Source organism: Peromyscus maniculatus, chromosome 8 (genome assembly GCF_049852395.1).
Source record: "Peromyscus maniculatus bairdii isolate BWxNUB_F1_BW_parent chromosome 8, HU_Pman_BW_mat_3.1, whole genome shotgun sequence".
Lineage (NCBI taxonomy): Eukaryota > Metazoa > Chordata > Mammalia > Rodentia > Cricetidae > Peromyscus > Peromyscus maniculatus.
This window is the reverse complement of record NC_134859.1, coordinates 104,433,522-104,501,798: the sequence shown is the minus strand read 5'-3', so window position 1 is coordinate 104,501,798 and position 68,277 is coordinate 104,433,522. Positions and strand designations below refer to the sequence as shown.

General features: G+C 49.3%; 5 protein-coding genes across 25 annotated transcripts in view; 3 read left to right on the top strand and 2 right to left on the bottom strand.

The window, feature by feature from the left end:
- Positions 1-15,696: 15,696 nt before the first annotated feature.
- Positions 15,697-39,621, bottom strand: Mfsd11 (major facilitator superfamily domain containing 11). 11 transcript variants are annotated; one of them, XM_076543800.1, is made up of 14 exons: positions 39,483-39,621; positions 38,191-38,367; positions 37,636-37,691; positions 32,841-32,948; positions 32,003-32,082; positions 31,797-31,893; positions 30,282-30,340; positions 29,630-29,774; positions 26,682-26,722; positions 24,523-24,588; positions 22,465-22,590; positions 19,136-19,310; positions 17,431-17,566; positions 15,697-16,847 (listed from the first exon to the last, which is right to left on the bottom strand). In XM_076543800.1, the coding sequence occupies exons 2-14, from the start codon at positions 38,284-38,286 to the stop codon at positions 16,683-16,685; spliced, it is 1,350 nt and encodes a 449-aa protein (XP_076399915.1). In that variant the 5' UTR covers positions 38,287-38,367; positions 39,483-39,621; the 3' UTR covers positions 15,697-16,682. The 11 variants fall into 11 exon arrangements, with proteins under 11 accessions (XP_076399915.1, XP_076399919.1, XP_006998132.2 ...); XM_076543804.1 differs by having other exon boundaries at positions 32,003-32,057; XM_006998070.4 differs by lacking the exon at positions 39,483-39,621 and adding an exon at positions 38,609-39,098.
- Srsf2 (serine and arginine rich splicing factor 2) lies at positions 39,270-42,396 on the top strand. 4 transcript variants are annotated; one of them, XR_013041990.1, is made up of 5 exons: positions 39,270-39,775; positions 40,043-40,353; positions 40,623-40,726; positions 41,351-41,455; positions 41,958-42,096. XR_013041990.1 is itself a non-coding variant. In XM_076543807.1 (3 exons), the coding sequence occupies exons 1-2, from the start codon at positions 39,414-39,416 to the stop codon at positions 40,344-40,346; spliced, it is 666 nt and encodes a 221-aa protein (XP_076399922.1). In that variant the 5' UTR covers positions 39,270-39,413; the 3' UTR covers positions 40,347-40,353; positions 41,351-42,396. The 4 variants fall into 4 exon arrangements, 2 of the variants coding, with proteins under 2 accessions (XP_076399922.1, XP_076399923.1); XR_013041989.1 differs by lacking the exon at positions 40,623-40,726; XM_076543807.1 differs by lacking the exon at positions 40,623-40,726 and having other exon boundaries at positions 41,351-42,396.
- Positions 42,397-42,943: 547 nt separating this feature from the next.
- Positions 42,944-49,558, bottom strand: Mettl23 (methyltransferase 23, arginine). Of its 2 annotated transcripts, XM_015990991.3 has the most exons (6): positions 49,413-49,551; positions 46,102-46,209; positions 44,412-44,516; positions 43,531-43,768; positions 43,365-43,449; positions 42,944-43,274 (listed from the first exon to the last, which is right to left on the bottom strand). In XM_015990991.3, the coding sequence occupies exons 3-6, from the start codon at positions 44,493-44,495 to the stop codon at positions 43,112-43,114; spliced, it is 570 nt and encodes a 189-aa protein (XP_015846477.2). In that variant the 5' UTR covers positions 44,496-44,516; positions 46,102-46,209; positions 49,413-49,551; the 3' UTR covers positions 42,944-43,111. The 2 variants fall into 2 exon arrangements, with proteins under 2 accessions (XP_015846477.2, XP_006998129.2); XM_006998067.4 differs by lacking the exon at positions 46,102-46,209 and having other exon boundaries at positions 49,413-49,558.
- A 137-nt stretch (positions 49,559-49,695) lies between these two features.
- On the top strand, positions 49,696-55,667 carry Jmjd6 (jumonji domain containing 6, arginine demethylase and lysine hydroxylase). 6 transcript variants are annotated; one of them, XR_013041984.1, is made up of 8 exons: positions 49,696-50,175; positions 50,559-50,947; positions 52,036-52,322; positions 52,853-52,988; positions 53,461-53,549; positions 53,987-54,137; positions 54,238-54,376; positions 55,283-55,667. XR_013041984.1 is itself a non-coding variant. In XM_042283169.2 (7 exons), exons 1-7 carry the CDS (start codon positions 50,047-50,049, stop codon positions 55,412-55,414), a joined length of 1,263 nt encoding a protein of 420 aa, XP_042139103.1. In that variant the 5' UTR covers positions 49,696-50,046; the 3' UTR covers positions 55,415-55,558. The 6 variants fall into 6 exon arrangements, 2 of the variants coding, with proteins under 2 accessions (XP_042139103.1, XP_006998127.1); XR_006075041.2 differs by having other exon boundaries at positions 53,456-53,549; XR_013041985.1 differs by lacking the exon at positions 53,987-54,137.
- A 7,459-nt stretch (positions 55,668-63,126) lies between these two features.
- Positions 63,127-68,277, top strand: part of Mxra7 (matrix remodeling associated 7) — a 25,384-nt gene continuing 20,233 nt past the window's right edge. Inside the window, exon 1 of one of the 2 annotated variants that reach the window (XM_076543799.1) lies at positions 63,127-63,468. In XM_076543799.1, the coding sequence (XP_076399914.1) occupies positions 63,169-63,468 (300 nt within the window). In that variant the 5' untranslated portion in view covers positions 63,127-63,168. The remainder of the gene's footprint in view (positions 63,469-68,277) is intronic. The other variant, XM_006998075.4, reaches the window with a different exon arrangement.

Below are 68,277 nucleotides of genomic sequence, written 5' to 3'. Positions count from 1 at the left end.
TTGTCAGTATTCCATTAGGGGTGAAGAGGCCCCCCACCCCTCCGCAGGAGTTATTGGCACTTAGTGGTTGCCGGAGGGCAGGGGGCGGGGTGGTGGTGGTGGTGGTGGTGGTGGTGGTGGTGGTGGGGTCAGTTTCTTCCACGGTGTAGCCGCTGAAAAGTTGCTCGGGCTCCACTAAATGACTCACAACTCAAGCTCATGCAAGCAACTCAGGGGGCCCCTCTCTCTATTCCTCTCTCTCTCACTCCCTCTCTCCCTCTCTCCCACACACACACACAGGTGCACACACTCACACACACATGCACACAAACACACGTGCACACACACATTCACGCACACACGCACACGGAAGAAGCGAAGAGGGGCTTTGTTGGGAAGGAGCGGTTCAGCAAGCAGGAGAAAGATGAGAGCAGAAGGGGGAGGGGGACCAAAATACAAGGAATAACTCATTACACACACACATGAAACCGCCGAAGAGGAGGAACTTTTGGTTTGGAGGGAGGGAGGGTCTCACTATGCATTCCTGGCTGGCTTGAAATTTGCTGTGCAGACCAGGCTAACCTTGAACTCAGACATCTTTCATCTTCTGACTCCCAAGTGCTGGAATTAAAGGTGTGTGCCACCCCATCCAGCAATAACAAGAAGAATAAGAGGAGGAGGAGGAAGTCGACCTCTCGGGAGTGTGGCAGAGTGCTTACTTAGCATGCACAGGCTCTAGGTTCAGCCCCCAGCACCACTACCTTCATAAACCCAAATCCTAGCCCACACAGAGACTGGAGCAGGCCTCTCAGGGGAGAAAGAATCTTAGACTTTGGAAGAACTGGAGGGCAGTCAGCTCATGGCCCCACCTGGGCCCTGGCTAGCCTGGGGTGAGTGCTCCATGTGTTACAGAGGTGGGTAGATCTGAGTAACCACCCCTCACCTGCACCTCCCACCGTGTGCTCCCAGGGGGACAGACCTGCAAAGTCAGACAGCCGGCAGGGGATCCCACTCACCTGCAGAGCACCCCAAGGCCTCCCGTTCCTTAGCAACGAACACCACCTGCTGAGGCCAGCCAGGAACTTAGCACCCCCTTTCCAGAGGTTCCATCACCCACCCACCCATCCCCTCTTGCCCACCTGCCCTGGAGCTTGCAGGAACTGGAAAGGCACTGGGAGCAGCAGATCACGGTCCCTGGAGAGTGCCACCCTGATCAGGGTGAAGGCGGCGTCTAAGTCTCTTCTCAGACTGGGTATCACCAGAGCAGAGGATGCCAGGGATTCTGGCACACGACATTTTCCCTCTCATGCAGGGGCTTCAGGACAGTCTCCACTGAGCCATGTTACAAGCCCTTCCTTCCTAAGAACAACCTATAAACTCGGGGATTCACCAGGACATCAGAAGACAAGCCACAGGCCGAGTGACACCCTGGAGACCTCAGAGCAGGAGACGGAAGTACAAGGGCAGCTCCCTTTGAGCCGAGTTGAGGTTTATGTGTGGGTTTACTCTGCAGGCTCAATACCTCTTCCATCCCAGGCCTTGAGCTGAGCCTCCTCCTGGGGCAAACCGACAAAAACAGATCCCAAGGGTCGGCTGCCCTCTGGAGGGCATGGAAGGATGTGCACCGGCCTCTCTACCAAGACCTGGTTTCTGCACACTGAGGCTGGAAAGAGCCGGAGTGACTTGGAACTGGAGAGCCATGGCTGAGACTTTTCACCAGGCATTTGGAATACATTTGGTTTGGTTTGGTTGATTGAGTCTATAGCCTAGGCTGGCCTCAAATCCTGCATCTGACTCCTGAGCGCTGGCACTATAATTGTGTGCCACCATACCCAGTTTATACAGCCATAGAGCATGTGCCCAGGACTCATAAGGTCCTGAATTCAGGCCCCAGAAGGGGGCCAGTGCATGTGTGTGAGTTCAGGACACACAGGAACACAGAGCCACTGTATAAATCTGTGACTAACAAGTCTCCACAAAACTCTTTAGTAGCAGTCGGGCGGCGGTGGCGCACGCCTTTATTCCCAGCACTCGGGAGGCAGAGTCAGGCGGATCTTTGTGAGTTCGAAGCCAGCCTGGTCTACAGAGTGAGACCCAGGAAAGGCGCAAAGCTACACAGAGAAACCCTGTCTCGAAAAACCAAAAAATAAAACAAAACAAAAAAACCTCTTTAGTAGCTTAAAACAGCACAAAATACTAGGGTGTGGGTGCTTGTCTGTAATCCCAGCACTTAAGGAGACGGAGGCAGGAGGATTGCTGACAGTAAGGCTACACTGAACCACACAGAGCTCTAGGCCAGGCAGGGCTACAGACCAACATCTTATATAAAAAATTACATACTTTCTTATATTTCTAGGCTCCCGGTCTCCAGGGCAGGCCTCACGGGGTTAGAAGCAGGGTAGCAGGCTGTGTCGTCCGGCGGCTCAGGAAGCTCTGGTTTTCTTGGTCTGTGGTTCTTTCATCTTAAAGCCAAAGGTCCTCCTCGCTTCCAGTCCTCTGTCTTCTCTCCACCTCTCTCTGATCTTTCCAACTGACACCAAATTTTCTCTGACTCTGACCCACTTTCTCCTTTTTATAAAGACCCTAGGAGGGCTGGGGTTGGGGCGGGGGCTAGGGCTGGGCTGGACTCAGTGGGTAGAATGTTTTCCTTGCATGCATAAAGCACTAGATTCAGCCCAGCAGTGCATAAACCAGACATGGTAGTGCCTGTAATTCAGCACTTGGGAAGTAGAGGCAGGAAGATCAGAATTTCAGTGTCCTCCCAGACTACGAAGAGATTTCAAGGCCAGCCTGGTCTACAAAGCAAGTTCCAGGCCAAACAGATATATAGTAAGACCTTATCTTTAAGGGGGGGGGGGGCGGACTTGAGTGATGGCTCAGCAGTTAAGAGCACTTGTTAATCTTGCAGAGGACTGGGGTTCAGTTCAAAACACCCACGTGGTGGCTCACAACTCCATAACTCCAGTTCCAGGGGATCCAACACTCTCTTCTAACCTCTGTGGGCAATGAACACACATGGTGCACCTACATACTCATATACATAAACTAAATGCAGCTAATAAAAAATAAAATTTCAAGGAAGGCGGTGATGGTGCACACCTTTATTTCAAGCACTAGGGGGCTGGAGAGATGGCTCAGTGGTTAAGAGCACTAGCTTCTCTTCCAGAGGTCCTGAGTTCAATTCCCAGCAACCACATGGTGGCTCACAACCATCTATAATGAGATCTGGCGCCCTTTTCTGGCATGTAGGCATACAGAGACAGAAGAAACAGTGTTTATTAAAACAAAAAGGTGGGACAGGAGCTGGTGGCAGCAGAGGCAGGGGGATCTCTGAGTTCCAGGCCAGCCTGGTCTACAGAGTGAATTCCAGGACAGCCAAGGCTGTGCAGAAAAACTCTGCCTTGAAAAACAAAACAAACAAACAAAAACAACAAGGTGGCCGGGCGGTGGTGGCACACGCCTTTAATCCCACCACTCAGGAGGCAGAGCCAGGCGGATCTCTGTGAGTTTGAGACCAGCCTGGGCTACAGAGTGAGTTCCAGGACAGGCACCAAAACTACACAGAAAAACCCTGTCTCGAAAAACCAAAAAACAACAACAACAACAGTAACACCACGGTGTATGACACTTAAATGACATTCAAGGTTAAGGGCCTGCGCGTGCACGCGCGCACACACACACACACACACACACACACACACACACACACACACGAGAAAAGATCCAATTCCCCATGTCAAGCCCACTTTAGAGTTCTAGATTGATCCTTAACAAAGAAGTGGGGTCTCCCCACAGGGGAGGGAACCGGAGTTACGCTGTGCTCCCGAGTCCACAGGCCCACTGGAAACACAGGACAGCAGCTGCACCGGTGTCCAGACTCTGTGGGCATCTCCACCGCCCGCGAGACACTCTGATCTCTCCAATTCCCACTTCCCCGTCTCCTACAAGGGGCACCTCCAGAAGGAACACACCGTGCTCCCCACACCGTGCTCCCCGCGCCGTGCGCCCCGCGCCGTGCGCCCCGCGCCGTGCTCCCCACATCGTGCTCCCCACGCTGTGCTCCCCACGCCCTCCCATTTCTACCTCCCCCAACACCTGTGACCGCAGCCTTTTTTTCTCAGTATAAGTATTCAAGGTTCATCACTGAACTTGAAATATTTCCAATCTCATTCTTCTAATGAAATGAAAGCCACTCTGTGGCACCCAGGTCATTTTTTATCTATTCAGGGAGACCTTTCTGAGGCAGGCTCTGTGTTCTCATCTCCAGGCAAAGTGTTAGTACTTGCAAGCATGTCTGGCTTTAAATTGGTTTCCCCTGGGATACCTTGCAGTTTCCAACATGCAGCAGCGAGGACTCTGCACGCAAAGGTCAGTCAACCAGCACCAGACCTGGAGGCTATCAGTCTTTTAGCATCATGGCCTGGGGTTGGGCCTCAGGGGATTCTGGGAAATTCAACTCTGCTGCAGACCTCCTCCTCAGGGGGTAGCATCAACCCCAAGTCTACCGAAACTGCAACACAACACAGCTCAAGGCCAGCCTAGGCAATGTAGTGAGATCCTGTCCCCCAAATCAAAAGTAAACAAAACCAGGGGTGGGGTGCACTCATTCCTGGAATACCAGCACCTTACTGTTGGAGGCAAGAGGATCAGGACCTCAGGGTTATCCTCTGCTATGTATCAAGTTCAAGACCAGCCTGGGCTACATGAGACACTCCTAAAAAAGAGAGAAAGGAGGCAGGGAAGGAGAGAAAGAAGAAAATAAAAATGAAAAGTAGCCTGGGGAGCCTGACACAAAGCATGAAGACCTGACTTCTGGCCTCAGAACCCACGTGAAAAAGCCGAGCACAGGAGCTGGAGATATGGCTCAGTGGTTAGGAGCACTGGCTGCTCTTCCAGAGGACCAGGGTTCAGTTCCCAACACCCACATGGCAGTTCACAACTGTTTGCAACTCCATTTCCACGGGATCCAAATCCTTCTTCTGGCCTCTGAGGGCACCAGACATGCACATGCACTCACATACACACTGGCCACACACACACACACACACACACACACACACACACACACACACACAATCACACGTTAAAAAAAAAAAAACACCCAGCTATCCCACTCTTGGGCATATACCCAAGGAACGCTGATTCATACCATAAAGATACATGCTCAGCTATGTTCATAGCAGCACTATTTGTAATAGCCAGAACCTGGAAACAACCTAGATGCCTGTCAACGGAAGAATGGATGAAAAAAAATGTGGTACATATACACAATGGAGTACTACTCAGCAGAGAAAAACAATGAAAGCATGAAATTTGCAGGCAAATGGATGGAACTAGAAAAAATCATCCCGAGTGAGGTAACCCGAACCCAGAAAGACAGTCATGGTATGTACTCACTCATAAGTGGATTCTAGATATAAAATAAAGAACAATCAGACCACAACCCATAGAACCATAGAGGCTATATATATAGCATGGAGGTCCCTAGGACAACTGTGGCTTATAATAAATTTCGGATTTACTCAATTATTGAAAAAAAAAATAGCCAAACGAATGGAAACACATGAACTATGAACCAAAGGCTGAGGGGCCCCCAGCTGGATCAGGCCCTCTGAATAGATGAGACAGTTGATTGGCTTGATCTGTTTGGGAGGCAACTAGGCAGTGGGACCAAGTCCTGTGCTCATTGCATGAGTTGGCTGTTTGAAACCTGGAGCTTATGCAGGGACGCTTGGCTCAGTCTGGGAGGAGGGGACTGGACCTGCCTGGACTGAGTCTACCAGGTTGATCGCAGTCCTCGGGGAAGGATTTGCCCTGGAGGAGGTGGGAATGGGGGGTGGGCTGGGGGTAAGGGGAGGGGGTGGGAGGGGGGAGAACAGGGGAACGAACCCGTGGCTGATATGTAGAACTGAATGGTATTGTAAAATAAAATAAAAAAAAGGTAAAAAAAAAAAAAGATTTATAAATAAAAATAAATAAATAAATAAATAAATAAATAAATAAAAATAAAAGCCAGGCACAGTGGTGACCACTTGCAATCTCACCATTGGGAAGGCAGAGACAGACAGACCCTGGTTCACTGGTCAGTCAACATAGAGTAACTGTCAAGCTTCAGGCCAATAGGATACCCTGTCTCAAAAAACACAAAACACCACCAACCAGTCAACCAACTAACTAACCAAAGGAACTAAACTGTCTACAAACACAAGACACCTATGTAGCATGAATATTTAAAGGTCTTATTAATAAAAACAAACCTGGGGGCAGGGGCTGGAGAGATGGCTCAGCGGTTAAGAGCACTGGCTGCTCTTCCAGAGGTCCTGAGTTTGATTCTGAGCAACCACATGGGAATCAAACCATCTGTAATGAGATCTGGTGCCCTCTTCAGGCCTGCAGGCATACATGCAGACAAAAACCTATATACATAATAAATAAATAAACTTAAAAAAATTAAAAAAATAGGGGTTGGGGATTTAGCTAAGTGGTAGAGCGCTTGCCTAGCAAGCACAAGGCCATGGGTTCGGTCCTCAGCTCTGAAAAAATAAAATAAAAAATAAAAAAATAAAAACAAACCTGGAGCCAGGTATTGGGGTGAATGCTGGAAGATCAGAGAAACAGAACAAGCCACATCCAACTTCACCTTGCCAATTCCTCAGCTGATCTTGTTTCCTCAGCCTCTGAATCCTCATCCAAATGGATCTCAGCTGAACTGTTGCTAAGAGCTTAAAAAGGCTAGTTCCTGGTCCTCACACCTTATATACCTTTCTGCTTCCTGCCATCACTTCCAGGGATTAAAGGCATGAGTCACCATGCCTTGCTGTTACCAGTATGGCTTTGAACTCACAGAGATCTAGATGGATCTCTGCCTCTGGAATGCTAGGATTAAGGCGTGTGTGCCACCATTTTCTGGCCTCTATATCTAGTGGCTGTTCTGTTCTCTGACCCCAGATAAGTTTATTAGGGTGCACAATATATTGGGGGGACACAATATCACCACATACCTACTCCTACAAGATAATGAGATGGGCCAAAATGCCCCCTAAGTAAAGGCTTAGTCAGGGCCCAAAGGATGTCTTTCAGTCTAAATGTGATCTGAATGAAAACGGCCTCTTGCAAGCTTGCGCACAGAGTGAGCCCCTGGTACAGTTCACTGCAAGAGCAGGGCCAATCCTGACACACAGTGTGGCTCCCCATAAGAACAGAGATCCTATGTCTTAGGGTTTCTACTGCTCTGAAGAGACACCATGACCATGGCAACTCTTATAAAGGAAAGCATTTAATTGAGGTGGCAGCTTACAGTTCAGAGGTTCAGTCCATTATCATCATGGCAGGGAGCACAGTGGTGTGCAGGCAGACATGGTGCTGGATACATCTTGATCAGAAGGCAACAGGAAGTGGAATGTGACACTGGGCGATATCTTGAGCATAGGAAACCTCAAAGCGCCCCCACACACACACACACTTCCTCCAACAAAGCCACACCTCCTAATAGTACCATTCCCTGAGCTTATGGGGGCCAATTACATTCAAACTACCATACCTGGTGAACCTCTCCTGACACCCCAAGTTTGACAGTTAAATTTTCAACCTGATTAAATAAACACGCCAGGCATTTATTTATTTAGTGAGACACAACTCTGGGTGTGTCAAAGAAGACACTTAAGATAAATTGGGTGTGGACAGCACAGTCCCATGGGCTGGGGCCTGGACTAGATGGGGACTAGCTGAGAAAGCCAGCAGAGGATGCATACCTGCCTTCTGAGCCACCTGGATGTGAGCAAGCAGCTTCACATTCCTGTCGCCATGGCCAGGAGTGCCTCCCAATTACATGACGGGCTGTCCCCTAAAGCCTTGAGCCAAAAACGAGCCCTTGCTCCCTTGAGTTATCTGGTCACAGAAAGGAGAAACCGAGTGAAAACAGCTGCTGCACATATTTCACACACACACACACACACACACACACACACACACACACACACACACACACACACACACCTGCTGCACATATTTCACACACACGCGCACACACATATGGGGGTGTCCTGTTTTAACTCAGTCTGCTCCCACCCCATCTACAATGAGTCATACAGACTTGGCTTTCAGCTGCTGTAACAACTGTCCCAGCAGAGCCCTTTCAAATGCAAAACCCAGAGAACTAATCCAATAAAAAAGAAAAAGGCAATCAGGCTCAGAATGTAAACAAAAAAGACTGAAGGATGAGGCGGGAGCTGAGGCCATTTTCAGGAGGACCTTTGAATCGAAATGAAGACTAAACAAGAAAGGCCCAGATGAGCCTCGTCAGCAGCAGACTTCCAGATTGCAATCAGCTCTTTCAACCCCCTGGCTCGGTTCCCACAAAACTGGGCAGAACTACTTCTGACAAGGGCATCAGACTTGCCAGACTTAAACTAGTGCAGAAAAACCAGGAAGCCAGGCACCAGATGCACAGGGAGGTGCCGCCTCTTCGCGCCACCTGCAGGGAAGCTGAAGAGAACTGAGAGGGCCAGCAGCCAGAGCGGCAGCTTCTCCACAAACTTCCCACCATTAAAAGGGTCAGGAGGAGGGAGGCTGGAGAGATGGCTCAGTGGCTAAGAGCACCCACTATCCTTCCAAAGGACCTAAGTTCAATCCCCAGCACCTACTCACACTCCAGCCACAGAGGATCTGATGACACCCTCTGACCCCAGCAGGTACTTGGACACCCATTAAAACTTTAAAGATGAAATTTCGGGGCCAGTGGGATGGCTCAGTAGGTGATCCTGCCTGCTGCCAAGCTGGAGGACCGGAGCTGCGTCCCTGGGACCCACAGAGCAGGAGAGAAGTAATTCCCACAAGTTGTTCTCCGACCTCCAGGCACCCACTGTGACATGCACCTTCCAACACACATAAATAAATTTAACTTAGTACTACTTGCTATTGTTCATTGGTACATTTTTTTTTTTTTTAAGTATGCCTAAGGTCCTGGATTTCATCCCCAGCATAATAACAACAGTAACATGAGATCTGTAAGCGATATGTTTCAATATCTCTTTTTGTTTTGTTTTGTAGACAGGATTTCTCTGCATAGCTATGGCTGTCCTGGAACTCTCTCTGTAGACCAGGCTGGCCTCAAACTCAGAGATCTGCTTGTCTTTCTCCCTCTCGAGTGCTTGGATTAAAGATGTATGCCACCAAGCCTGACTTTGATATTTTAAGTATTTAATTTTTATTTTTGAGTTACATGAGTGTATGCAGGTGTGGCGGTTGGAATGAGAACGGCCCTCCTTAGCTTACAGATTAGAATGCTTGGTCACCGGCACAGGAGGTGTGGCCTTGGTCTTGTTGAGGTTTCCAGGGCTCAAGCCAGGCCAGTGTCTCCCTCTTCTTGCTGCCTTTGGACCCAGACAGAGAACTCTCAGCTACCTCTCCAGCACCATGTCTGCCTGCATGCTGCCATATTTCCCACCGTGATGATAAAGGATTAAAACCTCTGAAACTGTAAGCCAGCCCCAATTAAATGTTTTCCTTTAGCAGAGTTGCCATGGTCATGGTGTCTCTTCACAGCAATAGAACACCAACTGGGACAGAGAGCCACAAGCCAGCATTTCATCCTCTGGTGCTGGAGTTATAGATGACTGTGAGTTGCCCGGTGTGGATGCTGAGAACTGAACTTGGGTCCTCTGGAAGAGCAGCAAGCACTCTTAAGTGCTGGAACATATCTCCAGCCCCTGACTTTTTTGGTTTGTTTGCTTAAAACAACAAAAACAAAACAGCATTATCTACTTACTTTGCATGCCCAAATAAAGAAGCTGCAATGTTATGTTATATTCCCAGGGTCTCACTCTGGTCCAGACTAGCCTGGAACTCATTACCATAGTCCAATTCTCCTGCCTTAACCTCCCAAGTACTGGGGTTTATTTACAGGCATGAGTCACCTTCGCTGACTAATTTTTCTTTATCAGGCTCCAGAATCCACATTGCTCATTGCCTCCCTATTGATTAACCAGCCATGGCCCTCAGGAGGACAGTCACCCCAAGGTCAGAGCTGTTCCTGCTCTAATCCGTCCAATACTTGCATTTTCTTGGAAAAGCAAAAGAAACTTCATATCAGTTACATAAAACACCCCTCAATTTAAGAAAGAGACTAAATGTGCTTTTCTTTTTGTTGAGACAGGTCTCATGTAGCCCAGGTTAGCCTTGCACCCCTGATCCACTTTCCTCCACCTCCCAAGTACTGAGATTACAGATGTGTGTCACCACACAAAGCTCAAATGTTTGTGGTTACTCAAATCCTTGCTATCTGGTCTGGGACACCAAGGCCTTGGAGCCTGATAAGTTTTAGGCCTCCTGAAGGCCTCTCTGCCAATGCAGCAAACCGAATCAGACCAAATTGGAAAGCCCAGGTTTATTTAATAGGTAAAGCACTCCCAGGGAGATTCCCCGGCCCACGGAGAAGAGACAGAATGCGAGAACAGAAAAACCATGTGTCTGTTTTCTGGGATGCCGCTTATATCCCCTGTGGGCGTGGTCTTGTGCCTCTCTGGGGGAGGAGCTGTGTTTGGAGGGCTTTGAAGGGGCGGGTTTAGGGAAAGAGATGGGAGGGGAGTTGAGGTGGATCTTCCACCAGATTCCTTCCAAACAGAGATGGGCTTACAAACACGGTTTAGGAGATGGCAAAGTCTTTTTTGTTTGTTTGAGACAGGGTATCACTATGTTTCCCTGGCTGCCCTGGAATTTGCTATGTCTGGGGCCCCACAGAGGCTCCCCAGTAAGGCCTTACTCAAGGTCAGAGACTCTGAGCTTGCTTTACCCAGCAGGGTTGCATAACAGGATGATTTGGCCAGGGGCGTGGTTACCAGGTGTTTGGAAGGGTCTACACTTGGCTGTACGCTGTGCTTTGATCTTGAAAGGAGGAGGTCTTTTGCCTCTCCACGGGTAGTGTATAAAAGGCCCATTAGACTAAAACTCTGGGCGACTGAGTGTTGACCCAGGGCCCTCCCGAAGCTATCCTGTGTCTGGTTTTTTTTTTTGTCATCTCCGCCTATATTTCTAATACTTCCTCGTTCCTCTCTCCTCCCCACAAGAACCCTTCGGGAGGCTCGAGCAGGGCTCTGGCAGCTATGTAGACCAGGCTGGCCTCCAACTCACAGATACCCACCTGCCTCTGTCTCCTGAGTGCTGATATTAAAGGCGTGCATCACCATGCCCAGTGGAGGCACTTTTTAAATGCACTGGTGGGAACATGAGGTGGGTGGGTTAAGAGCAAAGCTAAGAAATCTCCATTGTAGACTTCAGATGCTATTGAACTTTCAGTTGATGGGAGACAGTACATACCAAAGGATTTACTTAATGGTCATGGTCACAAAGATATTGGCTGATATTCAGAGGAGAGCAAGAAATGGCTAAGAGGGCTTAAGGTGGCCCAAGATAATTAGGCTCCGGACCTGCAACACTCCCACTCTCCATAGTTACAAAGATTCTCATCAGTTAATCAGCCTTGTTCAGTGAAGCTGTTCTTTCTAGAAACCTCTGTCCCCAGCAGCTGAGAGTAGATCCGTGTGCCCAGACTGGCAGTGCAAGCAATGTAGTTTATGCTGAACACACACCTGCCTTCGTTCTGGGAGTCTGGCAGGTGGCCAGGAGCTAGGCTGAGGCAGCGCCTGGAATCAGACCCCAGACCCCTTCTATGCGGGTCTGACCTGGTGGGCATTCCTGGTAGGCACACAGGTGGCTGTGGAAGTGTGACCTGCATGGCCCCGAGGTAGAGATCCACGTAGGTAGCTTGACTCACAGCACCTCCAGACTCTGGGTCCTGGTCCTTGCAATCTGGCAGTGGACCGTGACCCTGGAATAAGCTTCAGCAGGGAGTATGACCACATGCTCAGTTCTGCAAATCTTTCTGACAGATGTCCCATTTCAGGGATGGTCCTGGGTCCCCTCAGACACAAGCTACTGCAGAGCGCCATCCTCAGCCATCATCTTCACCTGAGCAGCAGTGAGTCCTGAAAGCTGGGCCTGATGACATTCCCTCACTGGACCCTCAGCTGATTCCACCTACTTCCCCTGCACCTGGCAGACAGCTGTGTGTACTTCTGCTTTGACCGTGCAAGGCCTCGTGGGCTTAGGAGATGCTCGAGTGTATACTGGATAGAAGGGTTACTGAAATTAGACTCGTCTGTCCTTACTGGAGAGACTTTGGGGTGGAACAGCTCCTTTTGGGCCATCCACGTTCTGATAATCTGGCTCTCACCAGTGCTCTGTAACTAAATCCAATAAACTCACTAGTTTTCCAAATTGGATTTTGGTGATCTTTTAATCTGGTCTATTGTCAGTGCCCCATGTGGAATGAGTAGGCATGTAGAGGTCAAAGGACAACTTTAGGAGTCAATTCTCTCCTTCCACTGTGTGAGTTCCTGTGCCTTTACATGCCTGGGTCATGTTGCCAGCCTTCTGTGCTTCTGTTTTACATACACACACACACTTTTTATGAGTATGGTTCTGCATGTATGTCTGCACACCACGTGTATACCTGGTGCCCTCAGAGGCCAGAAGAAGGTGTCAGATCCCCTGGAATGGGAGCTATAGATGAAAGATGCCCTGTGAGTGCTGGAAATTGAATCTGGGTCCTTTGGAAGAGTGGTCAGCGCTTTTAACTGCTGAGTCATCCCTCTAGACAGATCATCACACGCCGGAAACTCACTTTGTAGATAGAATAGGCTGGACTTGCTTTCAGAAATCCACTTGCCTCTGCCTCTTCAATGTCCCATTTTACTTTTTGAGGCAGGGTCTCACGGAGTTGCTCACCAGGTCTTGGGATTTTCCAGTCACCCCCTTTGAGCCTCCCAAATAGCCAGCTGGGACGAGAGTCCTGCTGCTGCCCATTGCCACCTCGCCACCCCAGCACCGGGGACAGAACCCAGGACCTCCTGCATTCTAGCCAAGCACTGTGGCACTAAGTTATAGTCCTAGCTCTACCCCAATACTGCAGTTTTTCAAGACTTATTTATTATATATTTAGACGACAGGGTCTCACTATGAAGCCCTGGCTGTCCTGGAACTCACTCTGTAGACCAGGCTGGCCTCGAACTCACAGAGATCTTCCTACCTCTGCCTCCTGAGTGCTGAGATTAAAGGCGTGCACCAACCATGCCCAGCTCAAGACTGCTGGGAACACTGAGGTCCTTGTACTCACAGAGAAGCACTAAGAGGACCAGGAATGCTAATCACCCAGAGGTGTCTCCTCAATGGAAGGTAAGAATCAAACACCTGCATTCCATCCGGAAAGCTGAGAGGTTGCTAACGACCTGGTGACCTTTCTGCTACGTCAAGGGACCGACTTCAAATTCCCCAGGATGATTACAGCAGACTCTTCCCTCCCTAGACCATTACCCAACCTTAGGGGAGATGCCACATGTACTTTATGGCCTGCTGACCTCTATGCTATCAGTCAGAGACCACACTAGATTGCAGGCCTTTAGCTGTACGCCCACCCTCGTGGTCACATGTACTGTGTAAAGGAGTTTCTATCTTAAGCTTTACTGTGCACCTGGAATTGGACTGATTGTTGCCTGGAAACCTTTCCCCAAGCTGTACTGTGTGTTAAACATGCTGACAATGAACCACACCTGACAGACTCCCTGAAGTCTGGTCCAAGTTAATGAAATCAATTTGCACTGGGTTTTCTCTTATCTCTTCCCTCGGTCACTTCCTGTATGACACCTGCAGGGACCTCCCTCACAAGACTTTATTTTTAATGAATACTCATAAACCTATCATCTTTTGTATGCACTGTGTTGTGTAACCCCCACCATTTATCTCCATGCCTTTACTTCGCAATTCGGAAGCTGTACTCACTAAGTCTCCGTTGTCCCATCTCCTACAGCCCACCCATTCCACTGTCTGTGAGCTGTGACTGGCAGGCACCTCATGTCAGGGGAGCCACATAACTTCCTGCTGGCTGGCTTCTTTTGCTCAGCACAGTACCCTCCAGGCTTACCCAGGCTGCAGGATGTGCCACAACAGACTCCTTTTTAAAGGATGAAGACGATTCCACTCTATGCATAAACCACATTTTGTGTTTGTCTTCTGGTTTTGGGTTTTTTTGTGAGACAGGGTCTCACCATATTGCTTTAGATGGCCTGGAATTCCCTATGCTGGCTTTGAATTCCCACAGCTTACATGGCATAGCTGTCAGGAAGTAGACCAGAAGCTGGGTTCACAACCTTCAACACACGTTCTTTCCCTGGTGACAGCAATCACCAGGAATCCTACAAACGGTGATAAGATATGGCTCCCTCCTATGAAGACATGTGGTGTTAGGGACAGGCTGCTCGGCCACCTTCCACCCACACAGTCACATGGCCTGTCCTCAGCAAGCTCAGGAATGCAGAACTGGTTTCTCTTCACACCAAAGCTTTGGTGTGACAGTCAACCATTAACCCTGGTGTTCAGGGGCTATGTGGCCCTGTCCCCTCTTGCATGCTGGCACAGTGACCAGCATCCCCGCAGAAGGCAGAGGAAGTGACGGGGTGGCATTTTCATGAGTTGGGAAAGAGGGCTTATCTGCTGCCTTTGCTGGCGGTGGCTTGCCTGCTTTGGTGAACACAGCTGCCCTGCTGTGATTCATCCCAGGATAGCCCCTTGTGACAAGGGACAGAAGATGGTGCTCAGCTGATTCCTGCCAACAAGGGGTACTGGCTGAGAAAAGGCAAGGGGGTTCTGTAGTATGGCTCAGGGTGAAGAGAATTTGCTTCTTGTGTTGGTTTGTATGAGAACGCCCCCGTAGGCTCATATATTTGAATGTTTGGCTCCCCCAGTGGGTGGAACTGTTTGAGAAGGTTAGGACCTGTGACCTGTTGGTGATGTGCCACTGGGGATGGTTTTGTGGTTTCAGAAGCCCAAGCCGGGGGCTGGAGAGGTAGCTCAGTGGTAAGAGCTCCAGCTGCTCTTCGAGAGGTTCTGAATTCAATTCCTAGCACAACTGTCTATAATTGTAGTTCCATGGGATCCAACGCCCTCTTCTGGTGTGCATACATGTAAACAAAACATCTATACACATGAAACACAAATCTCTGAAGCCCAAGCCAGTCCCAGTTAGCGCTCTGCCTCCTGCTTGTGGATCAAATGTAAATGCTCAGTCACTACTCCATGTCTGCCCACCACCACGATGGCCATGGACTCACCATCTGGAACTTTAAGCCCCAACACACCCTTAAACACGTTGCCTTGGTCATGGTATCTCTTCACAGCAAGAAAAAAGTAAGACACTGTACCCTCATCAGATGCTTCTCAACTGCCTCTAACTGCAGTTCATGGGGATCCACTGCCCTTCTGACTGCCATGAGCTCTGCAAGCACGCGGTGCACACAGACAATCGGGGAAGCACATACACACACAAATGAAATAAAAAGAACTGCTGGGCAGTGGTGGCATACACCTTTAACCCCAGCACTTGGGAGGCAAAGGCAGGTGGATCTCTGTGAGTTCAAGGTCAGCCTGGTCTAAAGAGCGAGTTCTAGGACAGCTAGGGCTGTTACACAGAGACAACCCTACTTCGAAAAACCAAACCAAACAAACAAAAACAATGCTTTATTAGATACAGCGATGATTATTCAAACTTATACACCACACACACACACACACACACACACACACACACACACACACACACACACACAGTTTGTGAATTTGAGCCAGATGTTGAGGCTGGAAGAGTAAGAGTTGGAGGCCAACCTGGAGTACATAGTGAGACCAGATCTTGAAGCTTTATTTACTATCCCAATTGTAAAAGTGTCAGCTCTTATGGAAGACATCAACAGTACTTAAGCATCCTCTCAGACAGGATAGCCGCACAGAACCCACCAGGATGATGGGTTTTCTTTATTGTAACTGTCAGGAAAACCACAGCAAAAGTCCCCCAGTAAATATTCTTTACTTCCCTAAATATGCTTTTATTAATTGACAAATGACAGTCTTTACTTCATTTCATGACACGTAACTGGCCACTCCTTGCTAGGAATGGTAAGGTAAGAGAACTTGTTCAATAAAGCATTTCAAGAGAAGTTAAGTCTCATGCCAAGTGTGTGTGGTGGTGTCTTCTCACCTTCCCAGCATTCTCGAGACAAGGGCAGGAGCACTGTCTGCTGTACTAAGTCTAGGCCAGCCAGGATTGCATAGCAAGATCCTATCTCGAAAAGACTGGTGCATTTTAAATTGTGTGCTGGGCACTCTCCATAACCCCAACACTGGAGGCAGGAGGGTTGCAAGTCCAAGGCCAGCCTGGGCTACACACAGTGAGACCCTATTTAAAACAACTGTGTCTCAGCATCCTCACTATACATCTGAAACTCATTGCCATGACCACACATGGAGCGGCACCTGCTTCCTGTTCCTAAGTGGTGAAGTACACTCCGTAGCTAGCAAGAATCCTGAGTGACACATGGCGATCAAGGCAGGATCTCTCCATGAGAACGAGGACGAGGGAGACATGATTGTAAGGAAACGAGGAAGGTGGGTGGACAGACATCTCTGAAGGGGATTCCCTTATTCTGCCAGCTTTAAACTGCCAGGACCTGTAAACTTTAATACCAACTCCGCCCGACTTAACAGTGTTGGTTCTTTCGTTTTCCACACTCAGCATCATCCAACGGCTAGGGCATGACAGGCAGCCACGTTAGCCGGCTCTGCAACGCGACCAGCTGCGTTCCCTGGAGACGTGGGCTTCGTCAAATACTTCGGTAGTCAGAGCCTCGGGCCACAATGGCAGCAGCGTCCCACTCCACAGTGAAGAATGAAATGGTTCCAAAAAACCCGAATATCACCATGACCAGGAGTTGCCAGTGGAGGAGGAGGTAGTTGCTGTAGAAGAAAGCCACAGCTGCGCAGATGGACTAGAAAAAACAAGAGGAATCACCGAGTGGACCGGGGCCTCAGCAGCTCCCGTCAGCCTGCTGCTTCTGCCCCAAAGAACACCTGCGCCTGGTGGTGCCCATGGAGACAGACTTCACTGGTCACCAGCTCACGACTGTACCCAAACTTGCCTGACAGCCACAATCAAGGACGCTGTGGGCGCTACAGAAATACGATAAAGTGCAGTGTGAGAAGTGTGGGTCTGGGCGATGAGAAGGATCTTGTACCTTTCCCGAGTGCAGAGACCAGCATGAAAATCTCACCCAGCTGGGCATGGCGGCGGCACACGCCTTTAATCCCAGCACTCAGGAGGCAGAGGCAGGAGGATCTCTGTGAGTTCGAGGCCAGCCTGGGCTACAGAGTGAGATCCAGGATAGGGCTACACAGAGATACCCTGTCTCAAAAAACCAAACACAGCCACGAACCACTCTCACCCAGCCGGGCCGCTGCAGCCGGGCTCTACTTCAGTCCTCTTTCCGGGGTGCCCAGCTTTCACTGGAAACCCACGGGAGGGGTGGCAAGGACGTGACGAAGACAAGGACCGCAGCGCAATCCAGAGGTTACCTGGACGAACTTGAAGACTGCGAAGGCTGGCGCGCTGTCTTCCGAGTAGAGGAAACCCAAAATGCTGAGCAGCTGCGTGTTGAAGCAGCTGTCTCCCAGGCCCAGCAGAAAACTGCAGAGAAGGGCGACTTCTTTGCTGAAGAGAAGAAAAGTAGACACAGGACTGGAAAGACGGCCTAATGGTTAGGGCATGTGCTGCTGCTGCTGCTGCAAGGGGCTGAGCTTGGCTCCCAGAACCCACTTCCAATGCCCAGAGGACCCGACGCCCGCTTCTGAACTCCACAGGCACCCCACATGCAGATACATATAATTTAAATAAAAAATAGGACAGGCACATGCTTTTAATGCCAGCACTCAGGAGGCAGTCAGGCAGACCTCTGTGAGTTCAAGGCCATCCTGGTCTACATACTGAGTTCCAGGACAGCCAAAACTATCTTGAAAAACCAAAAATAATAAAATTTTAAAAAATGAAAAAAAATTTTTTTGAGACAGGGTTTCTCTGTGTAGCTTTGCGCCTTTCCTGGAACTTGATTTGTAGACCAGGCTGGCCTTGACTCACAGAGATCCGCCTGCCTCTGCCTCCCGAGTACTGGGATTAAAGGCGTGCGCCACCACTGCCCGGCAAAAAAAAATAAATCTTTAAAATAAATGTAATGTGTAGCACCAATATTTAGTACCACTAGAATGTAGAAACCACACTCCCAACAAAAGCAGTTCACACTTGTTTTTGTTTTATTTGGTGAAGGGGCTGCTGGGGATTGAGTCCAGGGACTCCCGATGCTAGGCTCTACCACTGTACTACTTCTCAGCCCTGCTTTGCGACAGGGCACCACCACAGAACCCAGGCTGGCCTGGAAGGCATGACCCTCCAGCCTCAGCCTCCTCAGAGCTAAGGTCACATGTGCACACATACCCCCAAAAAGAACAAATGAATACTAACATTTTCTGAGGCCTTTTCTGTGGTATTAGGGATTAAGCCCGGGGCCTTCCAAATTCCAGACAAACATTTCACACTCACAGTGTTATGAATCCAGCCCACTTACTAGAATTTGTACAGTAAGAAATTATGCTTAAATGCAGACCTTTGCATTCTTTTTTTTTTTTTTTTAAGATTTATTTATTGTGTATGCAGTGTTCTGCCAGCATGCCAGAAGAAGACGCTAGATCTCATTACAGATGGTTGTGAGCCACCATGTGGTTACTGGGAATTGAACTCAGGACCTTTGGAAGAACAGCCAGTGCTGTTAACCACTGAGCCATCTCTCCAGCCTGACCTTTGCATTCCAGTAAACTCTGATCTACTCTCTTTGGAAAGCAAAGACTGCCTTTGGGCTGGGCTCCCTTGGGTTGTGGGTTTATCCAGACTCTGCATCTCTAATGAATTACGAGTCAAGGCAATGAATCAACAGCCTTACACACGAGGCCGACCACTCGGCTGACGGTCTGCCTCGGCCATTCCTCTTTGACCCTCCGCTAACACTGGAATGTCACTGCTCAAGATGCCGAGAATGAAATTCTGATCAGATGTCTCTGCACTCCTGCACAGATCAAGGGATGCTCTGGCTCCCTGCTTTAATTCCTCCTGGCTCCATCACCACTTGACACATGACTACAGAAAGCCGACAGACTCTGAGGAGGACTAAGTGCTCCACTTCAAACCTCCAGCCGTCCACTCCTCCCGCCCACCCTTAAACCACTCGGATACCTGGGCCTGATGTACGCACTGCTGTTAGTTCCCTCCACGGGGGCGATGGGTGCATCTCCAGGCATGTTGAGAAAGATCAAGTAGAAGGCGACAAAGTGCACCAGTGTGCCCAGCAGCACGACTGGATTTCTGCCGAATCGATTATTCTTGCTCAGCAGACCAAAGAGGCTTCCACCTGTAGATGAAGACATATGAACACACCAGGTGGTGGTGCACGCCTTTAATCCCAGCACTCGGGAGGCAGAAGCAGGCGGATCTCTGTGAGTTCAAGGCCGGCCTGGCTACAGAGTGAGTTCCAGGATAGACTACAAAGCTACACAGAGAAACCCTAGCTCGGAAAAGTAAAAAAAAAAAAAAGACACACGAACACTTCAAAGTCTCCACCCATCCCAGAACCGGTCGCAGGCTATAATGTGGAGGCAGGGAATCAACTCTCAGATGCTTGTTGTATCACAGCTTGTCCAGGAGTCATGACTGGAAGCAATCACTGTGAAACTGTAGACTGCCATAAGCGCACGGAGTGGTGACAAATGCTTCCAGGAAGGGCCACCCGTAAGAGCTCGGTGCCAAAGCCACTGGCATGTGTTAGTCCTAATGACTGAGGAGACTACGGGACGAGGAGCAAAAATTCAAGGCCTGACCCAACGACAGTGAGTTCAAAGCCAGCCTGGGCAACTCCATGAGATTCTGTCTGAGAGTTTTAAAACTGGAGTAGGGTAAGCAGCTAGCTCAGTGGTGGAGCGCTTGGTCTAGTATACACAAGGCTCCAGGTTTAATTCTGACCATGAAAAAATTTAAAATGTTAGCAGTTAAAAAACTTTTTAAAAAGATTTATTTATTTATTATGTATATAGTGTTCTGTTTGTATGTATGCCTGCAGGCCAGAAGAGGGCACCAGATCTCATGACAGATGGTTGTGAGCCACCATGTGGTGCTGGGAATTGACCTCAGGACCTCTGGAAGAGCAGTCAGTGCTCTGAACCTCTGAGCCATCTCTCCGGCCTGTTAAAAAAACTTCTAATGTAAGCCGGGCAGTGGTGGCACATGCCTTTAATCCCAGCAGAGGCAGGAGGATCTCTGTGAGTTCGAGGCCAGCCTGGTCTACAGAGCCAGTTCCAGGACAGGCTCCAAAGCTACAGAGAAACCCTGTCTTGAAAAACCAAAACAAACAAACAAAAACAAAACAAAAAAGCCTACTAATGTTGGGCTGGAAAGATGGCTCAGTGGTTGGTTAAGAGCTCATGTTGCTCTTTCTAAGGACCTGAGTTCAATTCTTATCACCTATATCAGATGGCTTCCAGTTGCCTATAAGCCCAGTCCCAGGGGAATCTGACACCTCTGACCTCTGTGGGCACTCGAATTCATGTGCATATACCCCCCATACACACAATTAAAATAATAAAGATAAATTTAACAAAACAAAACAAAAAAAACTTAACGTAAACAGGGTTTGGTGGTATACACTTGCAACAAGCTTGTGACTAGCCTGTTGTATATAGTGAGTTCCAGGTCAGCCCAGAGCCACACAGAGCAAGACCATCTCAGAAAAAAAGAAAAGAAAAGTTACACAGCTCTGTGACACAGTGGGGGTAACTGTGGTTAATGACAATTTCTGGAGGTTGCAAAACAGCTAGCAGAAAGGATCTGGCAAGTCCCATAACACAGAGAAATGGTAAGTACTTCAGGCACTGATGTGCACGTCACCCTGCCCTGGGATCTGGCGGTCACACAATGAGACGCCACACTGCACCCAGCCACCTGTGCCCACATTGCCAGCACAGCCCCTCTGGAACACAGCTTGGAGTCCCTATGCTCTGCTAACCTGCATTCTTGTTCTTCTTAATGAACAACAGAGTACACAGCGTTTTCCTGGATTCTGCGAGCTATTTCTAACCCTGAATTTGAAACCAAGTGAGAGAGGGTGGCCTGGGGACCCCCAGGCTTGTGATTGTCTGAAGTGTGGGTGAGCTGTAGGACTGTCACGGGCACGTAGAAACTGCTTTTGCCGACAGTGCCAACTCACCTGTGCCCCCGGGAAGCTGAAGGCAGGGAAGGCCTGGCCCCACCCTTTACTTCCCAGCAGTCCCTGCTGCTCTGCATGCAGGTGCGCGCGCGCGCGCACACACGCACACACACACACACACACACACACACACACACACACACACACACACACACACACACACACTGATCACTACGAGAGTCTGTGGAAACTGAGGGGACCCAAGCCTCAGTCTGTCTCATGAGCTGTCTCATTCCAGCCCAAAGCCAGGAGTCCTACAGTACCTTTCCGTCAGTACCCTAGTCCAGACCACACCAAGGTACCAGCAGGTCTCTAGCCATCTATCTAAACTGTAGAGACAGCAGAGCCCTGCAGACAGTCGCCCTGTATGACATCACCCCAAGCACGAGCACTCACTCCATGAGAACCCGGCTGTCCCCTCAAGCAATAAGGAATTCTTGGAACCACCTTGCAGAACCAGAACTCTAACAGCTGACCATGGTGTAACCAAGGCTGCCGAACAGCACACCTCCTGCCCAGGCCCCATCACTGTGACCAGGATTCTGATCCCATCACCCAAGAACAAGGAGGGCTGGGGTGGGAGGGGTGGGGGGTTCGGGTGTCACAATGGCTTCCAGCCTATCCAATAAATTGCGAGCTCTGAGGTTAGGGAGAGACCCTGTCTCAAAGAAATAGATGGAGAGTTATAGAGGACTCTAGACACCCTCTATTGGCCTGTGTGCACACACCACATATATACACAAATAAGTTAAAATAGTGATGATAGAAAAATAAAATATACCATTTGGATAAAGAAGGTGAAAACACAAACTTAAGGACAGAGACTTAAGATAGACTTAAGATTTCTATCTTTATTATAACAAAATGTTTTTGTTTTTCTTTCTTAAGTAGCCCAGGCTGACCCCAAACTCACTATACAACCAAGGATGACCCTGAATTCCTCTATTATCCCATTTCCATCTCTGAAGACTCAAGAATGCAGTCATGAATCATCATACCTGACTCCTCTTCCTTTTTTAAATTGAAATAGGGTCTCTTTTTATTGCCTACACTAACACTAACCTTGAACTCCTACAGAACCAGCTTTCCAGCCTGACTTTGAATGAAAGGGTTTTTTGTTGTTATTCTTTGTGACAGTTTTACTATGTAACAGCCTTAGCTATCCTAGAACTATTTATGTAAACCAGGCTGGCCTCGAACTCAGAGACCCATCTGCCTCTCAAGTGCTGGGATTAAAGGTGTGCACCACCACTGCCCAGCAAGTAAAAGGTTTTTAAACTAAAAAACAAAATGCAAACAAACCTACCTAAAATTTCTCCAATGCCGATGAAAATTCCAGAGAGTCCAATAAGGCTTTTCTCTTCTGTCCCAAATTTGTTTACGGCACCAATACAGGTCCCGTACACCCCAGAGAAGAACGTCAGCTCCAGACCTGAGGGGAGAGAAACCAACTTTACAACAGACAGCCACTGTCTCCTTTCTGGACTTCTGCTTGTGTCTAGTAGCAGTTGAGCTTGACACATGACAAAACCACAGAAACCAGGACTCAGAGGCGAAAGTGCTTCCCACGGGGCAGCTTTATGCTACATAAATGACCAGACAGGCCTCTGTGGAGGGTCTGTCCCCACTTTTCCCCCCAGGGCACTCTTGAGCAGGGAGAAGTGGGAAATACTTAGAAATATAGAGGAGAGAGAAACACAGATAGAAACATAGGATAGCCTCGGGAGGGCCTGGGTCAAAATTCACCAACCCCTCCTGTCACTTCTAAAGGGCTATTTATAGAAATGCCAAGGGGTGGAGCAAAACACCTCCCCCTGGCACAGCCAAGTGCAGATCCTTCCAAACACCTGGTGACCATCCCCTAATGCAGCCCTGCTGTGTAGAGCAAGCTCAGATCTCACTAGGAAACCTTTGTGGGCTTCCACAGTCCTCTCCGAAAGCCTACAGGACACTTAATTCCCCACAAAGTGACTTTGCAGGCACAACCTTCAGGTGATGGACCCACATAATGGTCCCTCATGATGGGATCAAGCACTCTTTTTTTTTTTTTTTTACATTTATTTATTTATTACGTATACAGTGCTCTATCTGCATGTACACCTGCAGACCAGAAGAGGGCACCAGATCTCATTACAGATGGCTGTGAGCCACCATGTGATTGCTGGGAATTGAACTCAGGACCTCTGGAAGAACAAGCAGTGCTCTTAAGCGCTGAGCCATCCCTCCAGCCTGGGATCACTCTTACAGGACACACCAGAGTGGCTTGCTTCCTACTCTTGTCAGCCCGGTGACCACACAGCAGGATGACAGCCAGAACCCTTCCCAGAACCTGACCATGCTGGCACCTGCTCTCATTTCCTAGGCTCCAAAACTGCTGTTTGCAGCTGCTGGTGTTTTTGAGACAAGGTCTCACTCCGTAGCTAAGGTTGGTCAGTATGTGCCACAACATCAGGCTCAAACTGGGTTGGGGTTGTTGTAAGGTTTACACTTTAGTTTACGTGTCAGGTGTTCTGCCTGTAGCTGTGTCTGTGCACCATTATGTGCAGTGTCCACAGACGCCAGAAGAGGGCGCTGGATCCACAGGAACTGGAGTTACCTGTGAGCCACCATGTGGGGGCTGAGAACCAAACCTGACCCCTAGAAGAGCAACAAATGCCTTATCTGCTGAACCATCTCTCCAGCCTGTTTTTGTTTTGTTTTGTTTTTTCGAGACAGGGTTTCTCTGTGCAGTTTTGTCCTGGTACTCACTCTGTAGACCAGGTTGGCCTTGAACTCACAGAGACCTGCCTGGCTCTGCCTCCCTGGGACTAAAGGCGTGCGCCACTGTCACCCAGCTCTCCAGCCTGTTCTTTGGTTTGCCCTCCACAGCCCTGAGCCTGCTAGGCAAATGCTCTGCCACTCAATTACACAATTACCTCCCAGTCCAACCACAACTTTTTTTCTCTTTTCTCTTTTTTTTTTTTTTTTTTTATTCTCCCACACTGAATTAGGGCGGCCCCTGTGATTGGCTGTCACCAACAGAACAGAGTAGAAATGCTACAAGGCTAGGTCCAGGACAGACCCTCAGGAAAGGTTGTTCAGCTTTTCCTGTTGTCTTTTTGGGGCCTTTAGGCACTCCGAGGCTTGGCCCTCCTGTCAATCACATGGAGATCACACAGAGGAGGAGGTCAGATAGCTATGTAGAGCCCTGATGCTACATGAAGACTGACCGACAGTGTGACTCAGCCTTCCATCAGACACCAGGAAGACACCAGACATGTGAACAAAGCTGTGTCGGAGGCTCTGGCTGCAGCTGCCCTCCGAGAGCAGCCTGGGGAAGTGGCATGGGGTCGCATAGGCAGTTAGAGCAGAGAGCAGCTCGCACCTGTGTAGGCAGTCGTGACACTCAGAAGGAGCATCTCCTTTGTGACACATAACTTCAGAGACTTTTCTGGAAGAAGAAAAATTGGGCAGACTTAGCTAGATTTTAATTGGCAACCAAAAGTTCTAAAAACCATCTCCTTCAGCCAGAACATTCTTCTCATCGCTGTAGCCAGTAAACAAAGAACCCAAATTTTCAGATTAAAATGCATGAGGCATGAACTAAGTCTGCCCTGTAAATAGAATGTTTATTTCAAGTGCTTAAATATGTTCTGGAGACACACTGTCCTCAGTGTGTTTTTAGCTCTTAATGACAAGAGGGGAGGGGGAAGAAACCAGAATTTCACAGACAATAAACACTTGAGCAGACACTACAGACAGGCTACACAGGGAGTCGGTCAGCAGAGTCCTTGGGTTGGAACCACCTGGAGCTTCCTGACCCACAGAGACCGACTGCAGGCCCAGGGCTTCCCTGTCCTGCTATTTGCAGACTGTGATGTCTGCCTTTGCACTGAGCTGTGTGCATGAGATCTGCAGGGATGAGAATGCATTTCTAAAAAACACCCCCCCTCCCGCCCCCAAAGATAGGGTCTCCCTCGGGCTCAAACTGTACTGGAACTTACTACGCAGTACGAGACGGTCTGAACAAGTCCCTCTCCCTGGCACTTTCTCCAGAGTCAGGCTTACAGTCCTAGATTACCATGCACGCAAAATTTCATCTGAATTTGTCTTTTTTTTTTTTAGACAGAATCTCCTGTATCCCAGGCTAGTCTTGAATTCCTCAGTAGCTGAGGCTGACAACTGAACCTCTTGTGACTCAAGAATTGGAATTACAGGCTGAAATGGAAGGATCCATAGGTTTTCAGGCAAGCCTGGGCTACACAGTGAAAAATCAGCCTAAAAAAGTTGCTAAATTGCAGTTCCTGTGAGTTTAACTTCAGTCCTCTGACCCCCTGATCACAAGTGGATATTCTGGCAGACAAGTTCCTAGACTACAAACCGGAAAGCCAGAGTTCCAGCAGTGGTAAGTCCCATTTTAGTCAGGAACCCAGCTATAACTTATTTATTTACAACCAAACGCCAATTTGTAATTATGAATGCATCTCTGAAACACAGGAAGTGTGTAAAAGCCAACTTAAACAGCTCTAATGACAGCATCCACATCCTAGGTCCTTTCTAAAAACAGGCCTTGTGCCATGTGACCCAGGCCACAGATGACGAGATCAAGAATCTCCACGCTGGCAGAAGGGACCTAACAACTCATAAATCCCCAAGGGGCACAGGCACTGGGAAGTCCTGAGAGCTGATGGCTTACAGCAGGCTGCTCCCATGGAGAAGAACGGCCTTCGCAAGGGTCTCTCCTGGGAAGCAAAGAAGCTGAGAGGCTGTGGGCAGAAGCTGGAGTCAGAAGCCCGTCTGTGTCTGAGGAAATGCCCGATCTGTGTGAATCACTGACTCTGCCTGCTAAGTCAGCCCCGGCTCAAACCTACTCCATCCACCTACTGGCCATCTGGCTGGCCCTTGGGGGTACTTCCTGACACCTGCTGTCCAGTCAGTAAGAGGGTGCTTGTTTGTACAAGTTCCAGCCTCGACACTGATCATCACATTCCCAGCTGCTAACCGCTAAGCTGCCCACTCCCAACCTCAGGAGCAAGGAGTGCTCCCCATCTCCATCTTACGGCCAATGGGTACAATTTCCTCCATGCTCCAGGAACTGTTTGGTTACTTGTGAACAGTTCTGAGTGGACTCATCCAGGTCCTGGAAACCTCTGCTTTCTTCTCTGGAATGGAAGTGTCAATCTCGGCCTACTACAGAACCCTCCAAACCACTCGTGAGCATGGCAGTAAGGAACCACACGGAAAGTTTACCCGAGTCTATGGCCTGAAAAAAATCCTCAGTGGGCAAGTGCAGCTGCTCTCAACTCCAAAGTCAACACACAGGGTCCCCACACCTGAGCCCCCCCCCCCAGATGGGCATCATTATCATTGATTTTTCACACCCTACATCAGAGACACTGGAGGAAAGACTAGCATATTTTAGAAGTGCGTACCTGGAAGACTGAAAACACTGGGGGTCATCAGTCCAAAGTTACCAGGGGGAGGGGAGGCAAATGCTGAAGGTGTTCCCGACTAGTTCTTGCATTTCAGACAGAGAATACTTACTGAACGCATCTACTGCCTTTGTCACGTTGTTCTGGGCAGACCTGGGAAAATAAAATCAGACTGTTCCCCCTTGGAAACCACAGCGAGAACAAAAGCAGCCTGTGATCAACAGCCACCCCACTTCTGTCTGGATTTGTAAAATCTGTGGCCTCAGGTGGGTTTGCCGTCACACTCCCTTAATTTCAGAGTCACAGGCAGGTAGATCTTGAGGAGTTCCAGGCCAGCCTGGTCTACATAGTGAGTTCCAGGGAAGTCAGAGTTATACAGTGAGACCCTGTCTCAAATCAAACCAAACCACACCTCTGGCTCTATGTGACCCGCCAGGTAATTCCAATGAGTCTCAGTGTTCTTTGCTATGAGGGACTCATCTCGGCCCTGGTCTCCAGGGTGCTTATTGTGCCTCCCAGAATCTCCTCATTCTGAACAATGGGACAAGACTTTCTCCTAATGAATTTACTACACACACTCGCTCATCTGTCTCCTTTTTAAAAAAGACACTTGAGTAAAACAGAAATATTTTTGTTGCTATTATGGGGCCCACAAGGGTGGAAAGAACTGACTCCTGAAAGCGTCCTCTGGCACGGGTGTCCTATGTCATGACCCACGACTGCCTACATGTATACTTATAAACAAATAAATGTATTAAAAATTCAAAGTGAGCCGGGCGTGGTGGCGCACTCCTTTAATCCCAGCACTTGGGAGGCAGAGGCAGGCGGGTCTCTGTGAGTTCGAGGCCAGCCTGGGCTACCAAGTGAGCTCCAGGAAAGGCACAAAACTACACAGAGAAACCCTGTCTCGGAAAAAAAAAAAAAAAAAAAATTCAAAGTTTCTGAGCAGTGGTGGCGCACGCCTTTGATCCCAGCACTTGGGCGACAGAGCCAGGTGGATCTCTGTGAGTTCTAGGCCAGCCTCAACTACAGATCAAGATCCAGGACAGAGCCGGGCGGTGGTGGCGCACGCCTTTAATCCCAGCACTCGGGAGGCAGAGCCAGGCGGATCTCTGTGAGTTCGAGGCCAGCCTGGGCTACCAAGTGAGTTCCAGGAAAGGCGCAAAGCTACACAGAGAAACCCTGTCTCGAAAAACCAAAAAAAAAAAAAAGATCCAGGACAGGCACCAAAAACTACACAGAGAAACCCTGTCTCGAAAAACCAAAAAAAAAAAAAAAATAAAATAAAATAAAAATAAAGTTAGTAAAGATCTCCTGACATAAGGATAAAAACACAACTATCCCATGGTTAGAGCACTCTGGTGTTCTCTTACAGGTGTATTACTTCTACCACCTCTAAAACTAAGTCCTATAAGAGCAGGGTCCTGTCCTCTGCTAGGGTTGGCACATGGTCAGCATTATCTGCAAAACAAAGGCCCAGAAGTTTCGAGACCGCTGATCAGGCTGAACATCGTTCCTAAGAACTACACTTTCCCATAGGTACCCATGCCCTTCTCCAGTACCTGCTAACTAACGCTACAGTGCTGAGAACCAATCCCAGACTGCACTCACACAACACAGTAGGCTAGCCTTGTTAGGTGACATCATCTTATGGCTCCACTGTCATATAGCAGTCTGTCACTAACAGAAACCTATTGTGCTGTGCATGACTGTGTGTGTGTGTGTGACATATACTCAACTCTCCTCTCCTTCACTTTAAATACTCAGTGCAAGTTTTCTCTTTTTTTTTTTTTTTTTTTTTTTTTGTTTTTCGAGACAGGGTTTATCTGTGTAGTTTTGGTGCCTGTCCTGGATCTCACTCTGTAGACCAGGCTAGCCTCGAACTCACAGAGATCCACCTGCCTCTGCCTCCAGAGTGCTGGGATTAAAGGTGTGCGCCACCACCGCCTGGCCTACAATGCGTACGTTTTAACAACAAATGAAAAGCTGTAAGAAAACTCTTCCTAATTTACCAACTCAAAGACAAAATTAAGGGGCTGGAGAGATGGCTCAGAGGTTAAGAGCACTGACTGCTTTTCCAGAGGTCCTGAGTTCAATTCCCAGCAACCACATGGTGGCTCACAACCATCTGTAATGAGATCTGGTACCCTCTTCTGGCCTGCAGACATACATGCTGCATACATAATAAATAAATAAATAAATAAATAAATAAATAAATAAATAAATAAATAAATCTTAAAAAGAAAATTAAAATTTTAATTTTTTCTTTTCCCCCACCTTGAATCTAAATGATACTGCAGACAAATCACCTAGGATTTTTGGTTTGTATAGCTTTTGAAACAAGTGTAACATAGCCCAGGCTGGACTTGAACTCGCTGTGCAGTAGAGAGTGACCTTCAATTTCTAATTATCCTACCTCCGCCCCGAAGTACTGGGATCACAGGCATGTGCACTATGCTTGGCGACTGTCATACCCGAAATAATGTCACTATTGAAATATGCTGAGGTGACTGGGTGGTGCTGGCACTCCTGTGGGACCCCAGCAGCAGAAGGCTGATGCAGGAGGGTCTCAAGTCTAGGCTAGCCTAAGCTACGTAGTGACAGCCTGTCTCAACATCAGAAAGAGATGTGCTCAATAGTTACAGCATCGGAAGCCTCCTGTTCAGATCAGCATAGGAGCCTGGTCCTTGAGAGCTGCAGGGGCTTTGACACTGGCCCCCATCACAGCATGGGGGGGCTGGAGAGCTGGGCCACAAGCACAGGACTGAAGGCATCTGTCCCCTCTCCTATCGGCCCAGCCTCGCCCGGGGAAACTGTGGCCTAGAGACAGGACAGGACATTTGCTACGGTGAGGGTCACCTGCAGCTGTGGAAGGACTGAAGGACCTTTCACGGCCTCTCTTCTCTGTCATCCATGAATCTCCTCCATCTTTGTTTAAAAGGTCCCCCCATGTCCGTCTGTCAGAGAGTATCATGTCAGCCGTGGTCAATAGTCTAGTAATCCCTAGACCACAGCTCAAAATCTACTGTAACATGAAGAAGAATGTTCCAGGCGTCTTACTCAGTGGCTTCCATGTCCTGGTCATCGCAAGACTCTTCTTCTCCAAGGACATTCTCAGGATCTGGTTTCCGAATGAGAAAGAACAGAACTGTTCCCACGAGGCTTATCACCGTCAGGGCAATGAACACTGTCCTTCGGTCGTTCTCTAGGGACAAAGGAGAGAGGACGGCACAGGTGAAACAATGCCAATTAGTGCCACGCCCTTGTCGCTAGGCAGCAAAACACTTCCTCATTACATTTTTCTTTTAAGGCATCAGTAAAAATTTAGGAAGAAGCAGCAGCCACTTCCTTCGTCTCTCAGATGGAGAAACACTGACAAGCAGACACAACAGGACCAGCACAGAACCGCCTCTTCTAACAGAAGGAGGACACAGGTCCAGCCGCTGACCGACCACTCACACCCTCGGGAGCCTGGCTAGCACGTGCACCCTCACCGTGACCTCTGCTTTCTTGGAGGTGCCCTGCAAAGCACAGCCATGAACTCAGACCTTCATTTAATAAATCTGGGGCAAAAGCTTAGGCACAGCAAACATCTGAAGGAACTTCAGTGTGCTAAAGGTCACTGGGATGACAGAGCAGTGACGGGCATTTCTGGAGAACTACTGTTCTGCTTTCAAGACCATGTCAATAAAGCAACGTGAATAAGACCAACCTGAAATTTGAGTTTTCCCTTGCCAGGCAAAATATATGTAGAGATTTCCAAAGAACAAGCTGTTGGGGAGAAAGGGAGAAGATGCTGGCGAATCACTGGCATCCTGGGGGTGGGGGTGCTATGTTTACTTATTTATTTGAAACGGGGTCTCTGGCTGGCCTGGAACTCAAGAGATCTACCTGCCTCTGCCTCCGAGTGCTGGGATGAAAGAGGTCGGGGACTGTGCCCATTCATACTTGGGGCTTTTAAAACATCACTCGAATTATTTGAAGAGGGAAAGAGGATAGTGTAGAGAACTGCCTGCCCTAGGTTACTTAACAGTATCAACTCCACCGGACTTTTTCTGAGTCGTTGATCGCCCAGATGCACATGACAGTGACCTGACTCAGCACCGCCCTAGAGGCCTTGACTCACTTTGACACGTGGGACTTACTGGGACTCTCCACGTACTGGAGACAAACTTAAGCTACTTTTAAAATCCTAAAATTTAAGGACTCTGTGAACAAGCGTGTGACTCAAATAGCCACCTCCAACTGTTTGGCAGACTTTCCTGAGGAACGGCCACTCACGGATTCTCCTCTTTCCTAACCAGGCACCGTGGGGTGTACCTATAGTCTCGGCTACTTGGGAGGCTTGAAGCAAAATAATCACACCGAGCGGAGGAGGAGTTCAAGGCCAGCCTAGTGAGATTCCCAATCAGCCTCAACCAAACAAAAACCACACACATCCCTACCACCAACTAAACGGTCAAACTTAAGTCTTGTGAAAAACCAAGCCTCTTTTTGAAAACTGTTTATTACACTTGGTTTCTGTATGGGGAGGAGGTGTGCCAGTGCCACCGCAGACAAGCGGGGTGAGAGGACAACTGCCACCTCCTACCACGGGGGCCTTGGGACAGAATTCAAGTCATCAGGTCTGGTGACAAGCTTTTATCCACGGAGCCATCCACGACCCCCAGGCTGGCCTTGAACTCACTGCGTCCACCTGCCTCTGCCTCCCGAGTGCTGGGATTACAGGTCCATGCACTATTCCTAGTGAAACTCATGGTCCTGAGCAGAATGACTACTGCGCTTTTTCTTAGGAAACATCTGCACACTGTACTGTTCAGAACCGGTGCCACCGTTCGCTCTTCTGAATTTGGTGTATTTATTAATAGCTATCAGGCGGGGCAGCGGGACAGGAAGGACGTGGCTAAGGGACTACAGATAATCATATCTACATGGGTTAACTTTTAGTCTCCCTTTTCTCATCTGCAGAATACAGAAAATACCTTCTACCTCCTAAGTCTGTGTGAAGAGAACATGAAATTAAACCAATAATGCAAAAGGCCTAAAACACAGAGGCTGCTACATACACGGAGGTTAATATTTTGTTTGCTAATTTTAACTTTTAGGAAAACAGTTCCATGTGTTTTATGTAATTCATAGATATGAATCTGCACCCCACACAATAAAGAGCTGTAAATGATGTCAGAAAGAAACCCAAGGACAGACTGAGCTCCACAGAGATGATTACCTAGACTGTAAGAGTGCCCAGAAAATGCCGCTGTTTCTCCCGATTGTGTGCTCATCGGAATTTATTGTCAGGCAATTTCCTTGTGCTGTCCAAAGTACTAAAATTCAAACCAAAAGTTTATCAAAGGAATGACATCAGGCAGTCTCCCGTGCTAACATGTAAACAGCACCCATACCCCGGGAAAGCAGGTAAAGAGCAATGCTCACCAGCAGCTGCAATTCCAATGAAAACAGACGCTGTGTAGAAGGACCATGGGAAAGGCTGGATAAAAACGGCAATGTACATGCTAAAATACAACAGGTCAGGGCATTACAGTCAAACAGTACATGAAAGAGAATGCTGAGCATGCCACCCAGGGGCCAGCTCAGAGGGTCTCGTCCTTAACTTCGACCCGGAAAGCACTTTCTTGGTTTGGGCTTTTGGAAAGGGATAAATGTGAATTGGTTTTGGATTTTCTTTTTTCCTCCAGAAGAGCCCAGGCCTCTGTGTGTGATGGGCGAGTGCTCTGCCATTGAGCCTTCTGCAGCCCAAGCCACTCAGTGCTGTTCACCACCTAAAGCCTGTAAATGCAGATTTCACAGGTTTGCAGCAGCTTCTGCTATGAGCTCAATGCAGGAAGAAGCTCGAGCCACAGACATTTCTCGATTTCACATAAATCTGCTCACCAACTTTAATAGAAAGGAAACTTATTTCAAGGAAGGTTCTTTTCAACCTTAACAGAAGGAGATTTGTGCATTCTAATTATTGAGAGTAAGACAAAAGCTGGTATTTGCCAGACACGGAGGAGCCGGATAATACCAAACTTTAAAGGCCGAGCCAGGAGGATCGGCGGTTCAGGGACAGCCTGGGACTGGGCTATAGTGAGACCCTGTCTCAAACACAAATCCACCTTGACACACACTGATGAGTATCAGTTAGAAATACAGTGTTTCTGAGCAAAAAAGCACAGCACCGAATCCCTAAAATAACTACTTTCTACTGTGCTTGAAAGATGGGCTCAAGTGTCCTAAATTAAACGAGAGAAGAGGAGAAAGAGCCACTCACCTGTAAAACAAGCCACTGACAAACATCGAGATCTGAGGTCCTACAATGGCAACCACGGACGGAGTGATCAAATTGGAAGCAGAGAACACGCCGTAAATAATGGCCAAGCTGCTCACACGACGTACAGAGAGGAAAAGAACAAAAACCTTCAGTAATATCTCAAAAGTTCACTCTTCCAATTCTACTTAGGGCCAGCCAGCCGGACGGCTCATCAGGTCAAGCCTGACGACCCAAGTTCAGTCCCCAGAACCCACACTGTGGAAGGGGAGAACCAACTCCTGAAAGTTGTCCTTTGACCTCCACACTCACACTGTGGTATGTCATATATGTGTGTGTGTGTGTGTGTGTGTATGTATATATATATGTATGTATGTATGTATGTATGTATGTATATGCGCACAAAATAAAATAATGTAAAATTCTATCCGCAATATGTAAATTTTTAAATTTTGTAGAAAATTCCAGACTTTAGTCAGAATTGTTTATATCTTCAAAGACCACATTAAAGTTTTCACTTATGTAACATACAGAAATATACATTTACTTTATAAATATATTAGTTATTGATGGATAGATGTGGTCCTACTATGTAGCCCTGGCTGGCTTGAAACTCACTGCACAGCCTAGGCTGAGCTTGAACTCACAGCAATCCTGCTGCAGTGTTCCAAGTGCTAGGATTACAGGAATACAACCTAACACTGGCTGGTTTTTGATTGTTATGACAGGGTCTCTAAATCTAGCCCTGGCTGGTCTCAAACCTGCAGCAACACTCCTGTCTGTCCCAGGACACTGATGGGATTACAAGCACGTTCCACCACATCTGTCTTGTATTGAACATTTGTATCATGTTTCTTTCAGCTAGCTTGCCTATAACATGATTCCAGGTACTTTTTGTTGTTGTTGTTGTTGTTGTTTTGTTTTTTTCCAAGACAGGTTTTCTCTATGTTGCTTTGGAGTCTGTCCTGGAACTCACTCTGTCACCCAGGCTGACCTTGAACTCACAGAGATCCACCTGCCTCTGCCTCCCAAGTACTAGGATTAAGGGCATGCGCCACCACTGCCCGGCTCCAGGTACTGGTTTTGACAACAGAGAATATTACCAAGCTCTGCGCTGAGGACTTCACAGTCCTCCTCCTCCTCCTCCTCCTCCCGTCTAGACGCTATAGGAAGAAGGCATTACTACACAGCTTCACTTCATAGAAAACAAAATTGCAGTGAGTGAGTCGCCTCAGTTCAACCGGTCATTAGGTCAGGATCCAGCCCTGGAGATCTGTTCCAGGGGTCTAGGTTAAGCAGTCTATTCCACTACAACTTCTGGTAGCTGAATGGCATTTCTTTGCTATAAATAACAAGTGGAGTTAGAATTTCCTTACACTAGGATTTATTTTACTCACCTGAACATTTTTGGGTCACTTCTCAGCCCTATTACATATACACAATTTAGTTATACAAATACGTTATATAAATGTATAGATTAGCTATGTGGACAGTTGTTACATCACTATATCGCCAGGGCTGGCCTTGAACCCACAATTCTCCTGCTTGAGCCTCCCATGTCCTGGGATCACACACATACACAGCAGGCCTCAGCACCCCACTACACGTCTCTCCCCCCTTACTACACCTATTTGTTTCCCTTTTCTTTTGTAGACAGGGTCTCTCTGCACAGCTCTGGCTGTCCTGAAACTTATTATAGTAGAGGCTGGCCTTGAACTCAGAGGTCCCCCACCTCGCCTCCCAAGGGCTGGGATTAAAGGCTACATACACCACCATATCCAGCTTACTACATACATATATCTTGAACAGAGGGGCACTTAAGCCATCTTGAAGGTCCTGGTTTCATTTATTAGGCAGTGCTTAAATCTGCAAATTCAAAGGAAATATTTCTTTGGCTTCCTTAAGTTGCTCGGATATGAAATGTATTCTTTCATTTGTTCTTTAAAATACACAGAAGATACAATGCTACAAAGCTCCAATGGTGCTAACCGCCTTAAAAAGATGGACACCGACTTCCGCTTATCTTCAGACACCATATACTAGATTTAGGTAATAAAGAGCCAAAATAAAGACTTTGGGGCCCGGCGGTAGTGTCACACACCTGTAATCTCAGCACTCAGGAGGCAGAGGCAGAGGCATCTGAGTTTGAGGCCAGCCCGGTCTACAGAATGAGTTACAGGGCAGCTGGGGCTACACAGAGAAACCCTGTCTTTAAAAAAAAAAAAAAAAAAAAAAAAAAAAAAAAAAAAAAAAAAAAAACCCTTACAAAAAAAAAAAGCTCTGGATTTCGGGAACAGGTAACAACAAACCTATAAGCAAAGAGAAATTAAGAAAAGTAGCCAGGAACAGTAATGCATGCTTGCGATCCCAGGCTGAGTGAGCATGAATGGGTTCTAGGCCAGCTTGGGCTACGGGGGAAGATCTTACTTCTCTTTCTAGTTTTGTTTTGTTTTTGTTTTTTGAGATAAGGTCTCTCTGTCTTGGCTGTCCTGGAACTCACTCTGCAGACCAGGCTGGCCTCAAACTCACAGAGATCTGCTTGTTTCTGCCTCCTGAGTGCTGGGATCAAAGGCAAGAGCCAGTACCCTGCCTCTAAAGTCTTTAAATCAATCAAATTTAAAGAATGTGTATATAACTCAATTTCACAATTCTGTAATGTATACATACTAGGGATAAACATGTACAATTCTTGTCAGTTAAAAGTTTTGCTTTTGCCGGGCAGTGGTAGTGGCGCACACCTTTGATCCCAGCACTCAGGAGGCAGAGGCAGGCAGATCTTTTGAGTTCAAGGCCAGCCTGGTCCACAGAGTTAATTCCAGGACAGCCAGGGCAACACAGAGAAACCCTGTCTGATAAAACAAAAAAAATTAAAGAGGTTTTTTTTTTGTTTTTTTTTTTTTTTTTAAAAAAAAGTTAAGAACCCTGAGCTAAATGAGGTAGTGCATTTGGTTAATCCTAGGACTCAGGAAGCAGAATAGGATCTCTAATTTTGAATAGCCATTTTGAGGCCAACCTGGTCTACAGAACAAGTACAAGGACAGCCAGTGCTATACATAAAATCTTTGCCTCAAAAAACCAAAACAAATAAATAGATTAATAAATAAGACTAGCCAGAGTTACATAGTGAGAATGTCTCACCAAAAAGGAAAAAAGCAGCAGTTGCTTGCCCTACTTATACACAAAGACTGGAAGAACCAGCAGGACAAACTTGGAACATTCTTAGAGAACAGAAACACAAAGCTCGGCTGCCGGCCTCGCTTGGCCTCTGACCCTGCTAACCACAAAGCAACTGCGTGTGTCCAATTTGTCTAGTATCTCAGCGGTGGGTAAAGCCAGGTTGACAAAGGCCCCATGGTCACCTTCCTCACAAACACGGGGTGAGGGCTCTCTATAGCCTGGCCTGAAGGATGCTAAATTCTTTGATGTAAGTTATTTTGTGTATGTGTGTGTGCATGTGTGTGTGCGTGTATGTGCGTGTGCCCTGAAGCCAGTTCTAGTGCTACAGGCTTCTACTCTCAGCATGAGGGAGGCAGAGGCAAGAGGATCAGAAGTTCAAGGTTCTCCTGTGTTAGCTGTGAGCTCAAGGCCAGGCAGCGTCAAGGCTACATGAGAAGAAGAGGTAGAGGATGTACATACCCACATTATTTAGCACATTTCCAGCTATAAACCCAAAGTACTTCAGACTTGTGAAGTTTTCATTTTCTCTGCCTATAAAATTGGACCCGGACAGCATAAAAACCCAAAAGCTTCTGATGAAATTACAAATTGAGGCCAGGTGGTGGTGGTGGTGGCGGCGGCGGCGGCGGCGGCGGCGGCGGCGGCGGCGGCGGCGCAGGCCTTTAATCGAAGTACTGGGAGGCAGGGGCAGGTGGATCTCTGAGTTCAAGGTCAGCCTGGTCTACAGGGTAAGTTCCAGGACAGCCACAGGGAACCCTTGTCTTGAAACATCAAACCAAACCAAACCAAATTACAAATTGAGAATGTAATCACAGCGATTATGAAATTACAAAGCCATGAAGATCCAAATTTCAACTGTTTAGGTTTGGAATGGAACTGACAAGACTAGCATGCATACTGGATAGGAAGCACTACACTGTCTTTATTGTCAAGATCCTATCAAAGAAGCTGGGCTCAGCCGGGCGTTGGTGGCGCACGCCTTTAATCCCAGCACTTGGCAGATCTCTGTGAGTTTGAGGCCAACCTGATCTACAGAGATCCAGGACAGGCACCAAAGCTATACACAGCGAAACCCTGTCTCAAAAAACAAAACAAAACAAAAACAACAAAAAACTGGGCTCAGAAAAATAACTTGCTCAAGGCCGCAAAGCACTCAAATTCTGAAGCTAGGCTTTCAATCCCAAAGTCTAATTCTGCAGAAAATCTGAAGTCATGATCTTAAAAAAAAACAACAAAAACCTATCATCACATTTACTTATTTTTGGGATGGAGGCATGACCAACATGCCCGGCCTATTATTTATTTAGGGTCACATTTTTAAATTTATGTATGTGTAAGGGTGTATTCCTGTGTGGAAGTCACATGTCAACCTGCAGGAGCTGGTTCTCTCCTTCCTTACATAGGTAGCCTTGGTGGCAAGGGTGGCCCTAGGTGGCTGGCCCTAAAGTAGGAAAAAGGGACAGATTTGACACAGTCACTGCTTCTCAGAGTTTTGAATAAAATCCAATATAAGTACAAAAGGAATTACTACTATCCAGTTACAACACTTCATTGCTGGTTTTCCTGAAGAGATGTATGGAACTACGACATGCAAAGTAAAATCATGCACACAGTACAATACCTGGTATATCCACTGCCATGAAAATCTGTGCTATTTAAGCTCCTGATGACAGTTTGCTGTGTGGAAGATAAAACTAGTCAACGAAAACGCCTTGCCACCTCCCTCCCCCTTGGAAAGCCTAAGTTCTTGGAAAATGCTATGATTCACAGTGCTCACTATCTACCGCCCAAGCCCACCTTGAGAGGAGAAAAAGAACTCAATTGCGGAACACAAACCCGAGACCCTGAACTGGCAACCAGCTGTAACTACATTGGTTTTTAATGCCTCAACCACCCAAGCATTAAACGCAGAGTTTAACGCGGACAAGAATTAGAGTAACTATGGCCAATACTCAAACTCCAAGCCGCATCTGAGTAATAAACGCCAGTGTTTAACACCCCATAAGGGAGAAATGTCTGACACATGAAATCAAACTAAATCATAGAAAACAAGGAAAGGCAGGTTGAAAAACAGGAGGTGCACTCTTGGCGTGGTAGCGGACATCAACGTTTATTGTCACAACTGGAGTGCATTCCGATAGGCATTTCAAAGGAGGGAGGACAAATTCCAACTCACCGCCACATTTCCACAAGTTTGAAAGGCGGTGAACATAAACATAAAGGCAACTCCTAAAATAACGATGTTGAAAAGCTTTTTAGATTCCGGGGACATTTTGGCTCCGCTTGGTCGGAGATCAGCAGCGGCCCAGGGCAGTCACCTCTCCTCCTCCTCCAGCCGAACCCCCTGACAATCCTGAGGGAAGAAACGAGATGAGAGAGCCAGGCAGCCAGACTACCGATCTCCAGTCCCCGAATGGGAATCGCGGACTTAGAAGAAAGTTCTCCCCACCCGCACTTAGGACACTCCGGGGACGGGACCGACTTGGGAGGAGACCCGGGGCCGGCCGGCAGCAACTCCAAGCCGCAGGGAGGGGGACCAGGGGCAAGGACGAGTTCCAGTAGCCGATGGGGCCCGCCCTCCCGGCCTGACTCACTGCAGGTCACGAGAACGGTCAGCTGACCACAGAGCAGGCGCAGCGCCCGCCGGGAAATGTAGTCCCGGGCGGCGGGGGGAGGTGTGAGCCTGCGCAAGGCGACGAGCGCGTGTCTCACTACTCGTCCCTTGGGGGGGAGTGACCCCGAGTGCAGCGAGCTAACCACGGGAACGGCCAGAGTTGGGGGGTGCGTCCGAGGTGGCCAGGGGCGCAGAGAGGCACCTGGGAACAGGAGAACCCGTCTGACGGAGGCGGGGCAGAGGGCTGGGCAGGAAGGTGCGTGGAGCCCGGGTATTGGCGTGGGGGAGAAGGCGGGGTCCGGCGGGGCGCGCTTCCCTTCCCTCCCTCCGCGCTCCTCCCCCGGCCTCGCCGGCGGAAAGAGCATTTGGCGGGCTTTCTAACTGCCGTCGCCGGCCGCTCCCCCCCCCCCCCTCCCCGCGGCAGTGACTGCGCGCTTTCTGCCCGCCCGCCGCGCTCTGCGCAGGCGCGCGCGCGGGTGGGGCGGGGCGCGCGGCGGCGACGTTACGGAACCCGGCGGGCCGGGCCAATCAGGAGATTCATTTCCGGGTGGCGCGGGCGCCATTTTGTGAGGGCGGCTATAAAGGCGCGCTGGGGGCCGGCCCGCCCGTTCAGTTGCTGTCGGGAGGCTGCAGCGTGAGCGCCCGCCGTCGGGGACGGCCGTGCTGCTGCTGCTGCTGCGCCCCGCGGACCCACGCGGACACCAACCGCCGAGAGGCGCGGCCTGCCGCCGCCGGCCGCGGCTTGTGCGGAGAGCGGGCGCTAGGCCCCGGGCCGCTTCCCAGCCATGAGCTACGGCCGCCCGCCGCCCGATGTGGAGGGCATGACCTCCCTCAAGGTGGACAACCTGACCTACCGCACCTCGCCCGACACGCTGCGCCGCGTCTTCGAGAAGTACGGGCGCGTCGGCGACGTGTACATCCCGCGGGACCGCTACACCAAGGAGTCCCGCGGCTTCGCCTTCGTCCGCTTCCACGACAAGCGCGACGCCGAGGACGCCATGGACGCCATGGACGGCGCCGTGCTGGACGGCCGCGAGCTGCGGGTGCAGATGGCGCGCTACGGCCGGCCGCCCGACTCGCACCACAGCCGCCGGGGCCCGCCGCCCCGGAGGTACGGCGGCGGCGGCTACGGGCGGCGGAGCCGCAGGTGAGCGGCCCGGGGGGCCCGGGGGCGGAGCGGGCGGGCGGGCGGCGGCGGCCGCCGGGCTCACAAAGGTGCGCGGAGCACGTGGAGCGGGCCCCTCCCTCGCGGTCGGCGCGGCGGCGGGGCCTGGCCGCACGGTGCGAGACCCCGCCTCGCGGCGAGGGAAATGGCGCCTGGCAGCCAGATAATGGCGGCGGGGCGGGCGGGAGGAGCGGGCGGGGCCGGGCCGGCGGCCCGCAGCTCACCCCGGCGCTCGCGTCCCGCCCGCAGCCCACGGCGCCGTCGCCGCAGCCGCTCCCGGAGCCGGAGCCGTTCCAGGTCCCGGAGCCGCTCCCGGTACAGCCGCTCCAAGTCTCGGTCCCGCACTCGGTCGCGCTCGCGGTCCACCTCCAAGTCCAGATCGGCGCGAAGGTCCAAGTCGAAGTCCTCGTCGGTCTCCAGATCCCGCTCGCGGTCCAGGTCCAGGTCGAGATCCAGAAGCCCTCCCCCCGTGTCCAAGAGGGAATCCAAGTCCAGGTCGCGCTCCAAGAGCCCCCCCAAGTCTCCAGAGGAAGAAGGAGCAGTGTCCTCTTAAGAAAATGGTAATGTCTGCAGGAACCCGAGACCCACCCTGAGTCCCGTGGGGTTTGAAGTAGGTTTTTTGAGCCATGCTAGCGTAAGAGTGACTCCTGGTGTTAAAGAGTACTGCTCTGAAGTTACTCGGCTTTGGGAGTGATGCTGAAGAGGGGTCTTCAGAGAGGATTGTGTAAAGCTTAGATAATAATGGCTGTTTCATACTGTTTGAGACCTATTAATGAAAATGACTATTTCTTGCTGTTTTTATCCAACGTCTGCATTTTCCCCTTTAAAGCTGCGGTCTCCTGTTTGATAAAAGAATATTGGCCAGTATTGCAGATTTTAACTGATTTGGCTGATCCTCCAGGGACCAGTTTCTGTGGGCGTGTATTGGAGCAGGTTTGTCTTTAAATGTTAAAGATGCACTATCCTCATAGAGAAAAACAATCAGTTCAACTGTTGTTGTACTGACTGGGACTTCTTACTCTAATGGATGTGGCACACGAATTGCAATTAAGAAGCAATGAACTTTTGGAACCCCAAAAGAAAGTTACAGGTATTGCACTGGGTGGGGAAAGGATAGTGTGTCTTTAACTCTCAAATTGTTTGGTCCTATTTTTTTTTTAAAGGAAAGGGCCCTAAGTAGCTGATTAAGAACATCCTCAACTGCCAACGTTTCATTTTCAAACATCTTAAAGTGTAGACTAATTTCTGATAGCAAGTTTTGTTTGGATACAGCCCCACCCTGCCCTCCCGCTTTTTCTTTTTTTTTTCCCCCCCCTTGCCATTTTTCTTTTTGCCTTGGTTATTTGACCAAGAATCACATTCAAACTTGTGCTGGTGGTAGCCTTTAGGAGAATTCTCATTTGGGCCTTTAAAAAACTGATGGCCAGGTGGAACCTTGTGTAACCTACTCGTTTCACCCGAGCCTTAGTGAGTACGGGCCTGAAACTGAAACCATTTGCACTTTGGTGCCTTTGCAGTGGTAGAAGGTAAGCTGAACCTTTCTCTTTCCAAATCTAGATGGATCGGCAGACGGCTTAACAGAGGACTCTGGAAGAAAGGACCACAACTCAGTCCATCGGTCCATGGAAGAGTCCTTGGAACAAGCAACTGGCTATTGAAAAGGTTATTTTGTAACATTTGTCTAACTTTTTACTTGTTTTAATCTGCCTCAGGTGGCAAACTTCATTTTATGTGCCATTTTGTTGCTGTTATTCAAATTTCTTGTAATTTAGTGAGGTGAGCGACTTCAGATTTCATTATTGGATTGGATATTTGAGGTAAAATTTCGTTTTTGTTTATAGTGCTGACTTTTTTTGTTTGAAATTAAACAGATTGGTAACCTAATTTGTGGCCTCCTGACTTAATAAGGAAACGTTTGCAGCCATTACACACAGCCTAAAGCTGTCAGCAGATTGACTCAACATTGCCTTCACTCCTTAAAATTAAAAACCTACGAAAGTTGGTGTAATTCGTTTATATATGCTATTTACCTTCAGGTCTAAATGATAATCTGAACCCAAATTTGTATAAAGACTTTTCAGGTGAAAAGACTTAATTTTTTTTTGCAAGGATTGTTTACCAAACCCAATTCTAATCTCTTCTCTTGTGTATTTTTGTGCACTAGGCGCAGTTGTGTAGCAGTTGAGTAATGCTGGTTAGCTGTTAAGGTGGCGTGTTGCAGTGCAGAGTGCTTGGCTGTTTCCTGTTTTCTCCTGATTGCTCCTGTGTAAAGATGCCTTCTTGTGCAGAAACAAATGGCTGTCCAGTTTATTAAAATGCCTGACAACTGCACTTCCAGTCACCCGGGCCTTGCATATAAATAATGGAGCATACAGTGAGCACATCTAGCTGATGATAAATACACACCCCCCTCCCCTCAAAAAAATGGTAAATCTGATCATCCTCATGTATGAACTTAATCAGAAAATGTTAAGGAAGCAAATGGTTTGTAACTTTGTAAGTACTTAAAACATGGTGTATCTTTTGCTTATGAATATTCTGTACTATAACCATTGTTTCTGTAGTTTGATTAAAGTGTTTCTTGGTGTTAGCTTTTTTGAGAAGATGTCCTGGTCTTTTTTTCCTCTGTTCAATCTAAAGACCTATGTAGTTAATTACCTTCAGTGTTGAGTAGGAGTATGCCACTTAGACCTAAACTCATTTTCTTGAGGATTTAAAAGAGTCACATTCTCAGCCAGGCGGTGGTGGCACATGCCTTTAATCCCAGCACTCGGGAGGCAGAGGCAGGCAGATCTCTGTGAGTTCAAGGCTAGCCTGGTCTACAGGGCGAGATCCAGGACAGGCACCAAAACTACACAGAGAAACCCTGTCTCAAAAAAACAAAAATAAATAAATAAATAAATAAATAAATAAATAAATAAATAAATAAAAAAGGTTCCATCTTGAAGCCGGGCGGTGGTGGCGCACGCCTTTAATCCCAGCACTCGGGAGGCAGAGCCAGGCGGATCTCTGTGAGTTCGAGGCCAGCCTGGGCTACCAAGTGAGTCCCAGGAAAGGCGCAAAGCTACACAGAGAAACCCTGTCTCGAAAAAAAAAAACCAAAAAAAAAAAAAAGAGTCACATTCTCTTAGTTAGTGAGAGGAGTCCAAGTTCATTTTTAAGTGTTTAATTTGTTCAAAGTTGCCCATGAATTTCTTGGGCATGATATCATCACAGTCCTAAAGCCATCTTCAGGCCCACTGTATTTGCTGGAGACAGCTCCTCTTTATGCCAGGTTATTCAGTCTTGACACTGTCCCTGAACAGCTTGAGGTACAATTCAGGAGCTGTTCTTTGCGGAGACCACCAGCATTTCAACAGTATGTCTTCCTGGGAGGGTAGACTCTGCTATATCTTCTTTGTCTGCATCAAAAGACTCCAGAGGAATATGGACACATTTCATATCCCACTTGAAGAGCAAGCCTTCAAGTGACCAGTCCGCACTTAAAAGAAATAAATGGTTTTGATGACTGATGCTTTCTTTTCCTTAGTGCATTTTTAAAATTATTAAAGTTGAAATGATCCATACTCACCTTCTGACCTGGTAGGTAGACCAAAATTGAACTTTGGGGTTCCTCTGCATCAGAAAGTAGACTGTGGCTAAAATGTTTTCAAAGTCTGGTAGTGGGGAGAACTTTTTTCAGTGAGTTTAATACAACACATCTGTGCTAGGTTGGGGGGGGGGCAGATTAAGCTTACCTTCTGGTTCAAAGAACACGTCAGACGCAAGAATGATGTCTTGTGGTGGCAAAGACAGTAGGTCCTTCGTTATATGGCCCCATGTCAGTCCTACAACCTGTACCTGTGTCAGTTCATTCAGTTGACAGCTTTGCCAGCAAACATCCAAACAGTGGGGCAGTTCTGAGCTGTCAGATAGTGTTACTTCAGCACCACATTTGGCAGCCAAAATCCCTGGAAGACTCACTCCAGCGCCAATCTAATGAAAATGGAATTTAAGAATGATTTAGCTTTCTACCCCAGATGTTTGTATATTTCCTGGCTGGCTTTGAACTCAGTCTACCTGCTTCCCCATTTGAGGGCTGGGACTAAAGCTTGGTAGCTCTGCCTCTCTGGCAACAAGCAGTCTAAAATTTGAACTTGAAAATACATGGTTTATTTGCTAAGAAATGGCAGTATACACCTGCTATATTAAAAGATGTTGCTTCCACATCTCAAAACAGTTTGAAATGCCACCTACTGTGGTTCCCATAATCTGAAGCAGCAGCAGCTGACTGCACCTGAACAGGTGGATTATTGCATAGCAGTTGTGCCACCAACTGGTATTACCTTTATAGCTAAAGTCAGTGTCCAGATTCTCAAGCGTTTCTCTGGATACCTCTGGCTATATTGGAAAACGAGACAGGTCTTAAACTGCTTGCCTCTGCTTCTGGAGTGCTGGGATTAAAAGTGTGTACCACACTGTCAGACACTCTTAAAAATTTAAAAATGTGAAGACTTATTTGGAATTTCAAAGCCAGCCAAACTACCTGATTTAAAAATGCCTAACAGGACTTAATAGCTAGCATGAAGGTATATGTGAATATGGCCCAGCATTCTGGAAACTTAAGGGGTCCTGTTACCTCTAAGACGGCTTTGCCTGGCAGAGATCTTCTGTGAAACCACAGGTACTGGGCCAGGACGACAGCGCAGGGCCAGACATACATCCCATATTGGACATGCAGGACCTACAATGAGAAGTCAAGTGAATATTTATCTTCATGTACTGCCAGTCACTGACATTCGTTACTGTGACAGTCCTGTTCTCCAGCCCAGGACCTACGTGTCTGAAACCACGATGCTCTATTTCTCTACACCAGGCTGGCCTCAATCCTGCCTCAGCCTCCTTAGTGAACCCAGGGCTTTGGATGACAGTGCTAGCCCCTCAACTAGCATTTTATGTGTATGAGTGTGGTTTTTGTTTGTTTTTTTCCAGACAGTTTCTCTTTGTAGCTTTGCGCCTCGCTCTGTAGACCAGGCTGGCCTCAAACTCACAAAGATCCACCTGCACCTGCCTCCTGAGTGCTGGGATTAAAGACGTGTGCCGCCACCACCCGGCATGTAGGAGTGTTTTACGTGCATGTATGTATATGTACTACTTACATGCCTGGTGCCTCTGAAACCAGAAGAGTGTTGGATCCCCTGGAACTAGAGTTAAACATGGTTGAGCTGCCATGTGTGTGCTGGAAACTAAAACCAGGTCCTGTGTAAGAGCAGCCAGTGCTCTTAACCACTGAGTCATCTCTAGCCTCTCCACAAGCATTTAAACTGAGGATCTGGGACAGTTACAACTTTCTGGACTAGATGTATACTGTGCATGCGACATACTGGACAATGATGGGCAAAAAACAGGTGGTTTTGGTTGATGATAAAGACAACAGTAAAGCAGGATAAAGTAAGGGTATAACACATGGAGACAATTAAGGTTGCCCAAACAAGTGCCTCTGGTCTAACCACAGGCACAGCTGTGAGTAGAGGTTTACTAACCTGTGCGTCTTACTGGCTGCAGGAATTTAGAATTCTAAATACAAGATGTTGGATGGTTTCTTTAAATTAAAAAACAAAACAACTTTACACCTTTACTTGGTTGGAGGAAGAGGGGGAGGGTGCACACGTGGAGGTCAGAGGACAACTTGTAAGAGTCAGTTGTCTCCTTCCATCGTGTGGGATCTAGGGATGGAATTAGGTCAGGCTGTCCAGTTTGGAGGCAAGTGTCTTTACCTAAGCCACCGCTTCAGCCTTGTTTTTTTTTTTTTTTTTTTTTTTTTTTTTATAGGCAGTGTCTAATGCAGTTCAAACTGATCTTTACTCCTACAGCCTAGGATGATCGTGAGCTTCTTCCTGCCTCTACCTGCCAAAAGCTAGCACTGCAGGTGTGTGTGCGCACACTGTTTTCTGAGGTGCTGGGAATCAGACCCAGACCTTCATTTATATTAGACAAGCACGCTACCAAGTAAGCTGTGCCCCTATCTCTCCCTATTTGTGGGGAGATTTTCAACTCAAGTATGACGTGGATGCTAATGACAAGTCCTGCAGTGCTACAAAAGGAGGCACACGTGGAGCTGAATTCTGAAGGGCAAAAGAAAGCGTTTGGAAAGAACGAGAATCATCTAGGATGTGGTTCCCAGTTGTAATCCTATCACACAGGAGGAAGAAAGAATATAAGTTCAAGGCCAACCTGATCTACATAGCATCTGCTGGCCTGTCTTGTGGAGACAAGGGCACCCTTGATAGGGTGACAAACAGGGACAAAAATCTGAGGTCCAAACTTACTCAGTCCACTCAAGAACAGTGCATGGATGGCTGTGGTGGCACACTGTTCACTCCAGCGCTGGACCAGAGCCCCCAACTGAAGGCCAGGCAGGCCTAAATATCAAGACCCTGATTGAAAATAACAATAAATAGGGGTTGGAAAGATAGCTTTGCTTTTCCAGAAAAACCAGTGTTCAATTCCCAGCATCTGTAAGGCAGCTAGCAAACGTCTGTATCTTTAGTTTGCAGGATCTAACACCATTTTGGCCTCTGAGGATTCTTTTGTTTACTTAAAAATACATACATGTGAGTTGGAGAGATGGCTCAGTGGTTAAGAGCACTGACTGCTCTTCCAGAGGACCTGGGTTCAACTCCCAGCAACCACTAACAACTGTCTAACTCCCAAGATCTGACACGCTCACACAGACATACATGCAGACAAAACACCAATGCACATAAAAAAAATTTAAAAAAAAAAAACACTGCCGGGCGGTGGTGGCACACACCTTTAATCTCAGCACTCGGGAGGCAGAGCCAGGCGGATCTCTGTGAGTTCGAGGCCAGCCTGGGCTACCAAGTGAGTTCCAGGAAAGGCGCAAAGCTACACAGAGAAACCCTGTCTCGAAAAATCAAAAATAAATAAATAAATAAATAAAAAAACACCGTATATGCATATATATATATATACATACATACATACATATCTTAAATGAAGTTACAGGGAAAAAATAGGCTAGAAGGTGGTGCGGTGGTGGCGTACACCTTTAATTAATCCTAGCACTCGGGAGGCAGAACCAGGTGGATCTTTGTGAGTTAGAGGCCAGCCTGGGCTACCAAGTGAGTTACAGGAAAGGCACAAAGCTACACAGAGAAACCCTGTCTAGAAAAACCAAAAAAAAAAAAAAAAAGGCTAGAAAGATAATTCAGCAGTTCAAAGTGCTTTCTGATTTTTTTTTGAGACAAAATTGATATGTAGCCCTGGATGGCCTGGAATTGGCTATGCAGACTATGCTGGCTTCAAACTCCCAGTGATCCTCTTGCCTCTGCCTATTGAATGCTGGGATTAAAGGAGAGAGATTAAGGGCATGGGCTATTATGCCCAGCAAAAGATAAATCTTTAACAAAAGAAAAATGAAGCAGGGTATGGTGCATGGCTTTAATCCACATGAAAGGCAAAAGTGGGCAGATCTCTGGTAGTCCCAAGCCAGCCACAGCTACATCTTGTCTCAAAAAAAAAAAAGTATCAGTGCCTTAGCATAATACCCTGACTCAATAAGAGCTTTTAACATGAAGTCACTTGGAGGCTACAGGAGAAAAGTTCTGTTTTGACTTGTCACTTATGCTGTGTCTTTTTAACACTGAACTACTAAGGCAGGACAGACAGACAGGGAAAAGTCATGAGGACATGGGAAAGTAAAGATCTCATCCCAGACTTGGATTGAAATCTCTCACCAGGTAAGAGTCAAATTTCAGTACAACTAACCAAATTCACTGTTAAGTTTGTCTACAGAGGAACAGTGCTCTTTATAGAGGTATTTCAAACCCAAATGTTAAACTATCAAAGAACCAGGAGAGGATGCGACGCACACCTTTAATCCCAACTCAGGAATCAGAGACAGGTGGATCTCTTTGAGTTAAAGACCAGCCTGGTCAGTTCCAGAATGAGACTATCTAAAAAAAATTAAAAAATAGAGGAACTTCTTGTGACCAAAATATGTCTGACCTTTGACCTCATGGCTTTTCCAGCTGTAACCTGCAACTTTCTGAGAATCTTACGAGCAAGATTATAAACATGTCAACACCCTTGGGACCCAGTATAATTAAAGATTCCTTTGACCCTTGTAGCATATGGTTTTGACACCACTGTAATCCCTCCTGTCCAACGCACTTTACTAATCTCATCCTAGGATTAAAAAAATATTTATTTATTTATGTATGAGTGCTCTATCTGCATGTACACCTTTATGCCAGAAGAGAGCATCAGATCCCACTGTAGACAGTTGGGAGCCACCATGTTGTTGCTGGGAATTGAACTCAGGACCTCTGGAAGAGCAGCCAGTGCTCTTAACAGCTGAGCCATCTTTCCACCCCCCACCATGTGATCTTATTTACTAAAACTTTCTTAGAAATCCCTTAAATTTACCTACAGAAGCTACCAAAATTGTGCATATGGCTATTAAGAGAGTTGAGTGCAGCTTTCTGCACTTGCAAAGCCTGTACACGTGCCTTCTGTGTCCTTTCCTAAATGTTTACTAACCCCCAAACTTAAAGCCAGGTTATAATGTTAATATCCTCCCACTCTGCTCCACACCGATTTGCCCTGAAATGTTTTTCTGTAGTATAGTGAAGAATCTCTGCTTTGCTGGGTGGTACAGGTGGCGGCCTGCAGCCTTTATCCCACCTTTAATCCCAGAGGCAGGCCAGCCTGTTCTACAAAGTGAGTTCCAGTTCTACAAAGTGAGTTCCAGGACAGCCAGGGCTACACAGAGAAACCCTGTTTTAAAAAACCAAAAACAAAAGAATCCTTGCTTCATTTGGGCAGAAGTCTCGGCAAAGAATGCAGGCTGCTACAGGTGGCAGCATCGGGCTGCACCTTCTGCTTCCACTGCTGCTGCCAGGAACACGTGCTGGGCCAGCTGCTAACATTACAACCTGAAAATCATTTGTAACACCCGACTATCAGGGGATACTTATTTTTCGGCATTAGGGTAGCTAGAAGCTCGGAGGAACAAGCCAGGGCCGATGCAGAAAACTTGATTGGGGTGTTAGAGACAGAAATCCCTGGTCTCAAATCTTACACCAAGTGACAATTTTGCCTAGCATGTATGAGGTCTTGGGTTTGATACCCAGAACCACACAAAACAGCATAGTGGCATGGCGCACACATGCGATTCTAGGAAGAGGAACAGGAGTTCAATTTCAAAGCCTGCCTGATCTCAAAAGTAAAACAAAAGGGATGTTAGGAATATCGCTCAGTGGTGGAACACTTGCCTAAGAGAGGCTGGGTTCAATCAAGAGTCCTCAGAAGCGGGGTGTGTGTGTGTGTGTGTGTGTGTGTGTGTGTGTGTGTGTGTTGATAAGATATATTAATAAATGCTTTTCAAAAAAAAGTTCAAAGCTAGCATCACAGTCCAAGAAAGCCACTTTCCCGGAAGAAATATTCAGTGTCTCTTTCCTGGCACGGTCCCTTAATGTCTGTGAGCACGTTTAATCATTCCCTCACCGGGATTCATACCAAACCTGCTGCTAATGAACGAAGCGGAGAGCTGAGGGGTCCCCATTCCCTACGCTCTAACCAGGGAGCGCTTCCACGTGGGTGCCACTGCACGCACCTGCGGGACGCGGACCTCCAGCACGGCCCCGTCGGTTCCAGGGCCCGGCTCCTCCCGGAACCGAAAGCGCTGAGCCGCGGCCATGAGGCCACGCTCGCACGGAGGGGAGTCGGGGGACCCCGGGTCAGGGGGCGGTGGGGGGCGATACGCGCGCAGCGACGCCAGGCCGGTGGGGCTGTGCCACGTGGCCGCGAGACGAGACGAGCCTGCTGGACGCCCTCCAAACAGAAAGGAGCTGCAGCAGCAGCAGCTGCTGCGAGCCTGGCCGGAAGCGGCCGCTAGGAAGCGACGCGCAGCCGGAAGTGGTGCGCAGGCCGCAGCCCGGAGGGGCAGGGCGCCAGCAAGGCGACCTTCTCAACATGGCGCCCAATCGGCGCGCGTGAAGGCGGATCTCGCAAATCGCTGAGGCCAATGGCGGTCCGCAAGAGGCGGTGGGGCGGGGAGGACGGCCGCTGCTCGCCCAACCCGAAGCTCCGGAGGTGGCTGGGGCGTGAATTTTCTGGAAGGCGACTTTAAAGGCGCCTTGCCGGAGTGAAGGGCGTTTCGGTGCCGCGCCGGCCAGAGAGGGCGCATTTGGTGGCAGGAAGCGAGCTGCGTCGAGGTCGTGGCGGAACCAGACGGTGACCTGCTCAGGATGAACCACAAGAGCAAGAAGCGCATCCGCGAGGCCAAGCGGAGTGCGCGGCCCGAGCTCAAGGACTCGCTCGACTGGACCCGGCACAACTACTACGAGAGCTTCCCACTGAGCCCGGCGGCCGTGCCGGTGAGCGGGGCGCGGGGCGCCGGTGCCTGGCCGCGGGCGGGGCCTCCCATTCAGCGGCGGTCCTCCTTCGGTGCCCGCTACCCGAAGGCCGCCTGTCCCCGGACCCTTTGGGGCGATGGGGCCCCGCAGCCGGGCTGTCAAAGCTCGCTCATTAGGGGGAGCTTCGAGCCCCTCCCTCCCTCGAAGGGGTGGCTCTGAGTGCGACGTGCTCACTCTCACGCACGTGGGCATCCCTCCCCTCGGAGGAGCCTGAGGCTCGGTCATTGCTAATGTATGTCATTGCTAATGTGTGTCGTTGCTAATTGGCCCTGTGGGACACCTTTATCCACCACCGGACTTCTTCCTGTGTTTTTAACGGGCCAGGTCTTTTGTTGTTCCCCTAGGATAACGTGGAGAGGGCTGATGCCTTACAGCTGTCTGTGGAAGAATTTGTAGAGCGGTACGAAAGGCCTTACAAGCCCGTGGTTCTGCTGAATGCCCAGGAGGGCTGGTCCGCGCAGGAGAAATGGACTCTGGAGCGCCTCAAAAGGAAATACCGGAACCAGAAGTTTAAGTGTGGCGAGGATAATGACGGCTACTCGGTGAAGATGAAGATGAAATACTACATCGAGTACATGGAGAGCACCCGCGATGACAGTCCCCTTTACATCTTTGACAGCAGCTATGGTGAACACCCCAAAAGAAGGAAACTTTTAGAAGACTACAAGGTGCCCAAGTTTTTCACGGATGACCTTTTCCAGTATGCAGGGGAGAAGCGCAGGCCCCCTTACAGGTGAATTATTCCACATCAAGTGTTCAAAAACCTTAGACAGTGTGGCTAGCAGAGCTCAATCTAACCTTGTGAAAGCCGTGAGTGGATCCTCCCTGCGCACTGACTCATTTATGGTCCTACTTTGGAAGACTGATTTCATTGGTCTGGGGTCCACGCAGACGTCTGGCTGGATTCCTCAAATTCTCCAGGCATCTAGCTTGGTTTTTCCGCCCCCTGCATGCAAGTATGTGTACCAGTGCATGCCTAGTGCCTGAGGAGGTCAGAAAAGGGCCTCAGATCCTCGGGAGCTGGATTGATGGATAGTTGTGAGCCACCATGCACTGTGTTTGGGTTTTGTTTTGTTTTGAGACAGGGTCTCATTGTATAGCCCTGGCTATACTGTGACTTACTATGTAGACCAGGCTGACCTCAAACTCAAAGAGATCCTCCTGCCAACGCCTCTGCCTTCCGAGCGCTGGGGTTAAAGATGTTCGACATTACCCCCACCTGTGCTTTATGTGTTTATTAGAGGGGCACATGTGGCACAGCACATGTAGAGTTCAGAGGACAACTTGTAGTCTGTTCTCTTCTTCATTGTGTGGGTCCTGGAGATTTTTTGTTTGTTTTCTTTGAGACATGGTCTCACTATGTAGCTGTGGTTGTCCTGGAATTTGTTCTGTAGACCAGGCTGGCCTGCAACTCACAGAGATCCACCTGCCTCTGACTCCTGAGTGCTGGTATTAAAGACACTAGGTCCAGCTAGGTTTGGGTTTTTTTTTTTTTTTTTTTGAGACGGTCTCACTGTGTAGCCCTGGGTGGCCTTGAATTGACAGATCCACCTGCCTCTTGCCTCCAGAGTGCTGGGATTAAAAGCTGGGACCACCACAGGCAGATAATAGATAAGCCTGTATTTTTTAAAAAGTCCAGCAATAATTTACATCAGTGACTTTTCTTTTTTTCTATCAAGACATCAGTTCATACACGATTTACTTACTATTGGGTACCACAACTTGTACAGTCTCTGAAGTAAATAAGCATAATACGTGAGGATATGATAGAGACTGTACATTTCAGATGACCCTTCATGTCTTCATGTCTACCTCCTATAGGTGGTTTGTGATGGGGCCACCACGTTCTGGAACAGGGATTCACATTGACCCTCTGGGAACCAGTGCCTGGAATGCCTTAGTTCAGGGCCACAAGCGTTGGTGCCTGTTCCCGACCAGCACCCCCCGAGAGCTCATCAAGGTGACCCGAGAAGAAGGAGGGAACCAGCAAGATGAGGCCATTACCTGGTTTAACGTCATTTATCCTCGGACACAGCTTCCGACCTGGCCACCTGAGTTCAAACCTCTGGAGATATTACAGAAACCAGGAGAGACCGTCTTTGTACCAGGTATAGATGAGCTAGAAGAAACCGTTCTTCCCAGCTCCGACTGGATTCTGTAATTGCACTGATTGGTTGTTTTGGAGTAGAATTATAGCGTGAAACAAGTCCAGAGAGAGTGCGTCTCCACCTCCACGTGCCTGTATCCTGCTACCTGGTGTCTCTGAGTAGTGTTCCAGGTTCTGCCTGCTTTCTGTGGCTCTTGCTAGAGTGCAGGGCTGGCTGGATTGACTTGGAAAATCCCAGCCAGACAGCTGCTGGATGATGTTTCTAGAAGTGAGACTATTTAAAAGCGAAGGGTTCTCCTCCTAAAACTTTCGCCTTTACAGTATTAGTCACACAGGGTTTCCAGGAGTCAGTGCAGTTGAGGCAGACGGTCTCTGTCACCGTCGCTGAACTTCGCCCTTGAGCAGGAAAACAGCCATAAAGAGTAGAAAACAGCAAGGGTACGGCTGAGCGGAGTTAGACAGCGGGTCGTCTGCAGCCTCGATCGGGAGCGGCAGGGCCGAGCTGCACTGAATGGTTTTGTTGGATTTCAGGGGGCTGGTGGCATGTTGTCCTCAACCTTGACACCACCATCGCCATCACCCAGAACTTTGCCAGCAGCACCAACTTCCCTGTTGTGTGGCACAAGACGGTAAGAGGGAGGCCCAAGTTGTCCCGGAAGTGGTACAGGTGAGAACCTCCTCTTCCTCCCTCTTGCTCTGTTCCGGTTCCTTCCCCAGACGTGAACAGGGAAGAGTTGTCTGCTGCAACACTGTGCTTGGGAACGGCTGGGTCTGTAAACCTGTGGGTAGAGAAGGCCCGAGGTCAGGGCTAGTTGTCAGGCTTCTGCTAGCCTCCAGGTGGCAGGGTGCGGCCCTGCATGTTCCATCAAAGCCACAGTCAAAATAGAGTCACAATTGGGATGTCTCGCATTTTGTTTTCACTCTGTTTGCTCCCTTTTTCGTATCCTTTTGTTGTTGTTGTTTTGGTTTGTTATTTTTTAAAAAATAAAAACTAGCACTAGCAAAAAAAAAAAAAAAAAAAAAAAAGCCTTTGTTGAGGTTTTCTTTATTTCCCCCCAGAAACATTATTCATTTGAACCTTCAGTTCTTGTGAGGCAACTGCCCTGGAGACTTAGCTCCTCTGTTTATCCACAGAACAGATACAGCACGGGCAGCGGCAGTTCAAGCCACCCCCAGCCACCCCGTGCCACTGTGTCCCAACCCTGACCTGGAGGGACCAGCTCTCGGGGTAAGAGAGGGATCCTGGCTTGCTCCATGCTCTGCCTCCCTGCTGAGAGGCCAGCAAGGGTGGTGGCTTCTATTCCCCTGGACTCGGGCCTCAGCATATGCAGGTCCTTTGTCGCTGGTCACAGTGGACGCCAGATTAGGTTGCTGTTGGGGAGGGCTGCTGCTCTTTGCGACAGCTCAGTCTCTCTTCCAAGTGATGGGGGTGGTCTCTCTCGTGTGACGTCTTATTTCTTGTAAACCTAATTATTTCTGCTCTTTCTAGTATAATCTAACAAACTCCCACCCCCTTCACTAGCACCTTGCTGTGGGAAGGAAAGGCTTAAAAAAAAAAGAAAAGAAAGAAAAAGAAAAATCAGCTAGAAAAGGCTTAGGGAGGAAAGTAGAAAAAGGAGCAGTTTCTCTCCAGGGAAAACTCTTAAGGACTTCCCCCTCCCCCAGGAAACTCGGCCTCCAGAGGTGTGTGGCTAGTGCTCATTCGGGCGTGTGGCACTAGAACGTAGTTTTCCTTCAGCGAATGTGGGCAGCCGTGTGGTCTGTCCAGCCCGGTTGTCTCTGCAGCCGCTCCAGCCGATGCGCTCGGCGTTCCCAGGTGCTGTAAGCAATGGAGTCCTCCACTTTGAGTCTGTCATTTTGAGTGGCTCTCCCCACCAGCTGTCACAGCCCTGAGAACCGTACCTCTTGCCCTTCAGGATCTTGAAGCAGGAGCACCCTGAGCTGGCAGTCCTGGCGGACGCTGTTGACCTCCAAGAGTCCACAGGCATCGCTTCGGACAGCTCCAGCGACTCTTCCAGCTCCTCCAGCTCCAGCTCCTCCGACACAGACTCAGAGGTGAGGGTCCCCGCCCCCCCAGTGCCCAGCCCCTCGGGTGGGGGGGTGGACAGGTTCCTCATGTGCATCTTGCTGTAGTACACCCTTCTGCAGCCTCACACACGGGAACTACATCCATGCAGAGGTGCTTGGGTGTTTGGAGGTTTGTGAAACAGTGGCCTTGTGACCATAGGTAGCACATGGCAGTGTCAGGGCCCTTGTTAGAAATTTTCCTTGTGGATGGTAACACCCAAGCCTAGAAACAGGCAGACCCAGAGACCTGCTTTAGTTAACACTAGTTCAAGGTGAGAGGGTGCTATACATTGATGGATGTCACCGTCACCGTCACTGTCACCATCACTGATGCTTGCCTAGCCTAGGAAGGCCCTGTGGTCAATGCCTAGTAATTCAGAAAAAAAGACAAAAAAAGAGGGATTTTATCCGGGTGGGATTCTTGTTTTTCAAAACAGAGTTTCTCTGTGTAACTCGGGCTGTCCTGGAGCTCACTTTGTAGATCCACCTGCGTCTGCCTCTCAAGTGCTGGGGTTAAAGGTGTGCATGCCCACACCCTGCTGGTTCTTTTCTATTTAAACATTCTGGTTTGAGCTATCTCTCTCTAAAGAACATTGCTCCTCTGTGGACAAGCTTCACAGTGAATTTGTCCTTCAGAAGAGCAGGAAGTGCTCCTGGCCACTGAGCTGTCTCCCAGCCCCTACAGCTTCTGATATGGCACTGATTTATTAAGGGCGTGCCTGTGCATACAAGCGTTTGCCGTAGCACACACTCGGAGGGCAGAAAACGACTTGGAGTTGGTTCTCTCCTTTCTTGGGAGCCCCAGGGTCATGAAGCTTAGCATCAAGAACCTTTACCCGTGGAGCCATCTCCCCAGCCCTAAACTGTTTTTTCCTTTTCTCTCCCTGTGTCCAGTGTGAGTCTGGGTCTGAAGGTGACGGGACAACACACCGGAGGAAGAAGAGGAGGACATGCAGCATGGTGGGAAACGGGGACACTACCTCACAGGACGACTGTGTGAGCAAAGAGCGCAGCTCCTCCAGGTGACCGCATGCGGCAGTTGTCTGGGCAAGGATGTGCTCGAAGCCATGGGCAAGGCCCAAGCCTGGGGAGGGGCAGCCCATCGGAATCTGCAGAACCAGGGAGGGTGACACCGGAGAACGAGGACTCGGAATGGGAATTGATAGCATTTGGTACAGTGGCTTTTTCTCCACGCTCATGTCTTAGCAAAGGGCAGAGGTGTGTAGACGGTGCCAAGGAAGCCCTTTCTTTCCCTATTTAATAAAAGCAATCCATTTTACATCTGGGACAGCTTTCCTTTGGGCATGCCAGAGTCTCCCTGTGGTGTGTGTGTTGGGGGTGGGGCGTCCCACTGGTGCGTGTCCTGTTGGGGGGACACCTGGAACAGCGAGGGAGCTGGGACAGCTGTGAGGTTTCCTGTGTAACATGTTAATCATCTCTCCAGACTTGTTTAAAAAAAGTGGGAAACAGAAAACCAGGATTGGATCTAAGGAAGCCAGGTGTGGGTGGCACAGGCCTTAATGCCAGCACTCGGGAGGCAGAGGCAGGCAGAGCTCAAGTTCAAGGCCAGCCTTCTCTACAGAGTGAGTTCTAGGACTGCCCAGGCTACACAGAGAAACCCTATCTGGGGGGACAGACAGACCAACTGGATCTAAGTACTAACTTCAGAGAACCCAAACGAATCTGCTGGCACCTGCCCCCGGTGTGCACCTGGGAGGTGCACCAGTTGGGACTGTGGGAGATAGTGACGTTCTGCAGTGCTTGACTGCTGAGGGTGAGGGACAGTTCTGTGGCCTTCATTCATCTCAGAGCATTTGAGCACTAACTGCATAATCAAGTCCAGGACCCTGGCTCCTATTCCGCATTCTCTTTGGGGAGAATCGGGTTGGCTTCCCCGTTGAATCTGTGGTGCTCGGGTGCATTCTCCACCCTGGTTGTCCTTTCCACATCTATGCTTAGGTGTGCTCTCTGCCTGTGAATCATTTCGTACGTTCCCATCCCATGCTTGGGAGCTGACAGCTGTTATGAGGTCTGAGGTTTTGCCTATTTGGGGTAGGGGCAGTTGAGACAGTACCTGACTGCATAGTCATGCAGGCTTTGAAGTCAGGATCCTCCTGCCTCAACCTCCTATGGGCTAGAATCATGCACCACCAAGCACACTCACCTTTGGGGTTCTGGTTTTTTGTTGTTTGTTGTTTTGTTTCTCGAGACAGGATTTCTCTGTGTAACAAACAGCCCTGGCTGTCCTGGAACTCGCTTTGTAGACCAGGCTGGCCTCGAATTCACAGAGATCCACCTGCCTCTGCCTCCTGAATGTTGGGACTAAAGGCGTGCTCCACCACACCTGCAGGGTTCTATTTTAATGTTGCCGTCTAGCTTTGGCCCAGCTGTGCCGTCTGCATGACAGTTACAGGCAGTTGTGCTTTCCCTGGCAGGATCAGGGACCCTTGTGGGGCGCTGTGCCCATCTCTGAGCAAATCGACTCCTGGGGTGGTTCCTGTGTAAGCTGTTGGTTCCCCACCACCGCCACCCGCCTCAGTTCCCGGCTTGTGCTCCCATCTTATCCTCTGTCTTTGACTGTGCATCTTCCTGCTCTGGCCCCAGCTCCTTTCTTTGAGTCTGTCCCCTGCTGTTGGTAAGGCTCAGCTGTGTATCCAAGCAGAGCCAAGAGTGGTGTGGTGAGGCCTTGATCCGTGAGAGAAGTGCCCGAGTGTGTGCCGTCTTCTGGACCTCACTGTGGTTCACTGTGCCTTTGCTCACCACTTGGTGCCATATTAGGATCGTTCTGCACAGGGGCGTGCGTCTATGAAGTCTCATAATTCATAATCTTAGTCTTCACAGTAAAAACCTGGAGGTAGATAGCAAGGGCGAAGGCTGAAAGAAATAGAGCAGCAGCCACCAGAGACTTCTTACCTCTGCGGAATCTCAGATCTAACGGGGTGTGTGTGGGGGTGTGAATCCTCAGACTGAATGGGGGCCAAGATTCTGTCTCCACCTCCCTAGTGCTGGGATTAAAGGCGTGTGCCACCACCGTCTGGCTTTGTTTCTCTTTTAGACTGGATCAATCTTTATAGCCCAGGGTGGCCTAGAACTCCTGATCTTCCTGCTTCCTCCTCCCAAGTGCTGGTATTAAAGGTGTGTGCCACCACTGCCTGGCTTCTATGGTTAACTAGTAGCTAGCTCTGCCCTCTGATCTCCAGGCAAGGTTTATTTGTCAGAACACAAACAAAACATACAACATTCTCAGTGTGATATATTTTGGGGGAACAGTAGGAGACATGATTGGGCCTCGGGGAAGGTGTTCCTGGTTTTTTTGTCTCAGAACTTGAGTTGTAAATAGGTCAGGTTCTGATAGGTCAGTTCCCACATGATGAATGAGTAAGGAATGCTCTGTCTACAGGGAACATCATGACCAGTGTCCTCATACTTCTGCCTCATGCATCAAGGGTGGTTTGTACATGCAGGAAAGAAATCCTGGCATGGAACTGGCAGCTTTTGGGGTCTGTGGGTTCTTTTGAATAGCTCTGGTGGGAGTGGGGGTTAACCAGCGAGCTCCTCACTTGCCCCCTAGACTCACCTGCTTGCCTTAATCTGCCCCTGTATTGAAGGAAAGTTGTATCAATAGAGGAGACTTGTCAAGATCTTGTCCCAAGTCCGACTGACTGTGATAGGGAGCTCCTGTAGATGCACTGGAACTGTGATGCTGCTGCCTATAGAAAGAACACCCCAGGACACGGGTCACAAGGACACTTCAGGCTCTCCACCAAGTGATAGCCAGGGGGTGGTGTCTGTTTGAAAAGCACTCTCGAATCTTCAGAAAGCCTTTTCCCTGTGTTGCCCCTGGAATACCTCACTCACCCTCTACAACTGCTCCTGCCCCAACCTGTTTAAAAAAGAAATGGCCAGTGAGATGGCTTAGCAGGAAAGAACAGGTGTCACCACAACAAATAACTTGAGTTCTAGCCCTAGAGCCAACATGGTGGAATGAGAAAACCAATCCCAGACAAATAAAATGAGGCTGGAGAGATGGCTCAGCTGTGACGAGCACTGGCTGCTCTTGCAGAGGACCTGGGTTTGGTTCCCAGCATCCACTTGGTAGCTCATGCACTCCAGTTCCAGGAGATCCTCTTCTGACCTCAGCAGGCACCATGCACACACACGGGACACATACACACATGCAGGCAAAATACTTGAATGAAATAAACATATTTATAAAAATAAATCTTTAAAAAAAAAATAGCTGGCATGGTGGCACATGCCTTTAATCCCAGCACTCAGGAGGCAGAGGCAGGTGGATCTCTGAGTTGAAGGCCAGCCTGGACTACAGAGTGAGTTCCTAGTCTTCCAAGGAACATAGCAGAGCTTGTCTGAAAAATAATAAATAATGTTTTTAAAAATTTAATAAAACACCAGCTGGGTATGGTGTGCCAGCAGTGCAGTAGCCGTTGGCAAGCTAACGTGGGCAGATCAGCTGAGCTCTAGAATTCAAGACTAGCCTGGACCACAGAGCAAGGGAAGTTAGGCAAGGGGATCAGTTCAAGGCCAACCTCCACTACATCGCAAGTTCAGGCCCAGCCTGGGCTGAGTGAGATCCTATTTCAAAACAAATTAAAACAAGCAACCAAAGAAGAGATCTCTTTGCCACCAGGGGGCAGAATGAGGCACAAAGCCAGTCGCCTGGCGGGTGCAGAAATCTGAAATGGAAAAATCAGCTCTCCTAGTTCTCCCCCAGCTCCAGAGGTGCCGCCCAGTCACTAGACATCAGGAATGGGGCACCTGACCACCCTGCAAATAAGTGTGCGGTTGATCCTAGCCGGGTTCTGCACACGTGTCTGCTTACTGTCCCTATGGACACGTCAGATACACTCTGTCATAGAATATTATTTTAAGGTGTGTTACTTTTGTTTATGTTGCATTTGTGTAACTCTGTGAAGCTGTGTTACTGTGCCTGTGTAAAACACCTGATGGTCTAATAAAGAACCGAACAGCCAATAGCGAAACAGGAGAAAGGACAGGTGGGGCTGGAAGGCAGAAAGAATTAAGAGAAGGAGAAATATGGGGAAAAGAAGGAGCCAGAGAAGGAGGCAGACTTCAGGAACCAGCAAGCCTCGGAGTAAGAGTAAGATTTACAGAAGTAAGAGAACGGGAAAGCCTGGAGGCAAAAGGAAGGTGGGATAAGTTAAGGCCGGACCTTTATAACCAAGAATAAGCCACTGTGTGGGATTTACTTGGGAGCTGGTGGCAGGTCCCCCAAAAGAGAAAAGACACCCCCATTCCACTGAGCATATCAGAGACAAGGTAGAGGGGCTGAGGAGTGGAGTGGTGGCCAAGCACTCGGGACAAGGAGGTGGAAACCCCCCCTCCCCTGCATACGTTCGGACGTAACAGTAGAGAATTCAGCAACACGACACTGTTTGCTGAGCCACAGCTGGCCTTACTAAACCAAAGAGCTGGGTTCTGGGCAAAAGGAGCTGCGGTTGACTCCAAGTCTCCCAGAACATCGTTCACCATCAGCCTGGTGGAGCCCACACTACACAGGCACGCCTCTGCCGTCTCAGCCCTGGGGCCTAGGGTTCCTTCCTCCATTCCCCTCTTGCTGACTGCAGATCCCCGAATCCTAGTTGTTCAAGCCTGGAGCAGCATTTCTCAGGCCTGCAGGTGGGTCAGGGCCTGGGCCCCTGGCTGTGGCCCTCGGTGGCGGTGGCTGCTGCTGTTCACTAGTGAGGTAGGAGGCTTGAATGAGTGTATTACAACAGTCAGAAGTCAAGTGTGGCTCTCACAACGTGGGCACTAGACCTCAGGACAACAGGGGCCACCCAAGCGGTGGGTGGGAGGGTGCATGTGGTATCTGGAGGGCAGCCGAAGGTGCCCAAGCAAAAGGTGGGGTGGCTGATGTGCCAATGCTTTACCCAGGAAGGCGGAGAGTGCAGCAGATGTAAAAGGTGCTGGGTAGGAGGCAGGTGTGAGGATGCAGCTGTAGATTGTTACCTTAGCTGTGTATGGCATTCCCACAGAAATGTTTGGGGTGTGTAGTCTGATGAATTCAAGGTGGGGCCTGGCTCCTTGTAGGGCCCCCATGTCAAGATGACACATTGATTTCAGAATATACTGTCTCCATCCCAAAAGTGGGCTCCCTCCCGTGTGGCTCTCAACTGTGTCTCATTGTTTAGTTTAAGAACTTGAACCACTTATCCCCCAGGAATCTCCCCAGGGGGAACCTGCCCAAGCCTGCTGTCTCCATGGTAACTGGACGCTCAGAGGAACCAGGTTGTAAGCACTCTGGTCTCTTGTAGTTACCAGAACACCAAACAGCCTGGGGTTTGTGCCCCTCTTGCTGTGGGCTTGACCACAGAATGCTGTGACCCTGCCACTGGAGTTTCCCCTCTTGTGTAAACCTGTTTGCCATTTCAATAAAGCGAGTAGATTGGGGTCGTGTCTTATGCTGTGTTTTCTTCTTTCTGATTCCAAGGTCAAGGTTTAGGATATGCTCTGTTAGCAGAACAGACTTTTTGTTATTTCTTGAGACATGTTCTTTTTGTGTAGCCTTGGATGTCCTGAAACCTGCTGTGTAGACCAGGCTGGCCTTAAACTCACAGAGATCCACCTGTGTCTGCCTCCCAAGTGCTGGGATTAAAGGCTTGCCCAGCTCCAGGACCTTTTAAAAATTCATTTTATGACCAGGCACAGTGGACAGCCATGTCTCAGAAAAACTTTTAAAAATACATTTTTATATTTTGTTCTTTTTTTTTTTTTTAAAGACAGGTGACTTTGAACCCTCTGCCTCAGTGTCCTGGGTACTAGAATTATACTGGGCTAAAAATACACTAAAAATAAATGGGAACAGGGAACTGGAGAGATGGCTCATTTAGAGCACCTGCTGCTCCTGCAGAGGACTGGGGTTTGGTTCCTAGCACCCACATGGTGGCTCCCAGTCATCCTTAGCTCCAGTTCCAGGAGATCCAGCACCCTCTTCTGGCCTCCACAAGCACCAGGATTGCATGTGGTGCACATACATCCCTGAAAGCAAAACACTGATTAAAAATAAAAGTCAATAAACAAGAGCCTGGGTTTGGGAGCGGGGTGTAATAGCTCACATCTGTAGTCTCAGCACTGGAAAGGATCAATGCAAGTTCAAAGCCAGCCTGGACTATCGAATGAAATCTTGTTACTAAAAACAAAACAGGATGTGGTAGGGTGATGGGGGCAGTGTGCGTGCGTGCGTGTATGTAGGGAATAGGCTCCTATACTTTGGCTGCACATCCTGTAGGGGTCAAAAGCCAGGAACCTAGAGACAAACTTCTGCATTGTATAGTTGAGCTTTTTCATCAACTACCTCTAAGAGGAGACACATACATGTCCCTTAAAACCAGTGACTGTTGCTATAGAATTGAGCTGTCCCTGTTGCTGGGGGATCTTCCTGTCACAGCTGTTTATCCCAGGTAAGATAACACTTTGTCCGGGAGGATGTAGCTCAGTGGTAGAATACTTAGCTAGTGTGCTTGGGATTCCTTCCCAGTCTAGCATCTAGCCAAAGTTAGAGCCTCATTTTGTTGTATTAGTGGAGACTGCTCAGGTTGGCCTTGAACTGGCCTCAAGTGACCTACCTACTCAGCTTTCCAAATAGCTGGGATTATAGGTGTGCACCACTATCCAGGCTGGGGAGCCCAACTTCTTTCTGTTCTTTTGAGACAGGGTCTCATGTAGCTCAAGTTGGACCCAGACTCATTGTGTAACCCAGGCTGGCTTTGAACTGATCCTCCTACCTCGACCGAAAACTGGGATTACAGGCATGCATAAACAAGCCCAGTAGAGTTTTTGTGTGTTTGTTTTCCACTAGTCCCTTTTTCGGACAGACTTTGTCCTGTATTTAGAAAGTAATTAGAAGGTGGGTGGGAGTGTTAGGGAAATAAATACACAGTTGGACCCAGTGTGTTCTACACTTTAATCAATAGAACCCTAGAAAAGATACGGAAAAACAAAAACACCCTTCTTTTCACCTCATTCCAGCCCCTTGCTGAAGCCAGGATGAGAAGCCTTCAGCAAAAACTCATGAATGCCACAGCTGTGGGCCATGCCTGCCAGTAACCCACTTCATGAGAGATTTCCCGGACAGGGTCTCACATGCAACCCTGGCTGACTTGGAACTTGCTATGTAGATCAGACTATGTTTGAACTCACAGAGAACCATCTGCCTCTGCCTCTGGAGTGCTGGGATCTGGGATCGAGGGTGAGAGCCACCATGTCCCACTTTGAATTATTTTCCTTTTGGGGGAATTAGTGTTCAATTTCCATGAACCTCTTTGGACTTGACTCCACACGTTCCCCCATAGTGCCCAGATCACCAATACTCAAAGATGAGCATTTCTGTGTGCGGTGTGTGTTGTTTTGAGACAGGATCTTCTACGGCCCAGAATTTACCCTATCCGAGGAAGACCTTGAACTCCTGATCCTCTTGCACCCATCCACTTTTCAAGTGCTGGGATCACAGGTCTGCAGATCAAACTTCTGCACAGGGCTGAAATGAAGCCAATATAAAGACAATGAACAATGAGGCTTTCACCTAATCCAGCAAGCCTGAGCTGAGCTGGTGCCCCAGAGCATCAACCAGCGAGGTGTGGGCTTTCCAGCGCCTCCCCAGGTCCGCGCTCCAAGTCACCCTGAGAGCGCGAGGGGGCGTGGTTTGGGGCGGGACTCCGCCTCGGGGCGTGGCCTGCTGGCCGGGCGCGGCGGGCTCCCTCGGGGTTCCGGCAGGCGGGCGGGCACTCGGCGGCCGCGGCGCGATGGAGGCGCCGGCCGAACTGCTGGCCGCGCTGCCCGCGCTGGCCACGGCGCTGGCACTGCTGCTCGCCTGGCTGCTGCTGCGGCGTGGCGCGGCCCCGGTCCCGGCCCCGGAACGCGCGTCCCCAGCGGAGGCCCCCGGGGCTCCCGCGCCGCCTGCGCCTCCCGAGCCCTGCTCCCCGGAGCCCGCACCCGCGGGGCCGCGCCAGCCCGAGCGCATGGCCGAACCGGGGGAGCCCGCGGCGGAGGAGCCGGCGGACGAGGGGAGGCAGGTACGCACCGGGGTCGCCGTGGGGTCCCCGGTAAGACACCCACTAGCCTGCCGGCCGAACCTCCCCAGGAAGGGCCGAGCTAGCGGCCGGCAGGAAAGGAGGGTTCCTACGGCCGGACGCTCCATCCTCCCCCAAAGTGAAGCTGACCTCCCTCCCTCCCTGCTCTTGCGTTCCTGGGCTTCCCACGGCCGTTGACACTCTGCTCTGCACCCTCCTCTCTCCCCGCTTTTGCCCACCCGTGCCCAAATCCACGGACACGAGCTGAAGAGGTCTGAATTGGAGTTAGCTTACTCTTGACAACACAGTTCATTGGGATGGGGTGTGCGGAAAGGGAAGTTGCCTGTCTTTTAGGTCAACTTGAAATCCAGATTCCAGAGTCAATGTGGGCGTTGTATGAGGCTGGGAGGACTGGAGTGGAAGGAGGAGCACTTGCCGGGATGCGTGTTATTGTCGTTTTAAAACTGCTTGTAGGTTTGACACCCTCAATCCCCATCCCCTGGGTTGCAGACGAGCCCAGCTTGTGTGGAACAAAAGGTGCAAGAAGAGGCGCTACCCCACCACCCCGTCCCCACCTCCTGGGAGCCGGCCATCCGCTGGCCAGGCCTTCTACAGGGTACCCCTCATACACTCATTCTCTGACGCACCGTGGATTGGATCCTGGTTTGTCCCAGGTTCCTGGGATTTCACAGCTCCAGGCCGGGCCACCCACTCCGGCATTTGGTCAGATTTAAACACTTTGTTCTTCTGAGCCTCCATCCTGAAGGCAGGATGGCTAGGACAGTGGAAGCCGTGGGCTTGCTGCGTTGGTGTGTTGTGGTCAGCGTGTCTGCCGGCGCCTCCTCTTCCCTTGCTGGATACAATAGTTTGCCCCGGAGTGAAGCTCTCGGGACAGAAGAGGCGGCAGCGAGCCTGGGCCCAGGCCTCTCTCTTTGCTGAGTCTGCCAGACCCCCGACTAGCTGGCTCTTTGCTTGACAAGTGGGTGACTAATTGTGTCATTAGAGTGGCTTCTAACTTGCCCCGAGCCAGGCTGTGAGGAGAGCTATTGTGTTCGACCCAGGGAGAGTGGAAAGCTGCCTGCCGAGGCTCACAGACCTGGGGTGAATGGCAGGTGGGGCTTGGGACCCCTCTCTGGCCACCCCTGGCCCTCTCCACCAGCCCTGTTCCAAATTGTTCCTCTTTCGCCCAGCAGCAGATTTTATCTAGACCAAGGTGTCTTTTAGGGGGGCACAGTCCTATCTTGATCCTTTGGAGCAGGGCGATTTCCTCAGGAACTTCCTACAAGGCTTTTGAGACACTCATCCTGCAGTGGGTCAGTATAGTATTGAAACAGGGACCTTCACATAACTAACCCCAGTGGGCATTTTGGATTTTTTTCTGGTTTTGGTTGGTTGAGGCAAATTCTTGACATGTAGCCTGGCCTGACCTGACCTGGGGCCCACTATGTATTCAAGGCTGACCTCAAACTGAAAATCCTCCTGCCTCAACTTCCCAAAGCATGGTGACTCACACCTTTATTCGAAGCACTCAGGAGACAGAAGAGGACAGAACTCTGTAAATTCAAATCCATCTTGGTCAACATGATGAGACCCCCCCCACCTCCACTCCAAAAGAAAAAACAAAACAAAATCCTAGGATTATAGGCACTCACCCCCACACCCAGGTTAGTGGATGCTTTGGAGGACCAGGTACAATGTAGGGAGTTCAAGATGGCAGTGAGCTATCCCGAGAGAATCCACTCAACAGTAAGGCAGTTTCCTCATTTGGAAATCAGGCCCATTACCTGTGAGCATGGACTCGGGCCAGCTCCCTGGACTCCTGCCCAAAATGTCAAGTGGGCAGAATCCCAGGTGAGGGCAGGCCTGGGAGACAGGTGCCTGAGTGTGCCTTCCACACTTCCCAGTAGTGTGCGTTAGTGCTAGAAGTTGTTGCTTAGAAGTTGTCTTGAAATGGACTCAGGCATTTCCAAGTGTTTCCAGCACTTTCTTCTGATGATCACCCTAGTGGTGGCGGGGGGGGGGGGGGGGGGGGGGGGGAGGATAGATGCGGTATGCCCCCAGGGAAGATAACTCGGGTTGGAATGAGAAGCTCTGGCTGGATGATGCCCTCAATGGAGGCCCCCTTCATGGTCCCTAGGTGAAAGGCAGCAGCCAGGGATCAGGAACCACCCCACCTGCTGTTGGCCGGGAGCCACTGCCCCTGAGACGCTTAACTCACTCTCCCCACCTCATCCCCTCTTCATTTTCCATTAACTACTTCCCTCCTAATCCAGTCTTCTCCTTTCCCGGCAAGGCCTGGGCAGTCCGTGGCAGCTGCAGCCTCTGCCTCACAAAGCTGATTATTGAAAAGGCTCTGGAGCCCAGGGAGGCAGCCTTCAGCTGCTGCTGTAGATCACTGGGGCAGCATCCCCTCTGGAAGGCTGGGTGCCCTAAGGCCAGGGACCAGGTGGTGGGAGGAAGCAGTTATAGACTGAGGCCTGAGTGCAGACTCGAGGGGGTGGGGGCGGCCAACCTGAGGTCGGGAGGGGCTGGCCTTCCTCCCCCACTCCCCAGCAGTTCACAGCCCAGGCAGGGACTCCGAGGGGCAGAATCATGTTATTAAAATGTGTTTTTGCCTCTCTCGCGGGGATCACTTGGGGTGGGCAGTACAGGAAACATGGGGGGCACCTAGTTCCTGCAGAGAACTACGAGGTAGCAGTGTCTGGACAAAAATTGGTCCTTCTCAAAGCCAGGGAGCAGAGCTTTCTTGATGCTGATGTGTAGGCTGGGGTTTTAGTGTGGTCAGGTCGCCTGTGAGATATCAGCATCCCAGCAAGGTCATGTCTGTATGGGAAGAGTCCCCGAGAGGCCACGGCACAGGGTCATTCCAGTGACTCTGGGGTTAGACGCTTAGTCTGTGCCACAGCCAGACCTCCTGGCATGTGGGTTCTAGTTCTGCTCAAGAACAAAATAAGAGCTGAGTGTGCTGTACTTATCTGGTATACTGTACACTTGGAGACTGAGATAGGAGTCTCATTCAAGTCCAGAGGCCAGCTGGGGCAGCGTAGCAAGACACTCTCAAAACAGCAAAAAATAGGGCTGGAGAAATGGCTTAGAGGTTAAGAGCACTGACTGCTCTTCCAGAGGTCCTGAGTTCAATTCCTAGCAACCACATGGTGGCTCACAACCATCTGTAATAAGGTCTGGTGCCCTTTTCTGGTCATACATGCTGTATACATAATAAATAAATAAATCTTTTAAAAAAAAAGAGAGAAAAACCTCTCCCTCTTCTTAAAAAAAAAAACAGCAAAAAATAAACACACAGTAGGGGCTTTGTTAAAAAGCTTCATTTATTTTTATTTTATGTGTGTGAATATTTGCCTGCATGCATGTATGTGCACTACATGCAAAGGCCAGAGGGCGTCTGGCCCCCTGGAACTGGGATTACAGAAGGTTGTGAGCCGCCGTGTGGGTTCTAAGAACACAATCCAAGTCCTCTTCAAGAGCATCACGTGCTGAGCCACCTCTCCAGTCCAGAGTAGGGACATTTGTGTGTGAGGTGCTTGGAGTGGAACCGAGGCCTGGGGCATGCTAAGCAAGCTTGGTACCATCGAGCTAAATCTCCAACACTAAGACATTTGTAAGTGTGGTCTCAGTGCTGGACTTTTTGTGTGCAGTACTGACACTAAGTTTCTATGGAAAAATGTCCTTGAAGGCTAGAGATGTTGCCTGGTTTAGATGAGGTTGTGGGTTAGAGTCGTAGCACTTAAAAAGGAGAGAGATCTACTGTTAGAGATACAGGCTAAAATTCTTTATTATGAATATACTTATTTATTTCACGTGTGTGCTCGTGCCAGTGTCATGGTGCCCATATGGAGGTCAGAGGGCAAGCTGAGGGGTCAGACTCAGGTTGTCAGGCCTGCGTGCTGGAATTGTCTGTCAAGATTTCAATAGTTACACAGAGTATGACACACACAGAGAGAGAGAGAATGGACAGATGGCAACATTGGTGTGTCTAGGTGAGAAGCGTGCAGGTTTCATTGTATTGCTCTTTCAACTTTTAACTCATCTTGCTAGCAAGTCCACCTTGTGACCCTGTCGTCCCCAGCCTTGTTGACACCGGAAGCTGATAGACCCTCTCATACTGACCGAGGGACTGTTGAGCCTTTCCCTGCCAATTCTTCTGACCTAGCAATCCCAACATGGTCCCACTTTGTTCTCTTTCCAAAACAGGTAGCAGAAGGCCAGAGAGACACCTAGCAGTTCATGCCATGTGGGGGTCTTGTCTTAGTCGCCTTAGCTGATAGGACCAACACTGTTGACAGGTGGCTTCGGTGACACATTTGTCTCCTGCATTTCTAGAAGCGGGCATCCTCAGGTCTCAGAGGCAGCAGGCTGGACTTTGGGGAGATCTCCTGCCCGTCTTGGCTTGCCTCCAGCTGTGTCCTCGCATGGCAGAGAAGCGGGTGTTGTGGTGTCTTGTGGTATCCTCACAAAGGCTCTGCTCCCACCCAGTCAGCTGCCAGGTCTGCTGTTGTATTGAGACAGGGTTTCATATAGCTTCAGATGTCTTGAACTTACTGAGTAGCCAAAGATGGCCTTGAACTCTTTTTTCTTGGGGGGGGGGGCAGGGTTTCTCTGTATAGCCCTGGCTGTCCTGGAACTCACTTTATAGGCCAGGCTGGCCTGGAACTCACAGAGATCTGCCAGCCTCTGCCTCTCCCGTGCTGGGGTTAAAGGCGTGCGCTGCTGCCGCCGCCGCTGCCACCACCGCCGCCGCCACCCAGAGGCCTTGAACTCTTGGTCCTCCTGCTTCTACCTCCTGAATGTTACGATTACAGACATGCACCACCACATACACTA

Bases quoted from the DNA above. Each gene is read 5' to 3' on its own strand.
- Mfsd11 (XM_076543800.1), bottom strand. From the start codon at position 38,286: ATGTCCCCGGAATCTAAAAAGCTTTTCAACATCGTTATTTTAGGAGTT. The intron at 32,949-37,635 runs GTATTGTACTGT...TCGTGTGAGCAG, and splicing joins CATGGCAGTGGATATACCAG to CTTGGCCATTATTTACGGCG. The intron at 29,775-30,281 runs GTTGGTCTTATT...CTTTGTCCCTAG, and splicing joins AGGGAAAACTCAAATTTCAG to AGAACGACCGAAGGACAGTG.
- Srsf2 (XM_076543807.1), top strand. From the start codon at position 39,414: ATGAGCTACGGCCGCCCGCCGCCCGATGTGGAGGGCATGACCTCCCTC. The intron at 39,776-40,042 runs GTGAGCGGCCCG...TCCCGCCCGCAG, and splicing joins TACGGGCGGCGGAGCCGCAG to CCCACGGCGCCGTCGCCGCA.
- Mettl23 (XM_006998067.4), bottom strand. From the start codon at position 49,496: ATGGCCGCGGCTCAGCGCTTTCGGTTCCGGGAGGAGCCGGGCCCTGGA. The intron at 43,769-44,411 runs GTAACAGGACCC...CATTTTCATTAG, and splicing joins CAGGCAAAGCCGTCTTAGAG to ATTGGCGCTGGAGTGAGTCT. The intron at 43,275-43,364 runs GTGAGTATGGAT...ATTTCTTTTAAG, and splicing joins TCTACCTACCAGGTCAGAAG to TGCGGACTGGTCACTTGAAG.
- Jmjd6 (XM_042283169.2), top strand. From the start codon at position 50,047: ATGAACCACAAGAGCAAGAAGCGCATCCGCGAGGCCAAGCGGAGTGCG. The intron at 50,176-50,558 runs GTGAGCGGGGCG...TTGTTCCCCTAG, and splicing joins TGAGCCCGGCGGCCGTGCCG to GATAACGTGGAGAGGGCTGA. The intron at 53,550-54,237 runs GTAAGAGAGGGA...CTTGCCCTTCAG, and splicing joins TGGAGGGACCAGCTCTCGGG to GATCTTGAAGCAGGAGCACC.